At 49.4% G+C, this 71,243-nt stretch overlaps 2 protein-coding genes across 3 annotated transcripts; one reads left to right on the top strand and one right to left on the bottom strand.

Annotated features, from left to right (window-relative positions):
* Positions 1 to 16,160: 16,160 nt before the first annotated feature.
* On the bottom strand, positions 16,161 to 39,338 carry POLR1C (RNA polymerase I and III subunit C). Of its 2 annotated transcripts, XM_077485441.1 has the most exons (9): positions 39,205 to 39,338; positions 33,923 to 33,994; positions 33,395 to 33,502; positions 24,699 to 24,831; positions 24,472 to 24,591; positions 23,198 to 23,353; positions 22,634 to 22,783; positions 19,461 to 19,577; positions 16,161 to 16,675 (listed from the first exon to the last, which is right to left on the bottom strand). In XM_077485441.1, exons 1-9 carry the CDS (start codon positions 39,262 to 39,264, stop codon positions 16,557 to 16,559), a joined length of 1,035 nt encoding a protein of 344 aa, XP_077341567.1. In that variant the 5' UTR covers positions 39,265 to 39,338; the 3' UTR covers positions 16,161 to 16,556. The 2 variants fall into 2 exon arrangements, with proteins under 2 accessions (XP_077341567.1, XP_077341568.1); XM_077485442.1 differs by lacking the exon at positions 33,395 to 33,502.
* Positions 39,339 to 39,378: 40 nt separating this feature from the next.
* Positions 39,379 to 55,306, top strand: YIPF3 (Yip1 domain family member 3). The gene is made up of 9 exons (XM_077485443.1): positions 39,379 to 39,544; positions 40,003 to 40,218; positions 42,843 to 42,949; positions 43,360 to 43,405; positions 43,497 to 43,589; positions 46,888 to 47,019; positions 47,512 to 47,625; positions 47,715 to 47,838; positions 54,690 to 55,306. The coding sequence occupies exons 1-9, from the start codon at positions 39,485 to 39,487 to the stop codon at positions 54,815 to 54,817; spliced, it is 1,020 nt and encodes a 339-aa protein (XP_077341569.1). The 5' UTR covers positions 39,379 to 39,484; the 3' UTR covers positions 54,818 to 55,306.
* The last annotated feature ends 15,937 nt before the right edge of the window (positions 55,307 to 71,243 follow it).

Here is a 71,243-nt window from a genome sequence, read left to right on the forward strand (position 1 = left end):
ACCCGTGGCACCCGTGTAGATTTGGTTTTACCGCCACGGATTGCATGCAGGCCTGACTCTTCTTCTCCTCCTCCTACTCCATCCTCCTCCCTCTCCTCCTCAGCTGCCTCCTCCTTTTCCGCTGCTAGCGTCTCTTCCACTGCACCGCCCAAGCTCCCCAGAACCTATTCCACATGCCAGGTGAGACGTTGCCATGCCGTGCTGCGTCTGTTGTGCCTGGAAGCAAAGAGCCACACTGGCCCGGCACTCCTTTCAGCTTTGCGTTCACAGGCAGATGAGTGGCTAACACCGCTCAATTTGACAGTTGGTAAAGTGGTGTGTGACAACGGTGCCAATCTGCTTAGCGCATTGAAACAGGGCAAAATCACGCACGTGCCGTGCATGGCACACGTCTTAAACTTGGTCGTGCAGCGATTCCTTGTCAAATACCCTGGGGTCCAGGACATCTTGCGGCAGGCAAGGAAAATCTCGGCCCATTTCAGAAGATCTTACACGGCCATGGCTCGCCTTGCTGACATTCAGCGGCGACACCATCTGCCGGTCAGACGTCTTATTTGCGATTGCCCGACGCGATGGAACTCAACCTTCTATATGCTTGATAGGCTGCTCCAGCAGAAACGTGCAGTTAACGTCTACCTGTATGAACTCTGCGAAAGAAACGGTTCTGGGGAGCTGGGTTTTTTTTCACCGCGCCAGTGGCTGCTCATGCGCGACACATGCAGACTTCTGCGGCCATTTGAGGAGATCACCAAACTGGTCAGTCGCAGCCATGGCGCCATCAGTGACATGGTACCTTATGCCTTCTTTCTGGAGCGTGCATTGCGTCGTGTCATTGATCAGGCTGTGGAGGAGCAGGAGCGGGAAGATGAGGAAGTCGCAATGCTGGATGAATTCCCAGGGGGGGCTACTCTATCTGAGACAAGTCAACAACAGGAGTCTGATGAGGAGTCAGAGGAGGATGGTGCCGGGGCGGATGAGCAGGAGCAAGAAGAGCATGCTTTAAACCTTTCTGGGATCCCTGTTGTGCGAGGATGGGGAGAGGAGAATGAAGAGGACGACATTATCCTGGATGATGAGCAGGAGCCAGGCCACCACACCGCTTCCACTTTAGTGCAAATGGGGGCCTTCATGCTCCAGTGTTTTAATAGGGACCCCCGTATAAAAAGCATGAGGGTCAAGGACCAGTACTGGGTGGCAACGTACTTAGACCCCCGGTACAAACACAAAATGGCGGAAATGTTACCGCCGTCGCAGAGGGCTGTCAGAATGCAGCACTTCCAGGCCTTGCTTCGAGAAATGCTGCATTCTGCTTTTGCGTGCGCTGGCAGAGGAGCAATTCCCACTCCCAGAGAAGGATTTGCGGGTACCAATCCAACAGCGCCTGCAAGAAGAGGCCGGTTTGAAGATGTGTTGGTGACTTCGGATATGAGGTCATTCTTTCAGCCGACCCATCGACAGGTGTCATCCGGATCCAGCATCAGGGAACGCCTAGACCGTCAGGTGTCCGACTACATTGGGTTAACGGCCGATGTGGACGCTCTGAGGAGTGATGAACCCCTAGACTACTGGGTGGGCAGGCTTGACCTCTGGCCAGAGCTTGCCCAATTTGCAATCGAACTGTTGGCTTGCCCCTCATCCAGTGTCCTGTCCGAAAGGACGTTCAGCGCAGCAGGGGGGATTGTGACCGATAAGCGTACTCGCCTAGCTCACCACAGTGTTAACTACCTCACATTTCTAAAAATGAATGAGGCATGGATCTCGGAGGAATTCAACACATGTGATCAGTAGACCATGTATATGTCTATAAACAATTTTTGGAATCAAGCACACAGACCTTCTTAATTCATTTGGCTCACTTCCCTGACCCAAAAAAGCACACCGTACTATATGCCCCTACCCTCCTCTTTGAAGAGGTTGAGCGGTGTCATATTTCTACTGGGGCTGCTTATTATGAGGGGTTCCCACCATCCCTGTGCTGTGCTGACTTCCTCCTGGGTGTTCTTATTATGAGGGGCTCCCACCATCCCTGTGCTGTGCTGACTTCCTCCTGGGGGTTCTTATTATGAGGGGATCACACCATCCCTGTGCTGTGCTGACTTCCTCCTGGGGCTGCTTACGGTGCTGCTGTCAGCGCTGTATGTCACGGAGCTGCTGTCAGCGCTGTATGTCACGGAGCTGCTGTCAGCGCTGTATGTCACGGAGCTGCTGTCAGCGCTGTATGTCACGGAGCTGCTGTCAGCGCTGTATGTCACGGAGCTGCTGTCAGCGCTGTATGTCACGGAGCTGCTGTCAGCGCTGTATGTCACGGAGCTGCTGTCAGCGCTGTATGTCACGGAGCTGCTGTCAGCGCTGTATGTCACGGAGCTGCTGTCAGCGCTGTATGTCACGGAGCTGCTGTCAGCGCTGTATGTCACGGTGCTGCTGTCAGCGCTGTATGTCACGGAGCTGCTGTCAGCGCTGTATGTCACGGAGCTGCTGTCAGTGCTGTATGTCACGGAGCTGCTGTCAGCGCTGTATGTCACGGAGCTGCTGTCAGCGCTGTATGTCACGGAGCTGCTGTCAGCGCTGTATGTCACGGTGCTGCTGTCAGCGCTGTATGTCACGGAGCTGCTGTCAGCGCTGTATGTCACGGAGCTGCTGTCAGCGCTGTATGTCACGGAGCTGCTGTCAGCGCTGTATGTCACGGAGCTGCTGTCAGCGCTGTATGTCACGGAGCTGCTGTCAGCGCTGTATGTCACGGTGCTGATGTCAGTGCTCTGTATTACGGTGCTGCTGTCAGTGCTCTGTATCTCCTGCACCCTCTTGTTTGCCTACCCTGGTCCCTGACCTTCCCTCTCCTCCATTGCCTTCATTAGCTCCATAGTCCTGAATTGTCAGAACAATTTCCCAAATAAAAAAAAAATGCTTGTAGTTATCGATCCCAAATTCACCTCATACATGTATTATGCTATTGTCCAGGTGGTGGGACTACGTGCTACCCCCTAATAATTACCCCGTGGCCGCAAATTCGACCTAAAGGTTTGCGAAATTCGCCTCCCATTGAAGTCAATGGAGCCCGCGGCGAACGGTCGTTTTCGCGAACGTTTGTGTCCGTTCGCGTTTCGCGTTCGCGAAACGTCCCGTCGGAAGTTCGTCCATCACTAATCCTCTCATCACAGAGTACCAGTATTAGACAATAAGCACTACAAAGTGCAAACTATCCTGTATAATACAAACTCAAAATGCCTCTCCTCCCAAAGGAGGTATTTTAGTTGCAGGTGGGGATTTGTAGTCTGAATCAGTTTCTGGCTTCCTATGGTATACTCAGGAACTCAGCACAAGGATGGTGGGAACCCCTCATAATGGGCACAGCAGGTGTACAGACCTGGGGACTCAGCACAGGGATGGTGGGAACCCCTCATAATGGGCACAGCAGGTGTAGAGACCCAGGAACTCAGCACAAAGATGATTGGAACCCCTCATAATGGGCACAGCATGTAGACAGACCCAGGAACTCAGCACAGGGATGGTGGGAAACCCTCATAATGGGCACAGCAGGTGTAGAGACCCAGGAACTCAGCACAGGGATGATGGGAACCCCTCATAATGGGCACAGCAGGTGTAGAGACCCAGGAACTCAGCACAGGGATGATGGGAAACCCCTCATAATGGGCACAGCAGGTGTAGAGACCCAGGAACTCAGCACAGGGATGATGGGAAACCCCTTATCATGGGCACAGCAGGTACACAGACCTAGGGACTCAGCACAGGGATGATTGGAACCCCTCATAATGGGCACAGCAGGTATACAGACCTGGGGACTCAGCACAGGGATGGTGGAAACCCCTCATAATTGGCACAGGAGGTGAAAACCCAGGAACTCAGCACAGGGATGGTGGGAACCCCTCATAATGGGCACAGCAGGTGAAAACCCGGGAACTCCACACAGGGATGGTGGGAACCCCTCATAATGGGCACAGCAGGTGTATAGACCTGGGAACTCAGCACCTGGATGGTGGGAACCGCTCATAATGGGCACAGCAGGTGTACAGACCCAGGAACTCAGCACAGGGATGGTAAGAACCCCTCATAATGGGCACAGCAGGTGTACAAACCCGGGAACTCCACACAGGGATGGTGGGAACCCCTCATAATAGGCACAGCAGGTGTACAGACCTGGGAACTCAGCACCTGGATGGTGGGAACTGCTTATAATGGGCACAGCAGATGTACAGACCCAGGAACTCAGCACAGGGATGGTGGGAACCCCTCATAATGGGCACAGCAGGTGTACAAACCCGGGAACTCCACACAGGGATGGTGGGAACCCCTCATAATAGGCACAGAAGGTGTGCAGACCTGAGAACTCAGCACAGGGATGTTGGGGGTCTAGCAGGTGTGCAAAGTCAGGAACCCAGCACAGGGAACTCATCGACAGAGCCTTTGAGGGATTGAAGACACTGTCGGTAGGGGGGGGGGGGGGGGGTAAATTTCTTGCATTCACCAAATACTGAAATATCAGTTCTTGGTGAAGAGGAACTCTGAAGTAGGAATCATGCTCTCTTCGTATGGACCATTTACATATGCTCCCCTGCACTCTGGGTTTTTTACTGGCTACTTTGAAAGTATGCCGAGGACCTCCCTTCGATTGCTTTGCATTTTGCTCTGCCCACGTGCAACTTTCTACTTTTTGCTCGTCTGAAACTGATCAAAGCGGCTGCCATCTCTGCCTCTTTGGATTTTGTGCAGACATACATTCAATTTCTTCAGCTGCCTTGTAAAGGTGATGTCTGGGCTTCTGGTGTCTTGCTGAACCTTTGAGGAAGGGGTTGCCTCCAGTTGAGCCTACCCTTAGTTTGCGCTGCTTACACATGCCCCATAGATAGTTTTGCAATAGGGACGGCACTGTACAGAGGTACCTTGGCATGCCAGTGTGGCTTCAATATGTATTTGCAAATGTATGCAGCAAAAGTCTGTTTTAATATGCTGGCTAACCTAAAGCATGTCTGAGAACACCTCCTGCTGGATAGGCCACAATCATTAGCTCCCAACTGTCCTTGATTTCGAGGGACTGTCCCTGATTTGGAGCAATGTCCCTCTGTCCCTCTTTCCTCCTCATTTGTCCCTCATTTTGGTCTGATCTATATAGATGTATATAAAATGCACTTTTTATTTATCAAAAAGTGTTTTCAAGCGCTAAACATTGCTATAATAAATATCCTCAAAAAATATATAAAAAAATGTTTTTTTCCTCAGTTTAGGCCGATACGTATTCTTCTACATATTTTTGGTAAAAAAAATCGCAATTAGCGATTATTGATTGGTTTGCGCAAAACTTATAGCGTTTACAATATAGGGGATACTTTTATAGCATTTTTATTAATATTTTTTTTTTACTAGTAATGGCGGCGATCAGCGATTTTTTTTTTTCCATTCAAACAGGTAATATTTATTGAACAGTATTGCAAGAGTACAGTCACAAAGGTACATATCAAACATTAAAGAGGTGTTGCATCATAACCATAACAGTAAAGGAAATACATGTCTCCAAACCAGTAGTCACCATACATCACAGACAAAGAACAAAAGGTCCCAATGGCGTCATGTTATTCACCGTAACAGAATATCAAATTCCCTCATCACACGTGGCAACCTCTTGCAACCATTTATCCCAGATTCTATGGTATTTAGCTGGACAACCCCTGTTTTTATACAAAAAATTTTTGTATGGGAGAGTAAAATTAACTTCCCGCTTCCAGTCCTCAACTCGGGGTGGAAGGGGCCTCATCCACTGTCTAGCTATCACCTTTCGAACAGAAAACAAGGTTTCCTGTAAGAAAGTGCTAGTAATTTTATCCAATACGTCAGGAAATATCCCCAGTAGACAGGGTTTGGGGTCGAGGGCCAAAGGGGAACCCATGACATCATGTAGAAATGACACTACTTGCTTCCAGAGTTCCTGTAGTTTGGGGCAAGCCCATATAAGATGGAAAAACGTCCCAGTCTCAAGGAAACACATTGGGCAGAGCGTAGATTGATTCGTATTATATTTAGTAGTCCTGAGGGGAGTGAGGTATGCTTTATGTACTATGTAGATCTGAGAAAGCCTGTCCTGGAGCCTAGGGGACACCAACTTGCACGTTTCCAGAGCCTCCTCCCATTCCTCGTCTGTCAGAGCACCCACATCGCCCTCCCAGCGGGACTTGAGAGCATACGCCAGTCTCGCCGAGACGGGGGCCGTAAGCATACCATAGAAGCACGAGATTAGCTTTTTGGGATCAGTATCCTTCACTATGGCGACAATAGGATTGGGAGCAGGCCGAGGCAATGACTGCGGAAATTGTGCTCTAAGTGCATGCTGAACCTGTAGGTATTGAAATAGCATAGTGTTTGGAACGCGATCAGCGATTTTTATTGTGACTGCGACATTATGGTGGACACATCGGACATTTTTGACACATTTTTGGGACCATTGCCATTTATACAGCAATCAGTGCTATTTAAATGCACTTCCGGTACGTCCTACGGCCACTCCCTGCGCGTTACGTCATACCACGTGACTTCTTCATGGGGATCCCCATGAAGAAGTCACGTGGTATGACGTAACGGGTAGGGAGTGGCCGTAGGACGTACCGGAAGTAGAGTAAGACTGGCGGAAGACGCCACGCCACCATCTTTATCTACCTTGCTGTGCTATTTTATCCTATTTGTAATGTGAGAGTCTCTTGGTTTTATTAATAAATCGATCTGCATACTTTTAATACTACACCATTGGAGCCTCCCCTCTCTCTTCCCCCTTCCCCTCTTGTTTTGAGCCATGCACCACGGAATACATCTTTTGGATTAACAGTAATAGCATCTATGCTAATAATGGCCCTCTAGTGGCCGAATTAGTTATCTACATCTTTCATCTGGATTTCCTTGATGGCTGGATATGAGGAATGAAATGTGAGACCCCCTGTGTTTTTTGATGAGCCTGGTTTCTCTGTTCTAAGGTGAGAGTTCTGGGAGCCCTGACTATTGGAATTCACATCAGTGTTTTTTATCAACATTTCACATTTTTTGTGCTTATATGGACTATTTATTATTTTTTTTTATTTTCACACGTTGATTTTTGCACTTAGCATATTTATTTATTTATACATATAGTATCAGCATCATTTGCGCAGGACTCTTCGTTTCGTTATTACTTTTTTGATAGTTTTGTGTTCACTATTCTGTCTTGCTGCATTTTTTGCACTAATATTTGCACGAGCACTTTGTGATTGCATATATATTTATATATATTTTTATATATGGTATCTATTTCTATTTATTCATTATTAGTTGTTTAGACTCATACTCACTTCAGTTACACTTTTCCCATAGTAGTGTGAAGGCTCACTTTTTTATTTAAATGCACTGGTTCCTCTGTAAATGACACTGGCAGTGAAGGAGTTAACCATTAGGGGGCAGTTTAGGTGTTATGTATGACATTATAGTTTTTTTTTATTGTAGGGGGCATGGCCTGGAATGTGACGTCACTGATCGTCCTTCCCTATAAAAGGGAACAGACGATCGGTGACAGCCACACTAGGAAGCACGGGGAGAGGTTTGTTTACACAGACCTCTCCTCGTTCTTCAGCTCTGTGACCCGATCGTGGGACACCAGCGGCGATCTGGCCCTGCGGTCACAGAGCTCAGGACAAGGTCGGGAGCGCGCCAACCACGACACTACCTGCCTGGAGTTTGCATGTTCTCCCTGTGCCTGCGTGGGTTTCCTCCAGGTACTCTGGTTTCCTCCCACGCTCCAAAGACATGCAGGTAGGTTAATTGGCTTCTGTCCAAAAAGTGGCCCTAGTATATGAGTGGGGACCTTGGATTGAGGGCTCCTTGAGGGTAGGGAGTGATGTGAGTGTGCAATGTACAGGGATAGGGACAATTGTAGACACTCATTCAGGTTGAACTGGATGGACTGGTGTCTTTATTCAACCTTACTAACTATGAGAAGTTCAATATCAGGTTGGAAAGGAAGCCCTCTAAAAATAAGAAGGCCCTCTAAATAGAAGGAAATCCAAATAGGTGCATGTGAACAGCAGCACAAATCCAATTGCATGCAGTGATAAAATATAGGAGATCCGGTGTTAACAATCCCTCCACCACAGGTAAAAATGGCCTCTCACCTCATGCAATCGACCTGCAACAGCAGTATGCAGATCCCCGGGCAATACACCTTCTCAAATCCCCACCCCCAGATTCAGAATAATATTGATCACTGCAAAAATATAAAAGAAGGAAAGCGATCGAATGCTCACTGTATTAAATCTTTTAATAGCGAATAAAAAAACAAAAGAGATATATAACTCACATTTAGCCGCACTCAGAACCGAGTGCTGGCGCATTAGCATATCACAATAATCAAACCAACAAGATGGCCACGGGTGATGTCATGTGTGACACCTGACCCCCCTTCTCTATTTGAAACATATCTGAACCCAGAGTGTCAGAGGTGTGGGGAGGCTTACTAGGTCAGGGCAACCATTTGGGAAAGCATCATCAAGCTGTCTCCTTTTTTTTTTAAACGTTTTTTTTTTCATCAACTGTCCAGGATTTACCTGTACAGTCCTGCATCTTGGGTCATTGTCCCGCTGTTGCTGTGTCCCGGGATCATTGCATCAACCTTATTTGAGATATTGCACATGTGTAGTCATTTAAAAAAAAAAAATGCATTGTGGGGATGTGTGTGGGCAGTACCTTCATATTTAGGGTTGGTGTCCGGGCAGGACCAACCTGTAAAGTGGTTATGATGGGCATTCCCAGCATACTATGAAGAGCCATAGTATTGCCATTCTATTTGATAACCTAATGCGGCGTACACACGACCAGATTTTCCGACAGACTAGGTCTGACGGAATCAATCCGTTGGACATTCCGATTGTGTGTGGGCTAATCCGATCGTTTTTCATAAAAAAAAATCAGACGGACCTAGAAATAGAACACGATTCAAATCTGTCCGAAGGACTCAATCCCTATCGGGAAAACCGTTCTTCTGTATGCTGGTCCAACGGACCAAATACGACGCAAGGGCAGCTACTGGCTACTGACCTTCTTTTTTTAGTCCCGTCTTACATCATCATGTTCAAAACGAACGGACTTTCAAATAGACTTAGCCCTTGTACACACGGTCGGAGATTCCGTCGGAATGTGTCCTATTGGACCGTTTTGTCGGATATTCCGACTGTGTGTGGTCTGCATCGGACTGTTTCCGTCGGAATATCCGTCGGACCAAATTTTCCAACTTGCTGTAAATATTTTCCGACAAACTGCTTCGATTGGACATACCCCGATCATGTGTAGAGAATTCCGATCGGACAAAGTGCCACGCATGCTCAGATCAAATTCCTACATCAAAGCTATTGGCTACTACCCTGAACGTAGTTCCGTCGTAACGAAATGACGGCATCACGTTCTGAAAGATCGGATTTTCTGACAACTTTGTCCGACCGTGTGTATGCAACAGTTTTGGACAAGATCTGTCGGACAAAATCTGACGGATTTGGTTGTCGGAATCTCCGACCGTGTGTACAAGGGCTTAGTCTGTTGTTGTGTGTGGGCAAGTCCGTTCGTTCGGAAGTCCGTCGGAACTCCGCCGAAAGTCCCTTGGGAAGACCGTCTGACCTTTTCTACCAGAAAGTCCGATCGTGTGTGCGCGGCATCAGGTTCAGGGGTTGTAAATCTTTATTCTAAGCAAAAAAAAATTTAAAATCGTGATTCTTATTTTATCCAGCTCTAGTATACAGTGAGAATTAAAAAAATAAAATAAAAAAAAGTCTAAAAATCTTACTGCAACCACGTTTAAAACACATGCCATTGTGTGAATGATCCCTGAGCCGAGCTGTGAATAAATATTTCACAATCCAATCAGAAGAACACAACGATCGGCCAATGGTTGCAGCAATAGGAATCCCCTCCATCCAATCATACGCTTTCTGTATTTCCTACATTTTGTCTCATTTATTATTTCCCACTTTAGGGCACCCATAGTGCAGCCAATTATGTAACACCAGAATGTGGAAATGATTTTATATCTAGAAGGGGATCGAGGTGCCAAGCCGTTCACACGGCATTCCGATCCCAACCTTTCCAACCTGCTGAATTCGGGAATGTTGAACTCCGCCGAGAGCCCGACCCCCTCGGCCAGATATATCGGCGTGTTTTTATTCTCTGCAACGTTTTCCTGAATCAGCTCACAGTGACTTCCTGTTTCTCTGATTTTATTGTTGCAGCTCTTCATATCATGAGTCCCCTGAGCGCTAGAAGAGATTTATGTCATTCCGGCCCCACCTCATACCTACCAATATTTCATCATATGCTGGGGAAGGACGCTTACAGATCCTATACCGCAGGACTGTACAGAGAAAACTGAGCCGTATCAGTCTATGCACCAGAGGAGCTTACACTCTAATGTCCTCACCACAATCACACACTATTATTATTATACATTTATATAGCTCTGACATATTCTACATGGCTTTACACAGAACACTGAGCCGGTCACGTTTGTTTCTGCACCATCTTACTGTCCCACTGAAAAGCCTGAGGGTCCGACATAGTAAGCTCCCGGCTTATGTTGCTCTGTGCCTGAAAATGCTTTGGCAGTGGCGAGTGGCGGCGCCGGAGGAAATTAAGACTCTCCCTAGGAAGGCCCTGGAGAGGAGGGTTGTTGGATTTGCCTTTTCAAGGCCACTGGCCTTGAGGGATTGCCCGTGCTTTGTTATGAAGGGGGGTCTGCATCCGATTAATCTGGAGAGAATCCCGGGGATTTGGCCTGGCGCTCCTTCCATGGCAAACACTATGTAAAGGGCAACCCGAAGCATCGCTCTGTGGAGAACCGTGATTGTCCAAGAGTGGAGTGTGGCGATGGACCATTTCATGCTTCAGTGCCCCTTCAATATAGCAGTCTATAAGCGGATGGGTGGGGCTCTGGGTATATCTTCCCTTACCCGCTTGTGGGATGGGGAGTGGACGTACTAGGCTTTTGAGACTCACTGGAATTTTGATTTCTAAACAACCTTTTTTTTTTAGTTAGCTCAGTAGTTTGTTACTTCACATGGAATGCACGGTCAGGGCAGCTGATAGAAATCATGAGGCCGAAATCATGGAGCCCCGTACAGCCTACCTGATGGGGCCCCCTTTAGCTCTACCCCTGGGCCCTCCTTCAGCTCCATCCCTGGCCCCTCCCCAGACCCCGCCTTGAAACTGTCTCTGCAGCACATTACGGCATGGGCGGCACTGTCTCCGCAGGCAGCACATGCATATTGTGCTGCAGACAATGCCGCCAATGGCTGGCAGCACATGTGTTATGGGTCCTACCTGCAAACAGTGGCACCCATGCCACCAATGCCATATTGTGCTGCAGACAGTGCCACCCATGCCGTAATGTGCTGCAGACAGTGCCAACCATGACACTAATACCATAATGCATGTGCTGCCTGCCGACAGTGTCACCTATGCCGTCAATGCGATATTGTGCTGCAGTGTCACCCATGCTGGCAGCATGGGTGGCACCCTCTCTGCAGGCAACACATGCGTTATGGCATTAGCATCATGGGTGGCACTGTGTCTGTAAGCAGCACATGCATTATGGCATTAGCGTCATGGGTGGCACTGTCTGCAGCACATTATGGCATTGGCGGCTCTGTCTGCAGGCAGCACATGCATTATGGCCCATAACACATGTGCTACCTGCAGTCAGTGCCACCCATGCCATAATGTATAGATGCTGCTGCAGTAGTAGTAGATCTTGAGCTATTGTAATAAAAAATACATTTAAAAAGTGTGGGGGGGGGGGGGCTTGTTGCTGGGCAATGTTCGGTCATGATGGCTGGAGGAGTTTTTTTTTTACACTAATTAGTTCTTTGTTAAAGAGGGATTCCACCAAAAAAAAAAAAATATTAAAAGCCAGCAGCTATAAATACTACAGCTGCTGACTTTTAATAAATGGACACTCACCTGTCCCGGGTTCCAGCGATGCCGGCAGCCGAGGCCGATCGATCGCTCGGCCCTCGGCTGCTGCCGCCACCATTCTAGGTGAGGAAATCAGGAAGTGAAGCGGCTTCACTTCCCGGTTCCCTACTGCGCATGCGCGAGCCGCGCAATAGGAAATCTCTGCGCTGTCACTGGGACCCGTGTGTGTCCCAGCAGACAGCGCGGCAGGGCAGGAAATGGCGTAGACTCCCGTGGGAGTCTATGCCCGGAAGTGGGTGAAAATACCTGTCTTTGACAGGTATCTCCACCCCCCTGCCCCCTGAAAGGTGTCAATTGTGACACCGGAGGGGGGGAGGGATCCGATCAGCGGAGGTTCCACTTTAGGGTGGAATCGCGCTTTAAGATTGCCCAGGAGCCCCTGCTGGTTGGGCCTGGTACAGCAGGGCCAATCTTACTGGCCTATCAGCGGCCCTGTGCACGGTGTCATCGACACTCGGAGAAAAGGCCTTCCTGTCGAGGTGGTGGTGCACAAAATTCTGGGTGAGGTTAAAAGATTTGGGATCTTGAGGAGGACAGGTGGTGGACAAAGGAGTGGAGGAATGTCAGATGTTTGTATCTGCTGTCTGTCAGTCTCTGGGTATGCGGCTTTTCTTTCTGTCCTTTCTCGTCCCCTAGATTTCTATCAGATTGTTTTTAAAAGGCTGCATGTATGGGATAGATATCTAATCCTTTCTAAGCCTGGGGGTGTGTTTAGGTGGAGGTAGGATTTTGTTGAGCATCCTGATGATAAATGTGGGTTAATTGGTCACAGTGTGAGGAATAACACCCTTCCATTGGTGGCAGTGTGAGGAATAACACCCTTCCATTGGTGGCAGTGTGAGGAATAACACCCTTCCATTGGTGGCAGCAGGAGGAATAGCACCCCTCCATTGGGCTTACAGTGCAATGTGGATTTGCCTTTCGTAAATAACCCCATCTGACCCATGAAATTGCCCTGCAAGACATTTTAAAACTGCCGAGCCTTAGATGAATGCGCGGTTCCTTCCACTCAGTCTATATCTGGATAATTAAAATCCCCCATTATGATGACATTTCCCATTCTTGCCGCAACTCCAAATTGTGATAAGAGGTCCCCCTCCTCCCTCTGGTTAGGGGGCCTATAGCATACTCCCAGTATTACTTTCCCCTTACTTTCATCCCTTTGCAGCTCTGCCCAAAAGGATGCCATCTCCTCCCTTAGTGATGTTATCTATCACATTCACTTGTATATCATTTTAGATCTACAGGCATATCCCCCCTGGCTCTTTTACCCTTTCATATACCTGTGATATAGGGAATACCCTTGAATGGTTGCCAACCAATCATGAGAGCTGTTGAACCAAGTCTCTGAAATTCCTACAAAATCAAAATCCCCCTCGGACAATAGTAATGTGGTTGCATAAGTGTGCACACCCTCTTATAACTGGGGCTGTAGCTGTGTTCAGAATTAAGAAATCACATTCAAACTCATGTTAACTAGAAGTCAATACACACCTGCCATCATTTGAAGTGCCTCTGGTTAACCCCAAAGTTTGGCTGTTCTAGTAGGTCTTTCCTAACATTTTATTAGTCGCATCCTACAGTAAAAGCCATGGTCCGCAGAGAGCTTCCAAAGCATCAGAGGGATCTCATTGTTAAAAATGAGCAGTCAGGAGATGGGTACAAAAGAATTTCCAAGGCATTAGATAAACCATGGAACACAGAGAAGACAGTCATCATCAGGTGGAGAAAATATGGCACAACAGTGACATTACCAAGAACTGGACGTCCCTCCAAAATTGATGAAAAGACGAGAAGAAAACTGGTCAGGGAGGCTGCAAAGAGGCCTACAGCAACATTAAAGGAGCTGCAGGAACATCTGGCAAATACTGACTGTGTGGTACATGTGACAACAATCCCCCATATTCTTCATAGGTCTGGGCTATGGGGCAAGACAGGGAAGCCTTTTCCTACCAAGAAAAACATCCAAGCCCGGCTAAATTTTGAAAAAAAAAACACATCTGAAGTCTCCCAAAATCATGTGGGAAAATGTGTTACGGTCTGATGAAACCAAGGTTGAAATTTTTTGGCCATAATTCCAAAAGATATGTTTGGCACAAAAACAGCACATACCACCAAAAGAACACCATACCCATCGTGAAGCATGGCGGTGGCAGCATCATACCTTGAGGCTGTGTTTTCTTCAGCTAGAACAGGGGCCTTAGTGAAAGGTAGAGGGGAATTATGAACCGTTCCAAACACGAGTCAATAGTGACACAAAACCTTCAGGCTTCTGCTAGAAAGCTGAACATGAAGAGGAACTTCATCTTTCAGCATGACAACGACCCAAAGAAGACATCCAAATACAACAAAGGAATGGCTTCACCAGAAGAAGATTCAAGTTTTGGAATGGCCCAGCCAGAGCCCAGACCTGAATCCCATTGAAAATCTGTGGGGTGATCTGAAGAGGTCTGTACACAGGAGATGCCCTCACAATCTGAAAGATTTTGAGTGTTTTTGCAAAGAAAAGAGGGCACATATTGCCAAGTCAAGATGTACCATGCTGATAGACTCATACCCAAAAAGACTAAGTGATATAATAAAATTAAAAAGGTGCTTCAACAAAGACTAATGTAAGGGTGTGCACACTTATGCAACCAGATTATTTTATTTTTACTTCCCTCCATCTAAAAGATTTGAGTTTGTTGTTCAATTGAGTTTATAGATCACATTAAAAAGGTGGAAAACATTCTGAAATTATTTCTTTGTCGCTTTTTTTTTTTTTTTTACATCACAGAAACCTGACATTTTATAACCATTGTGTGTGTATTTTATACTTTGTCAAATGGGACTTTAGTAAACTTCCTTGGATTTCACTCTGGCATGCTCATACCACAAGCTTGTGACGCATGTTTTTGTTTTGTGGTTAACCACTTAAGGAGCGCCTCCTGCACATATACGTCAGCAGAATGGCAGGGCTGGGCACAAGCATGTACCTGTACGTTGCTCTTTAAGTGCCCAGCCATGGGTCGGGAGCACGCCGGTGGCGGCGCGCTCCCGAACTGGTCCTGAGCTCTGTGACCGCAGGACCAGATCGCTGCTGGTGTCTCGCAATCAGGTCACAGAGCTGAAGAACGAGGAGAGGTCTGTGTAAACAAACCTCTCCCTGTACTTCCTACTGTGGCTCTCACCGATCGTCTCTTCCCTTTTATAGGGAAAGGCGATCAGTGAGGTCACATGCCAGGCCACGCTCCCTACGATAAAAAAAAAAAAAAAAAACACACATAAACGTCATACATAACCCCTACACTGCCCCCTAGTGGTTAACTCCTTCACTGCCAGTGTCATTTACATAGGAATCAGTGCATTTAAATAGCACTGATTGCTTTATAAATGACAATGGTCCCAAAAATATGTCAAAAATGTCCGATGTGTCCGCCGTAATGTCGCAGTCACAATAAATTAAAAAAAAAAAAAAAAAAAATCAATCGCTGAGCGCCGTCAATACTAGTAAAAAAATATATATATATATATTAATAAAAATGCCATAAAACTATCCCCTATTTTGTAAACAATATAACTTTTGCACAAAAATTTTTTTTTTATCAAAAATATGTAGAATACTTATCGGCCTTAAATGAGAAAAAAAAAGGTTTTATTTTTATATATTTTTGGGGGATATTATAGCAAAAATTTAAAAAAATAGTTTTTTTTTGAAAATTGACACTCTATTTTTGTTTATAGCGCAAAAAAAAAAAAAAAAAAAAAAAAAAAAAACGCAGAGGTGATCAAATACCACCAAAAGAAAGCTCTATTTGTGGGGAAAAAAGCACGCCGATTTTGTTTGGGATCCACATCGCACGACCGCACAATTGTCAGTTAAAGCGACGCAGTGCCGAATCGCAAAAAACGGGCCTGGTCCTTTGGCTGCAAATTGGTCCGGGGCTTAAGTGGTTAATTATCAAAGATCTACCTGCAGCAGCCAACTGCATTCCAACTTTCATTGTCCATCATGTTCCAGATTAGAATTAAATGTGACTGTTGGCCGTGAGCACAGACCGATCTTCCCTCTGCAGCCATTGAACGCTCTGATATCCAATATAACATTTCTATTATGTGTATGGTGACATTTTCAAGCCGTTGTGAATGTGCCCACCAGATTGCCAGCAAAGGTTTTACCATATACATCCAGCATAAACCATCAGCAGCCCCCAATATTTTATTCCCAAGCGGAACACACATCTTACAATAACAGATCAAGTCTGTCCATCTTCTGGAAACAAAAAAAGAAAAAATAATGGAAAAGATCGGTGTCCCCAAAATGTTCAGCATTCTCATCCAACAGACTGCAAAGATCAATCATTTAACTCTCTCTGGTTCACAGACGCTCCCGTACCATGACCGGAACAAGCAGGGAACACATTATCCAATCACAGTTCAGCTGGCATTATAAGGCACCACCCAACCGCTGGCCAAGTCCTGCACACAGAACCAATCAGCTGATTGAACAGTCTCTCAGCAGGCAGCCATTGTTTCTGGAAAACGCGGTGTTGGCCCAGCTCTTCAGGAGGAGAAGACGCATTTTCTCGGCTTCAGTCCATCTGCGCTGCATCCAGCTCATCCAGGAAGCGGCGACATTTCCCCATCAGACCCATGATGGCTTCTTTCATCAGGACGTCCGGGGCCAGGATGCCAGTAGACTCTATGGAAACTGTAGAGGGAGAGAAATGGATTCAGGACACCAAAAATCTATTGATTTAAAAAGGATGGATACAAAGCGGGGTAGATAAAATAAGATTTTTTTTTTTTAATTTAAATTAATTTTTATTAAATTGTCCCCAGGAGGACGTAAGGTATTACGAAACATGTCGGGCTGTTTATGCTGATACCACCACGTTTAGAATATCCCCCAGCACGGGTGTATATTTGTTCTTAATTTAACCGGTTTTTATTTTTATTTATTTTTTATTCGTTGTAATCTGGCCATTTTGGGTCATACCTCTGGTCTGCTGTATATATATATATACACATACGAAATAAATTTGTCGATTGTTTAACGGTACGTTCACGATCAGAGTCCATTTTCCCCTTCCCTTTGCTCGTGGCCGGGCGGCCCGAGCGTCTTATGTCTTACTACAAGTTTGCTCACTGAAGAACCTTCGTATATGATAACCTATCGGAGAGCTTTGCATAACTCCGGAAATTAACTGTGATTGGACGGCCACCCTGCCTATCTGCTTCGTGTCGACCGAGAGGAAAGCAGGACGATCGGCTGGTTCCGGAATCCTTTGGCCCGTGTCGCTAATCTTCGGAAGATCCGTATGTACTCACGCCCTCAGCGGCGTGTGAGAACGGAGTACGCATCTGTGATCGCTGCAGAGGGTTTGTCTGCCAGCGCTAACGACTGCGTTGGTCCGGAGTCTATCCATTGCGGTAAGAGTCCAACTTTTTTCCGGTCTGTGATACTGGCAAAACCAGGAAGGTCTCATCAAACCTTAGAGAAGGACTGATTTCCCTGTTCTCCATTACTTGGGGACTTTAGTTATATCCAGGATTTTTTTCGTATAAGGACTTTTTTGATTGAATTTCTTACATGGTGTATTTTTTTTGATTCATGTTTTATATATAATCTATATTGGATTTCATTACTCTTTACACTATAGATTTCACTTATATTCAGCGCAACTTTATATATAATTTTTTCTGATTTAATCCATAATTGATATTTGATGGTTTTTAGTTGCAGCTTTTAGGTTTTGCCCCAAGCGCAATATTTTTGTTTGTTTGTTTTTTGTGTATTTTAATAAATTGTTTTTGAAGTAAAAATCTAAAAGATAGTTTTCTCATTAAGATACATTAATAATTTAGTAGCATGAGGCTATATATTCTGCAATATTTAAATTTTTCAATGAATCCAAGCTCTGCAAGCTGAGATAACCTGCACTGCATTGATGCATTCACACAACTTCATAATAACCATGAGATAAAAAAAAGTTCAGGAATATTCCTTTAGCCCATTTTTTTTTTGCAAATCTATGTACACTACAAACTGTATGATTGAATCGGTTCTGATATCGCTGTTTTATTAACCTGACAGCTTATTATTCTAAACGGGAAACCTTCATTTGGTTTGTAAATATTAAAGATTTTAACTACCAGCAAGAATAAGTCCTTACATTTAAAGAGGACCGGTCCTTTCAAATCCATCATGGCAGCGCCTGTTAGCGGGCATCCGCTCACCTGCTGCCGCCACGTCCCTCACCTTCTTGTGTCACGGCCGCATCACCAGCCTTCCCATTAAAGTGAATGGAACTGTCGGTGAGCCAACAGCGGGTCAGAGGGAGGAGCCAGCAGCGGGTCAGAGATGACAGTTGCACTTTAAAAATTATGCTTTAAATCAAGCCTTTTTACTAGAGATTTAAAATCGACTCAATTTAAATCAAATCCACCAGATACAAAGAAAGCAGAAGCTGCACCCTCGTGGGCTATACCCATCCTTCAGAGAGAATACCTCCCAGTTAAACACGGGGTCCATTCAGAAGCCTCCAGTGCATTTGCGTGTTGCGATGCATTTATTCTGCATGGCCCCCCAACCCACCTCTGAAGCACGTGTGCTGCAATGCATCTCAACACACAAGCCTTGTGATGCGTCACGTCGGAAGAACTGCTGTAATTCATTTAAATGGGCTGCCATAATGCAACGCACATGCAATAACACTACATAATTCAATGGACGGGTCTAAATGGCAGTGGGGAAGAGGTCATTTGCTCCACCCCTGTGAGTAGTGTTTGTTTCAGACACTGTCCTTTAATCCAGCTCAAGATTGGGGTAAGCAGACAGTCTCTGCTTTGCTCCTGTGGACTGTCCTTTTCCACCAGGCACCGCCCTCGAAGCTAGCTCAGTGTTGGGTAAGCAGACCCTTTGCTCTGCCTCTGTGGGCTGTCCTTGTCCCCCAGGCACCACCCTCCAATCTAGTTCAGTGTTGAGGTTAGCAGGCGCTACGGTTCCCCTGCTCCAACAGTACGCCGTCCTTGCCCCCCAGGCACCACCCTTCAATCTAGCTCATTGTTGGGGTTAACAGGCGCTGCGGTTCCTCTGCTCCACCAGTGGGCCGTCCTTGCCCCCCAGGCACCACCCTTCAATCTAGCTCATTGTTGGGGTTAACAGGCGCTGCGGTTCCTCTGCTCCACCAGTGGGCCGTCCTTGTCCCCCAGGCACCACCCTCCAATTGAGCAAGGTGTTGGGGTCAGAAGACGCAGCGGCGCCCCTACTTTGCATTTATGAACATCTTCTTCTCTCAGATTCCAACAGCTCGCTCAACATTACAGACTTTAGCTGGACAGTGCCCAGGATCACATTGGACCCCAAATGTGAAGAAGTGCTGATGGAGTAGCCCCTGCTTACCCTCTTGGTAATCTTATGTTCCACTCATCTATTACAATCCCTGCTGTAGGACAATCTCCATACAGTAACACACAGCGAACGCCGTACTCACAGATAAAGTGGTCCCGCACACGTTCCATGCGCACCAGGTTTTTCAGGTCCTCGTGGCGGAAGATCTCTCTGCTACATGTGTCAATCCGCGAGTTTTCTACACGGGCAACTTTCTTACCTGAAGAAATTAAACACAATGCAGATCGTTACAACGATCCCCAATTTACAGAAAAGAACTGCACTACGGCCTATGGATGCCCCAATGATGGGGAAAACAACACTATGAACTATGCATGGGCAATGACAAGGGAATCTGCACTATGGCCTAGGGATGCCCCAATAATTGTGCTATGCACTGGGTGTCATGTGCCTTTAAGAACGGGTGGGCTACCTCCAGGCTCACCTACCCTCGTTTCCATCCATTAGAATGCACGCACTTTTATGTGGGCTCTCATAAAATTTACAAGATTAAGAACTGCAGAAATATTGGGGTGCCCTGGAGCGGCTCTGTAACTTATGCATGCATTTGCAAAAAAAAATGTGTGCCAACTAAAGCTCTGTTTTTAACTGGTTGGTGAGTCGAACTGGGAATTTTCTTTTGTTTGCATTGCCCTTCTATATGCCCCTTACTGTGAAGGCCACTTATAGGTGGGGGCAGTGGCCAGCTGTTTGCACTATGGACTCTGTATGGCCTAATGACAGGGAAATCTGCACTACGGCCTATGGATGCCCAAATGACAGTGAAAGCTACACAACGGACTATGCGTGCCCTGAGGACAAGGAAATCTGTATTATAAATGTCCCAATGACAGGGAAAACTGCACTATGGACTCTGCATGCCCCAATGACAGAGAATACTGCACTCTGCATGCCCCAATGCGAGGAAAACTGCACTACGACCTGTGTGTGCCCAAACAAGGAAATCTGCACTATGGCCGATGGATGCTTCAATAATGGGGCAAACTGCACTATAGCCTATGGATGCCCCAATGATGGGAAAACTGCACTATGGACTATGCATGGCCAAATCAAAAAGAAATCTGTACTACAGCTTATGGATGCCCCAATGACGGAGAAAGCTACACTGCGGCCAATGTGTGCCCTAACGATAAGGAAATCTGCACTATGGCCTATGGATGCCCCGATGCAAGGAAAACTGCACTACATCCTATGTTTGCCCAAACAAGGAAATATGCACTATGGCCGATGGATGCCCTAATGACAGGGAAACTGCACTATCCATGTCCTAATGACATGGAAATCTGTGCTACGGCCTATGGATGCCCCAATGGTGGGGAAAGCTACACTGCGGCCAATGCGTGCCCCAACAACAAGGAAATCTGCACTATGGTCTACGGATGCCGCAATAACAGGGAAAACCGCACCACATTCTATGGATGACAGGGAAAACTACTCAACCTCCTATGGATGCCACAGACTTCTACCGAATGCAGCTCAATGGAGGAGAGTGATGGACAACACTCACCACCAGTGTGCAACCCCCACCCCCAAACAATCCTACTCACTGATAATGGGAGATACCAGAAGACTCATGACATATGGGGAGAAGGAACACTACCCACCAGGGTGAATGCAAATCAAGACCTGAAACCTCATCAATAAAAGTAGAGATTGGCAGGCCTATTGAGTATGTGGTGCAGGAGGAGAGTAGCAATACTCATTACCAACAGCTAGATCACACACCGATTTATCATACTTACCTAGGTGGATGCTGCATCTGTCCCCCCGGTGCCTCTACACTGAGAACTGAGCAATCAAAAAACGTTGATGGCTCGGTTCTCACAGCTCCCCGAGCAGAGATCTGCCAACTGTCAATCAGCAGCTCTCTGCGCTGGACCGATGAGCTGTGGAGGGACGGGGAACGGCCGCCTCAGGCTCTCAGCAGCTCACTGACACAGGTATCAGTCCAGGCACCTGGCGGATCCAGACTTCCATTGTTGGGGTGATGCGGTGCCTGGACTGAACTTGGTGACGTCAGCAGAGAGCGGACTTTTCAGACCGCTCTCTGCTGAAAACGGGTCACAGGAGTGAAGAACTAATTGCACTCCTGTGAGCCATAGGAGAAGCTCCTTTAACCGCTTGCCGACCAGCCACCTCAGTTTTACTGCGGCAGAATGGCACGGCTGGGCAAAACGACGTCACATCATGTTGCTTTGCCTTTTGCCCACTAGGGGCACGTGTCCGCATCGTGTGCCCCAACGCGAGTGCCCGGCGGGCGCAATGACCGCCGGGCTCCTGCGATTGCTTGTGACAGAGCGAGAACCATGAACTGTGTGTGTAAATACACAGATCCCAGTTCTTTCAGGGGAGAGGTGACAGATTGTGTGTTCATACTATGCATGAACACCGATCTCAGTCTCCTCCTAGACAGTCATATCCCCCCCAGTTAGAAACACACATAGGGAGCACAGTTAACTTCTTCCTTGCCAGTGACATACACAGTAATCAGTGCATTTTTATAGCACTGATCGCTGTATGATTGTCAATGATTCAAAAAAGTGTCCACCATAATGTCGCAGTCCCGATACAAATTGCAGATCGCCACCATTACTAGTAAAAAAAAAAAATATATATATATATATATATATATATATATATATATATATATATATATATATATATATATATATATATATATATATTTTATTTTTTTTTTATTTTTTTTTTTAAATAATGCCATAAATCTATCCCCTATTTTGTAGACGCTATAACTTTTGCGCAAACCAATATACGCTTATTCCGATATATATATTTTTTTACCAAAAACATGTAGAAGAATACATATCGGCCTAAAATTAGATATCAAAAATATGGGATATTTATTATAGCAAAAAGTAAAAAAATTGTGTTTTTTTCAAAACTGACGCTCTTCTTTTGTTTATAGCGCAAAAAATAAAAACTGCAGAGGCAAATACCACCAAAAGAAAGCTCTATTTGTTGGGGGAAAAAAAAAGGACGCCAATTTTGTTTGGGTACAGCGCCGCACGACTGCGCAATTGTCAGTTAAAGCGATGCAGTGGCGTATTGCAAAAAAATGGCCTGGTCATTGAGCAGCCAAATCTTCCGGGGCTGAAGCGGTTAATGACAGAAGAGACTGGCAGACTTTAAGTACGAGGAGAAACCAACACTCACAACCAATGTGATTGTACACCATCTATCCCACCACTAGAAGGAAAGACTTATACAACATGGAGGTAGATGGACGACACTCACCATTCACATCATCCACCGCGATAACTCCAGGCGAGAAACACTTCTGTAGTCTCTCCGCCATCTCACCCTCTATGGGCTGCAGCAGCGTGATCTCTGGTAGTAAGCGGTAACTGGCTGTGGCCACGGGGGAGAACTTGGCGTGGTCCTTCCCTGCAGGGTGAAGTTCAACACACATTATGCCTTTTTACCTTTTTTTTATTTTTATTAGATTTTCTAAATATTACAAAAGGAATAATCATATGAGGAATAAATTACAACACTGTGTCCTGGAAGAAGGAACACAAATTGTTGGGACCATAACGACCTAGGGATAGTAAATACTTTACATAGAATTTGGAAAATTATAATGATTTTGGTTCAATTCCCTTGTCTAGATACAAACTTTGAACCTAGAAGAGGATTCCCAGAGCCCTACGGGTTAGCAGTAGGCTGCATGCTTGTTCCAGGTCTGACTTATAAAAAGGTAGTGAAGCCAAGGATAATCACCCAAAGCCTGTTCACTGAAGTCAGCTCCCATGTTTCCATCCTAGTTCTTATCTCCCCCCCCTCCCCCGGGTAGCTTACCAACTCCCTTGACGCAGTGCACAATGACGTGGATCTCCTGGCCGGGCCGAAGCTGGGCGATGAGGATGTCGCTGTGCACGGTCCGAGGCGGGTCGATGTCATGGAAGAGATCGGATTGGTTCCCTTGAGGGAGCCACTTCATGTGACTGGTGTATACTGCAGAAAAAATAAACTGTTAGAAGGGGCCCTTCTGGAAGAATGGGGCAGCCCCCGGGTGGAGGGATGTGGCCAAATTAGGGTTGGGGGGCAACCACCAGAGGAGAGGATAAGGGAATCCAGAAGGACAGAGTGGGCCTTTGGAAGGCCGGTTCTGGAGGGATGGGGCAGACCCCGGGTGGGGGTGCCCAAACTAGGGTTGGGTTCAACCTCAGGAAGAGGGATAAGGGAATCCAGAAGGACAGGGCAGGGGAGCCCCATGGAAGGGGTAAAGCCTCATTGGAGGGGCAGGTTCCGAAAAGGATAGGGGAGGCCCCTGGGGGAGGGTGGCCTGAATTAGGGTAAGGGGCAAGCTCAGGAGGAGGGATTAGGGAGTCTAGAAGGACAGGGCAGTGTCAGGGGAGGCCTCATTGGGGGGCCTGGCTCTGGAGGGGGATGGGGCAGCCCCCGGTTGGAGGCATGTGGCCAAATTAGGGTGGGGGGGGGCAACCACCAAAAGGAGGGGATAAGGGAATCCAGGAGGACAGGGTAGCGGAGGCCTTTGGAAGGGGGAAGCCTCATTGAGGGGGCCGGTTCTGGAGGGATGGGGCAGCCCCTGGGTGGGGGGCCCAAACTAGGGTTGGGTTCAACCTCAGAAAGAAGGGGGAAAGGGAATCCAGAAGGACAGGGCAGGGGAGGCACATGGAAGGGGTAAAGCCTCATTGGGGGGCAGGTTCAGAAAGGATAGGGCAGGCCCCTGGGTGTGGGTGGCCTGAATTAGGGGCAAACTCCAGGAGGAGGGGGATTAGGGAGTCCAGAAGGACAGGGCAGTGTCAGGGGGAGGCCTATGAGCGAGGGAAGCCTCATTGGCGGGGGGCCAGTTCTGAAGTGAGATGGTGCAGCCCCTGGGCTTTAGGGGGCAACCTCAAGAAAAGGGGATAAGGAAATCCAGAAGGAAAAGGCAGTGTCAGGGGTGGCCCAGGGGAGAGGGAAGCCTCATTGGGGGACTGGTTCTGGAGGGATGGGGCAACCCTGTGCTGGAGAAATGGAAAAGCCCCTTGTACTCCAGGGGGAGAGGGTAGCATCAGTGGGGGGGCCCAGGAGGGACTAGAGACCCAGATGGAGACCAGACATCTAACCTTTATGGTCCAGGTAGAGCTCGCTGGGGTCGGAGGAGTCCTTGGCAGCCTGGGGGTTCCGCTTACATTTCACATTCAGCTCGAACTGCAGCGTGTCAATCTCTGTTCCCTCTGCATCATCTGGGGGGGGGGGGGGGGGGGGGGGGAGAGAGAGCAGCTGTGAAGGGGTCCAACAGCCTCGTATTACATGCAGCTGGGTAACACAGAAGGGGTTACATTCTACTTACCTGAATTCCGATACTCGAAGAGGCGAGGATCGGCACGGATTGGGATGAGGCCCAGGCGGTGGGCGAGGATCTCGTCCTGAATGATTGACGTGTTCTTATAGACGTAGACCTTCTCTATGGCCATGGTGGGGACCTGCAGGGAGAACGGGGGGGGACCTTTCAGACTGAGCACAGGGGAGAGAGAACTTGGATTCTGGATGGAGCGCTTAGGAACACCCACATCTCTAGACTAACATACACCAATTTAGGCCTTTTGATAATTGCAGAACTCCTCCGAAGAGCCAGACCACTACTTGCATCAGGGGCTGAGGGCACTTGAGGAACACTGTGATGTTTTCAAGAAGCCAAGTACAGCCATGTGCTGGTCCCTCCCACCAGCCATGACCTGCCTGCATTCCATAGAGAAGCACAGAGACAGTCTAAACTAAGTTAGACCATATTGTCAAAAGTATTGCCTTTACACACATGAACTTTAACGGCATCCCAGTCTTAGTCTGTAGGGTTCAATATGGAGTTGGCCCACCCTTTGCAGCTATAACAGCTTCAACTCTTCTGGGAAGGCTGTCCACAAGGTTTAGGAGTGTGTCTATGAGAATGATGGCACTGATGTTGGACGAGAAGGCCTGGCTTGCAGCCTGCGCAATAATTCATCCCAAAGGTGTTCTATCTGGTTGAGGTCAGGACTTTGTGCAGGCCAGTCAAGTTCCTCCACCCCAAACTCGCTCATCCATGTCTTTATGGACCTTGCGTTGTGCACTGGTGGCCAGTCATGCTGGAACAGGAAGGGGCCATCCCCAAACCATTCCCACAAAGTTGGGAGCATGAAATTGTCCAAAATGTCTTGGTATGCTGACACCTTGAGAGCCGGTTCACACAGGGGCAACACGACTTCCAACACGACTTTTGTAGGCAACTTGGACACGACTTGTCAACACGACTTGGGGCGACTTACAACATGACTTTAAGTCGCCCCAGGCCAGGCGACTTTGGCCAATCAGAGAATGAGCAAGGGGGAACTCCACGCCAAATTAAAAAAAAAATGGCATGGGTTCCCCCTCCGGGAGCATGCCAGGCCCTTAGGTCTGGTATGGATTTTAAGGGGAACCCCCTACGCCGAAAAAAAACGGTGTGGGGTCCCCCCCCAGACCCATACCAGACCCTTATCCGGGCACGAAGCCTGGCCGGTCAGGAAGGGGGTGGGGACAAGCGAGCACCCCCCCCCTCCTGGACCGTACCAGGCCGCGTGCCCTAAACCGATGACCACGCCCTATACCTATATAAGTCGCTGCGCACGTCGCACAAGCCAGTACAGTGGAAGACCGCGCCGGGTCAACATCGGAAGAAGAAAGAAGAGGGAAGAAGGACGGAGGAGACCGGGCTCCTCCGCTAGTAGGAGAGCTGCAGGAAGACAGTGGAGGAGCCTGGGAGAAGATGCCGGAGAGCGGGAGAAGAGGCCGGACACCGGGAGAAGAGGCTGAACAGAGAGGCGAAGTCGTCAGAAGACCCCCAACGTCGGAAGAAGACCCCCAGAGCTGATTAAAAAATTACTTTTAAAACTTGTGTTGCGTTTTTAATTGAAATTTTTTCCCCAGGTGAATGGGTAGGGGTACGTTGTACCCCTTACTCATTCACATAGGGTGGGGGGCCAGGATCTGGGGGCCCCCCTTATTAAAGGGGGCTCCCGGATTCCGATAAGCCCCCCGCCCGCAGACCCCAACAACCAACGGCCAGGGTTGTCGGGAAGAGGCCCTTGTCCCCATGTTGTTGAGGACAAGGTGCTTTGGGGTGGGGGGGCCGCAGGACGCCCCCCTTCCCCAAAGCACCAACCCCCCCATGTTGAGGGCACGTGGCCTGGTACGGTCCAGGAGAGGGCGCTCGCTTGTCCCCACCCCCTTCCTGACCGCCCAGGCTTCGTGCTCGGATAAGGGTCTGGTATGGATCTGGGGGGGGACCCCATGCCGTTTTTTCGTCGTAGGGGGTTCCCCTTGAAATCCATACCAGACCCAAGGGCCTGGTATGCTCTCGGAGGGGGAACCCACGCCGATTTTTTTTTTTTATAAATTTGGCGTGGAGTTCCCTCTCGAGAGCTGATAATTCTGTGAGAGTTGCCTCAATATAGACGGAGATCCGACTTGGAGGCGACTTCCATTGAAATCAATGGGTACCAGTCGCCTACAAGTCAGATTGAAGTAGTACAGGAACCTTTTCGGAGTGACTTCAGTAGTGTGCATTAAGATGGCTCTCATTCACTTACATTGATTTTTACATGTTGTGCGACTTGAGGCGACTAGGAGCGACCTGAAGTCGGATCTGAGTCTCCCCTGTGTGAACCGGCTCTAAGAGTTCCCTTCACTGGAACTAAGAGGCCAAGCCCAACCCTTTGCAGCTATAACAGCTTCACCTCTTCTGGGAAGGCCGTCCACAAGGTTTAGGAGTGTGTCTATGGGAATGTTTGACCATTCTTCCAGAAGAGCATTTGTGAGGTCAGGCACTGATGTTGGATGAGAAGCCCTGGCTCGCAGTCTGCGCTCCAATTCATCCCAAAGGTGTTCTATCTGGTTGAGGTCAGGACTCTGTGCAGGCCAGTCAAGTTCCTCCACCTCAAAACTCACTTATTCATGTCTTTATAGACCTTGCTTTGTGCACTGGTCCAAATCAGAGTCCTGCTCTGTGTGTCAATGGACGCAGCAGCATGACTCGGCATGACTCGGCAGTGCACCTACATGGAATGCGGCTCTCCATAGGGGCACTCAGAGAGGAGGGGCAAGGAGTGCCACCAGGGGACCCCAGAAAAGGAAGATCGGGTCCGCTCCACGCAAAACCCTTAAATAGAGCAGATAAGTATGACAGCTTTGTTATTTTAAGGAAAAAAAAAAAAAAGACTAAGTTAGACTTACCGGTGACGGTATTTCTAAGAGCCTTTCAGGACAACCCCGGAGAGAGTGTAGCTCCACCTTGTAATCAGGAAACACATGCCCACTTTAAAAACACCTCCTCTTCCTCCATGGCTTCAGTTATTGTGGCCTTCCGACGCTGGAAAACAAAGCACAGAAAGCACAACACCATGGTAGAACTTAATACATTTACTAAGCATAACCTAGGGAGGGAAGTAACGGTTGTCCTGAAAGGCTCTTAGAAATACCGTCACCGGTAAGTCTAACTTAGTCTTTCTCAAATCGCCTTTCAGGACAACCCCGGAGAGGATAACCGAGAAACTTACCCTAGGGCGGGACTACTGCCTGCAGTACCTTCCTGCCGAAGGCCTGATCTGCTGCAGACAGTAGATCTAACCGGTAGTGCCGGAGAAATGTCGAATAACTGGACCAAGTGGCAGCCTTGCAGATTTGTTCAGGCGTTGCACCGGCCCTTTCAGCCCAGGAAACTGCCGTGGATCTAGTAGAGTGGGCAGCAATACCTGAGGGAGGTATTTCTCCTTTTGCTTTATAGGCTTCTGTTATAGCCAACTTAAGCCACCTACCCAGCGTACTTTTAGAAGCTTTCTCCCCCTTGCGTGATCCAGAAAATATCACAAAGAGGGCGTTTGATTTTCTAAAATCTTTAGTAACTTTCAGAAACTGTAATAGACACCTTCTCACATCCAATGTGTGAAAAACTTCCTCTCCTGCATTTGCTGGGGTTGCAGAGAATGTAGGTAACACTATTTCCTGTGATCGATGGAAAGTTGAGGATACTTTCGGTAGGAATGCTGGATCCGTCCTCAGTACCACCCTGTCCTGATAAATTCTAAGGAAGGGTTCTGTAATAGCTAGAGCTTGGAGCTCGCTGACTCTCCTGGCCGAGGTGATGGCCACCAAAAAGATTGTTTTTAAAACCACCTTCCGTAAAGAAGCTTCCTGTAAGGGTTCAAACGGTGCTCCCGAGAGACCCTGTAAAACTGTAGACAAATCCCAACTGGGAAAGTCTTTAAGGGCTACTGGTCTATTTCGAGCAAGAGCCCTAAAAAAATCTAGAAATTAAAGTTTCTTTAGATAAAGTCTTTTCAAAGAAAACTGATAAGGCAGCCACCTGAGTCTTCAGGGTACTGGCTGCAAGACCTTTCTCCATTCCTTCATGTAGAAACTCCAAGACGGACACCGTGCTCTTGACCTTGAGTTCTCTAGAACTGCACCAGGAGTTGAACTTTTTCCAGACCTTCATGTAAATTGCCTGTGTAACTGCCTTCCTACTAGACAGCAGGGTCTTTACTACTTTATCTGAGAGACCTTTGGCTTTTAATAGGTCTTCCTCAGAAACCAGGCGGTTAGCTGTAGGAGTTCCACCTCTGGATGACTTACTGTCCCCTGGGATAACAGATCTTTTCTGAGTGGTAACCTCCATGGGGGCTTCGAGGCTAGGTTTCGAAGACCCGCGAACCAGGGCCTTTTTGGCCAAAAAGGAGTGACTAGTATTAAGTCTGTCCTTTCTTCCCTGAATTTCCTCAGTACTAGTGGAATTAGAGGAAAGGGGGGAAAGGCATAGCACAGCTGGTAATGCCAGGGGTGAGCGAATGCATCCAACCCTATTGCTGCATCTCCTCGGTGAAGAGAAAAAAATCTGTCCACCTTTGAGTTCTGCTGGCTGGCAAAAAGGTCTACCTGTGGAACCCCCCAGGCCTCGGAGATCATCAGGAACACTTCCTGATTCAGACTCCATTCTGCCTCTAGCAATTTGCGCCTGCTTAGGAGGTCCGCAAACAAATTCTGAGAGCCCTTCAGATGCATTGCCGATAGTGAGGCTGTGTTCTGTTCTGCCCAGGCTAACAACAGATTGGCCAGCTCCATCAAGCTCCTGCTTCTGGTTCCCCCTTGCTTCATAATGTAGGTAACCGCTGTTGTGTTGTCTGACAACACCTGGACATGGTGGCCTCTCAAACTCTGCTGAAATGCCACTAAACCCAGAAAGATCGCCTTCAACTCCCTCCAGTTGGATGATCTTTGAGCTTCCTGTTTGGACCAGACCCCCTGAGATGTCTGACCATCCAGATGGGCTCCCCAGCCCCAGGCACTTGCGTCTGTAGTAAGGCGCTTGTCCACAGGAAAGGTCCACACCAGGCCCCTTGAGAGGTTTGCCTGGTCTCTCCACCACCAAAGAGCTCTTTTCGTCTTTGACGAAATTTTTAGCTGTCTTTCCAAAGGATCCTGATGGGACCAGCCTGACAGAACCTCCCTCTGAAGGGGTCTGGAATGGAACCTGGCCCACTGAACAGCCGGGATTGCTGCCGTAAGCAGGCCCAGAACTGCCATAGCCATCCTGACTGAGACTGTCTGGTTGCTCTGTATCCGCTGTACAGCTAGCTGTAACTTTTCCAGTTTTTCCAACGGCAGGAAAACTTTCTGGAGAATCGAATTTAATGTATACCCCAGAAATTTCATTTCCTGTGAGGGGGTCAGGATTGACTTCTCTAGGTTTAGAAGCCATCCCAGGCCCTCGAGGTGAGACTGGGCCCTCTGGAGATTGACTAGGACCTGCTCCCTGGAGTCTGCAAAAAACAAAAGGTCGTCCAGATAAGGAACGACTGGAATCCCCTTCAATTTCAGGGGCTCCAAGGCCTCTGCCATAATCTTCGTAAAGACCCTGGGAGAGGACGAGAGTCCGAACGGCAGAGCCCTGAATTGGAGGTGCCATACCGAACTCCCCACCTTCAATGCCAGGCGCAGGAACTGCTGCGATGCCTGATGAATTGGTATATGAAGGTAGGCATCCCTTAGGTCCAGGGATGCCATGAAGCATTCTGGGGTCAACAGCTTTGTGATGGAGAAAATTGTATCCATCCTGAAATGTTTGTACCGAATGAACCTGTTCAGGAATTTCAGATTCAGGATTAGACGGTACTTCCCTGAGGGTTTTTTCACCAGAAAAATATGTGAATAAAAACCCCCGCCCTGCTGGTTTACTGGGACTTGGATCAGAACCTCTTGCTGTATCAGCTCCTGTAACAACAGCTTCATTGCAGAGGCCTTCTCCTGATCCCTTGGCAATGTTGTCACATAAAACCTGCTCGGGGGTGGTTCTGAAAACTCCAACCTGTACCCCTGATCGACAACGCTCTTCACGAACAGATTTGGAGACAGCCTGTCCCATTGTTCGCGAAAAGCTGACAGTCTCCCCCCCACTGGGGAGATATTGTCACTTGTTCTTAGAGGACTGCTCTGGGGGAGATCTAAAGAGGACTCCACCCCTGCCTCTGCCCTTCTGTGAACCCCATCTGCTCTTGCGATCCTGGTCTTTTTTATGGGACTGCTGAAAAGCACGAAAATTCTTTTTGGCAATCTGCTTTTTCTTAACTGGAAAAGCCTTCTTTTTATCGGCTGTTCTATCCAGCACAGACTCTAAATCGGGACCAAAGAGCAAGTCACCCGAGAAGGGAAGACCACACAGCTTGACCTTAGAAGCAGTGTCCCCAGACCATGTTTTCAGCCAAACTGCTCTCCTGGCTGAATTTACAAGAGCCGAAGACCTAGCGGCCAGTTTAACCGATTCTGCTGATGCATCCGCCATGTATTTGACTGCATTCAGGATCAGTGGAAAGGACTCTAAGAGATCCTTGCGGGGTGTCCCCGCCTCAATATGGCTCTTCAGCTTCTCTACCCAACATTCCAGATTCCTGGCCACCACCGTAGCTGCCATTGCTGGTTTTAGACTGACTGACGCAGCATCCCAAGCTTTTTTAAGGATGGAGTCAGCTTTTTTGTCCATTGGGTCTTTAAGGATCCCCATATCCTCAAAGGCTAGATCCGTTCGTCTGGATACCTGCGAGAAAGCTGCATCGACTCTGGGTTTCTTGTTCCAAACCTCTGAGTCCTTATCTTCGAAGGGAAACCTTCTCTTGAGAGCTTTAGAGAAGAAAGGGGCTTTTTCTGGGTCCTTCCATTCCTTTCTCACTGAATCTGAGAGGACCCTGTGGACAGGAAAAACTCGCCGTTTTGTTTCGTCCAACCCCTGGTACATTTTGTCATGAACTGACAGTTGTACTTTTTCTTCTTGAATTTCTAGAGTAGTGTAGATTGCTTTTAGAATATCATCTACTTCCTCTAGTGATAGCTTGAATTTGGAGCCCCTGCTATCTTCTTCCTCTTCCTCCTCCTCAGAATCCCTGAAGGAGATGAGAGTACTACCCCCTTCGTCTCCAGACTCTTCAGTTTCCACCTGTCTGGATGACGACGCCCTGGGGCTGGGCGGTAAGTTCTGAGGCTCGGTCTGTGCGGGAGGGTTTTGTATCAGGATGGACCTGACTGAACTCAAGGAGTTTGTCAGCTCTTTAACCGAAGAAAACAAATCCTTATATTGTTGAGATGTTTCCTCTTCCACCAATTCTCTGATACAATTTCTGCACATTGCCTTCTGCCATGAATCTCTGAGGGGGGTTTTGCAAGAAGGACATTTTCTCTGACCTGGTCTAGCTTTTCCTAGTGATTTTTCCTGAAACGACATACAGGTTTAACTCACTAAAAGCTCTCAACAACCAGTTGCTTAACACCAAGCCAGTGCAGAGACCCACCACCAAACAGACCACTAGTGAGACCCCAGAACTAGGCTGCAAAAGGTCAGAGCGAAGTCCACCTCTGACCTGCAGCGACAGGCCCCCAAGAGGGGGGAACAGACAAAGACATAACCCACAGTAAAGCAGAGGGTGCCAGTGCACCTTACGTACCTGGGCTGGACCGGTGCTGGGGGCGCCTGTCTCCGCCATAGCTGGCTTGCACTCTTCCATCGTTTGAGTGAGGCAGCTATTTTACAAACAGCTCTCATTTTAAATTTTCCCGGCCGCCGCGTCATCAAGGCCGGCCGGAAGCGGAAGCACACGGTCACCTGACCCGCCCCATGACCCCTGCGTTCCAGGCGCTTGAACCACGGCGCCACGCCCCCTCAGAGCACCCGCGCGTCACCGTGAACTACGCCGTCGCCGCCCGGGACCCGGCGCCGAAAACGGAGCCATGCCGCTGACCTGCAGCGGCCTCCGCCAGCAACAGAGCCCTCCCTGCGCTACCAAGCGGACACCGGGCACCCGACGCCGGCACTCCGAGGGTCCTTACTCCCGTGAGATGGCGGGACCAGGAGCTCCAGGAGTCCTCTCCCCGTGGAGATGCTGCTGGGGGTCAAAGAGAAACAACCTGCAATGAAAGGTAAGCCTTACTCCCCTACAGAGAGTGTAGCTCTCCCTGGTTCAGGCACATGCTTCCTCCAAGGAGGAAACACAATAACTGAAGCCATGGAGGAAGAGGAGGTGTTTTTAAAGTGGGCATGTGTTTCCTGATTACAAGGTGGAGCTACACTCTCTCCGGGGTTGTCCTGAAAGGCGATTTGAGAAAAACCCTTTACAATCACTTTAAGGCGTCAGCATAAGACGACATTTTGGACAATTTGATGCTCCCAACTCTCTTGTGTCCCCCTCACTTCCCGTCTTAGTGACCCCTATAGGAAGTGGTGGGAAATCTTCCCCAACAGGGACACAGCAATCAAAAGCCTGACAGAGGATCCAACCCATCCCGACTCTGTGCCTTGACCCCAACTGGAGAGCTCAGAGGAAAACATTGCTCACTGACCAATCAGTGTCATCCACCCCGTACTGATCCCGCCCCATAAAAACACAGAACTAAAGCCAGAGGACCAGCACGACAGCTGCTGCAAATGGGGGCCCCTATGCGGAAAGCACAAGGCTCCAGCGAAGCCCCGCCCACCTACTGAATCGGTCATACCTCGGCCAGCAGGATGCGCCGGAATGCGTTGGCCAGCGCCGCATCAATTCCCACCATGTCGAACTCCAGGAGGTCGTCCTCCATCTTGGTGACCTCTATCCGGAAATTCTGCAGATGAGACAGGAGAGGGAGGATGAAGATGGGGTAAAAGAACAACCTCGCCACCCCCTCCAATCCTCCGAGGTCATGTGACCTGCCATCTACAGGGGGAGGTGTGGACACAGCTGACGGTCATGTAACATTTCAGACTGGAAGCATCAAGAGCCTGCGCTGACCCTGGAGACAGGAGAGTGTGGAGGTCCGCTACCATGGCAGAACCTTCCAGGGAAGGTGGAGATAAAAGTTGTCTGAATACAGGTCATTCCACCCATAGCAGTCCCCTCCCACCCTCAAGTGTGGTGGATGTAAAGGTAAAAAAGGGGCGGGTCTGCGCAGTATGTGACGAGTCATTGTGGGCGGAGTTATGGGAGCAGTAGCCCTGTACCTGCAGATCTGACCCCTCCCCCAGGATAGCGGTCACACGCTCACCTTCTGGAAGCGCTCCAGGTCCCAGGTGTCATCATATCCGGGGTAATTCCCAGGGAAATCTGTACTGTGTACCTACCGGAGAGAAGACAGACAAGTGACATCACACAGAGCCGCATACCACTCCCCTCCCACCAGGGCCCTTGTAGCTGGGAGGGGCCAATCAGATTCTCTGATGATTCAACCACAGAGATAAACACTGAAAGCTGGTTGGTCAGCTTCATATGATAGGAGTAAGGATGAGCGCAGGCGTGTTCGCATGCACCACGTGCAGCGCCCGCCAGGAAGTTGGCGCAGACGGTAGGTGGTGTGTAGATGGGTGGGCACTAGACTGTAGGTGGTGTGTACGTGGGTGGGCACTAGACGGTAGGTGGTGTGTGGCTGGGTGGGCACTAGACGGCAGATGGTGGGTCGCCACTAAACAGTAGGTGATGTGTGGGTGAGTGGGCACTATACAGTAGGTGGTGTGTGGCTGGGTGGGCACTAGACAGCAGGTGATGGGTGGGCAGTAGACGGTAGGTGGGTGGCCACTAGACGGTAGGTGATGTGTGGCTGCGTGGGCACTAGACGGCAGATGGTGTGTGGCTGGATGGGCACTAGACGGTAGGTGGTGTGTAGGTGGGTGGACACTAGACGGTAGGTGGTGTGTAGGTGGGTAGACACTAGACGGTAGGTGGTGTGTAGGTGGGTAGACACTAGACGGTAGGTGGTGTGTAGGTGGGTAGACACTAGACGGTAGGTGGTGTGTAGGTGGGTAGACACTAGACGGTAGGTGGTGAGTAGGTGGGTAGACACTAGACGGTAGGTGGGTGGGCAGTAGACTGTAGATGGTGTGTGGTTGGGTGGACAGTAGACGGTAGGTGGTGTGTAGGTGGGTGGGCAGTAAACGGTAGGTGGTGTGTAGGTGGGTGGGCAGTAAACGGTAGGCAGTAGATGGTAGGTGCTGTGTGGTTCGGGTGGGCAGTCGACAGTAGGTGCTGTGTGGTTGGGTGGACAGCAGACGGTAGGTGGTGTGTAGGTGGGTGGACAGCAGACGGTAGGTGGTGTGTAGGTGGGTGGACAGCAGACGGTAGGTGGTGTGTAGGTGGGTGGACAGCAGACGGTAGGTGGTGTGTAGGTGGGTGGACAGCAGACGGTAGGTGGTGTGTAGGTGGGTGGACAGCAGACGGTAGGTGGTGTGTAGGTGGGTGGACAGCAGACGGTAGGTGGTGTGTAGGTGGGTGGACAGCAGACGGTAGGTGGTGTGTAGGTGGGTGGACAGCAGACGGTAGGTGGTGTGTAGGTGGGTGGACAGCAGACGGTAGGTGGTGTGTAGGTGGGTGGACAGCAGACGGTAGGTGGTGTGTAGGTGGGTGGACAGCAGACGGTAGGTGGTGTGTAGGTGGGTGGACAGCAGACGGTAGGTGGTGTGTAGGTGGGTGGACAGCAGACGGTAGGTGGTGTGTAGGTGGGTGGACAGCAGACGGTAGGTGGTGTGTAGGTGGGTGGACAGCAGACGGTAGGTGGTGTGTAGGTGGGTGGACAGCAGACGGTAGGTGGTGTGTAGGTGGGTGGACAGCAGACGGTAGGTGGTGTGTAGGTGGGTGGACAGCAGACGGTAGGTGGTGTGTAGGTGGGTGGACAGCAGACGGTAGGTGGTGTGTAGGTGGGTGGACAGCAGACGGTAGGTGGTGTGTAGGTGGGTGGACAGCAGACGGTAGGTGGTGTGTAGGTGGGTGGACAGCAGACGGTAGGTGGTGTGTAGGTGGGTGGACAGCAGACGGTAGGTGGTGTGTAGGTGGGTGGACAGCAGACGGTAGGTGGTGTGTAGGTGGGTGGACAGCAGACGGAAGGTGGTGTGTAGGTGGGTGGACAGCAGACGGTAGGTGGTGTGTAGGTGGGTGGACAGCAGACGGTAGGTGGTGTGTAGGTGGGTGGACAGCAGACGGTAGGTGGTGTGTAGGTGGGTGGACAGCAGACGGTAAGTGGTGTGTAGGTGGGTGGACAGCAGACGGTAAGTGGTGTGTAGGTGGGTGGACAGCAGACGGTAAGTGGTGTGTAGGTGGGTGGACAGCAGACGGTAAGTGGTGTGTAGGTGGGTGGACAGCAGACGGTAAGTGGTGTGTAGGTGGGTGGACAGCAGACGGTAAGTGGTGTGTAGGTGGGTGGACAGCAGACGGTAAGTGGTGTGTAGGTGGGTGGACAGCAGACGGTAAGTGGTGTGTAGGTGGGTGGACAGCAGACGGTAAGTGGTGTGTAGGTGGGTGGACAGCAGACGGTAAGTGGTGTGTAGGTGGGTGGACAGCAGACGGTAAGTGGTGTGTAGGTGGGTGGACAGCAGACGGTAAGTGGTGTGTAGGTGGGTGGACAGCAGACGGTAAGTGGTGTGTAGGTGGGTGGACAGCAGACGGTAAGTGGTGTGTAGGTGGGTGGACAGCAGACGGTAAGTGGTGTGTAGGTGGGTGGGCAGTAGGTGGTGTGTAGGTGGGTGGACAGTAGGTGGTGTGTAGGTGGGTGGACAGTAGGTGGTGTGTAGGTGGGTGGACAGTAGGCGGTAGGTGGTGTGTGGTTGGGTGGACAGTAGACGGTAGGTGGACAGTAGACGGTAGGTGGGTGGGCAGTAGACGGTAGGTGGTGTGTAGGTGGGTGGACAGTAGACGGTAGGTGGTGTGTAGGTGGGTGGGCAGTAGATGGTAAGTGGTGTGTAGGTGGGTGGACAGTAGACAGTAGGTGGTGTGTAGGTGGGTGGACGGTAGGTGGTGTGTAGGTGGGTGGACGGTAGGTGGTGTGTAGGTGGGTGGACGGTAGGTGGTGTGTAGGTGGGTGGACGGTAGGTGGTGTGTAGGTGGGTGGGTAGTAGGTGGTGTGTAGGTGGGTGGGTAGTAGGTGGTGTGTAGGTGGGTGGGCAGTAGGTGGTGTGTAGGTGGGTGGGCAGTAGACGGTAGGTGGTGTGTGGTTGGGTGGACAGCAGACGGTAGGTGGTGTGTGGTTGGGTGGACAGCAGACGGTAGGTGGTGTGTAGGTGGGTGGGCAGTAGGTGGTGTGTAGGTGGGTGGGCAGTAGACGGTAGGTGGTGTGTAGGTGGGTGGGCAGTAGACGGTAGGTGGTGTGTAGGTGGGTGGGCAGTAGGTGGTGTGTAGGTGGGTGGGCAGTAGGTGGTGTGTAGGTGGGTGGGCAGTAGGTGGTGTGTAGGTGGGTGGACAGTAGGTGGTGTGTAGGTGGGTGGACAGTAGGCGGTAGGTGGTGTGTGGTTGGGTGGACAGTAGACGGTAGGTGGTGTGTAGGTGGGTGGACAGTAGACGGTAGGTGGGTGGGCAGTAGACGGTAGGTGGTGTGTAGGTGGGTGGACAGTAGACGGTAGGTGGTGTGTAGGTGGGTGGGCAGTAGATGGTAAGTGGTGTGTAGGTGGGTGGGCAGTAGACAGTAGGTGGTGTGTAGGTGGGTGGACGGTAGGTGGTGTGTAGGTGGGTGGACGGTAGGTGGTGTGTAGGTGGGTGGACGATAGGTGGTGTGTAGGTGGGTGGACGGTAGGTGGTGTGTAGGTGGGTGGGCAGTAGGTGGTGTGTAGGTGGGTGGGCAGTAGGTGGTGTGTAGGTGGGTGGGCAGTAGACGGTAGGTGGTGTGTGGTTGGGTGGACAGTAGGTGGGTATGCAGTATACGGTAGGTGGGTGGGCAGTAGACGGTAGGTGGTGTGTGGTTGGGTGGACAGCAGACGGTAGGTGGTTGGGTGAACAGCAGACGGTAGGTGGTGTGTAGGTGGGTGGGCAGTAGGTGGTGTGTAGGTGGGTGGGCAGTAGACGGTAGGTGGTGTGTAGGTGGGTGGGCAGTAGACGGTAGGTGGTGTGTAGGTGGTAGGTGGTGTGTGGTTAGGTGGACAGTAGACGGTAGGTGGTGTGTAGGTGGGTGGGCAGTAGACGGTAGGTGCTGTGTGGTTGGGTGGACAGCAGATGGTAGGTGGGTGGGCAGTAGACGGTAAGTGGTGTGTAGGTGGGTGGACAGTAGACGGTGGGTGGACAGTAGGTGGTGTGTAGGTGGGTGGGCAGTAGACGGTAGGTGGTGTGTAGGTGGGTGGGCAGTAGACGGTAGGTGGTGTGTGGTTGGGTGGACAGCAGACGGTAGGTGGTTGGGTGAACAGCAGACGGTAGGTGGTGTGTAGGTGGGTGGGCAGTAGGTGGTGTGTAGGTGGGTGGGCAGTAGACGGTAGGTGGTGTGTAGGTGGGTGGGCAGTAGACGGTAGGTGGTGTGTAGGTGGTGTGTGGTTAGGTGGACAGTAGACGGTAGGTGGTGTGTAGGTGGGTGGGCAGTAGACTGTAGGTGGTGTGTGGTCAGTAGGTGGTGTGTAGGTGGGTGGGCAGTAGACGGTAGGTGCTGTGTGGTTGGGTGGGCAGTAGACGGTAGGTGCTGTGTGGTTGGGTGGACAGCAGACGGTAGGTGGGTGGGCAGTAGACGGTAAGTGGTGTGTAGGTGGGTGGACAGTAGACGGTGGGTGGACAGTAGGTGGTGTGTAGGTGGGTGGGCAGTAGACGGTAGGTGGTGTGTAGGTGGGTGGGCAGTAGACGGTAGGTGGTGTGTGGTTAGGTGGACAGTAGACGGTAGGTGGTGTGTAGGTGGGTGGGCACTAGGCTGTAGGCGGGTGGGCAGTAGACTGTAGGTGGTTGGGTGGACAGTAAACGGTAGGTGCTGTGTGGTTGGGTGGGCAGTAGACGGTAGGTGCTGTGTGGTTGGGTGGGCAGCAGATGGTAGGTGGGTGGGCAGTAGACGGTAAGTGGTGTGTAGGTGGGTGGACAGTAGACGGTGGATGGACAGTAGGTGGTGTGTAGGTGGGTGGGCAGTAGACGGTAGGTGGTGTGTAGGTGGGTGGGCAGTAGACGGTAAGTGGTGTGTAGGTGGGTGGACAGTAGACGGTGGGTGGACAGTAGGTGGTGTGTAGGTGGGTGGGCAGTAGACGGTAGGTGGTGTGTAGGTGGGTGGGCAGTAGACGGTAAGTGGTGTGTAGGTGGGTGGGCAGTAGACGGTGGATGGACAGTAGGTGGGTGGGCAGTAGACGGTAGGTGTTGTGTGGTTAGGTGGGTGGGCAGTAGACGGCGTGTAGGTGGGTGGGCAGTAAGCGGTGGTTGTAGGGTTGCCACCGCATTCCTTTAAACCTGAACACATATGAATTACGAGGTTAATTTAATGCAGATGAGGCACCAAGTGAGTTCAACTACCACTTTAATCAGCCACAGAACCTGTGTAATTAATATGTGTTCAGTTTTAAAGGGATGGTAGGTGGGCAGTAAGCGGTAGGTCCCCGGTCGGTCACTCACATTCTGCAGTGAGAATTCTTTCAGCTGCACGCGGCTTCTCATCTGCTCCACCGCCGCCATCTCTGACTCCTCCTATGGGGCCCGCCCACCTCCGCCACATCCAATATGGCGCTCGAACCCCGCCTACCTATCTGACAGCCTGACTCCAGCAACATGGCCACCCGAACCCGCCCCCTAAACAAGTCACCGGGGAGATTCAGCTTACAGCTCCGCCCCTCCACGTATCCTGTTTACTTCCGGGTGTCAGGAAGAGGATCGCAGATACCCCGAGAGGGGCAGAATGGCGGCTCCGGGGGGCAGGAACCTCCCAGACTGGGGTGGCTTCCAGGACGATGTGCAGGTGACCCCCAATTTCCGGCTCCTCCCCATCACTGTCCCCATTAATATCCCCCCAAATACAGGAGATCCCCAATATCACATGATCATCCTCTATAGATATAAGGCCCCTCCCCCACCTCCAGGGGTCTCCCTCCATATCTGGGGCCCCCCTATCCCCAACAATGGGCCCAACTAATTCTGGCCCACCACCACCACCACCGGGGGTCTCCCTCCATATACCACCCCACCACCACCTTCCTGGCACCACCAAACCCCCCCCCCCTTACTGCCCATCTATGGGGGCCCCCATTTTCCCACCACTATTCCTGACCAATTTTGGGGGGGTCTCCCTCCATCTCCATCCACTCCCCCATACTGATTCCTGACCCTCCACCTCCATAGGACACCCAAATGCATACCCCCTCACCCCCCGTACCTCCATTGCACACTCACTGATGGGGGGTATTCTTTCTCTTGCAGAGCGGGGGTGGGGCCGCGGTGATTGACATGGAGAACATGGATGACACGTCTGGCTCGAGCTTTGAGGACATGGGGGAGATCCACCAGAGGATGAAGGAGGACGAGGAGGAGGTAGAGGGCGAAGCGGACGGCGTCCCCGAGGAGGGCGATGAGGACGGAGCCTTCTTGGGCATGAAGGGGATAAAGGGTCAGCTGGGGCGCCAAGTGGCCGGTGAGGTAAGTGTTAACTCCCGTGTCCTGGTTACCTACCCCTCTTCTTCTCACCCACTGTCCACAATGTCCAGTACCCACCCCTCTTCTTCTCACCCACCATCCACCATGTCCTGATTACCTACCCCTCTTCTTCTCACCCACTGTCCACCATGTCCTGATTACCCACCCCTCTTCTTCTCACCCACTGTCCACAATGTCCAGTACCCACCCCTCTTCTTCTCACCCACCATCCACCATGTCCTGATTACCTACCCCTCTTCTTCTCACCCACTGTCCACCATGTCCTGATTACCCACCCCTCTTCTTCTCACCCACTGTCCACCATGTCCGGTACCCACCCCTCTTCTTCTCACCCACTGTCCACAATGTCCTGATTACCCACCCCTCTTCTTCTCACCCACTGTCCCCAATGTCCTGATTACCCACCCCTCTTCTTCTCACCCACTGTCCACAATGTCCTGATTACCCACCCCTCTTCTTCTCACCCACTGTCCACAATGTCCTGATTACCCACCCCTCTTCTTCTCACCCACTGTCCACAATGTCCTGATTACCCACCCCTCTTCTTCTCACCCACTGTCCACCATGTCCTGATTACCCACCCCTCTTCTTCTCACCCACTGTCCACAATGTCCAGTACCCACCCCTCTTCTTCTCACCCACCATCCACCATGTCCTGATTACCTACCCCTCTTCTTCTCACCCACTGTCCACCATGTCCTGATTACCCACCCCTCTTCTTCTCACCCACTGTCCACCATGTCCTGATTACCCACCCCTCTTCTTCTCACCCACTGTCCACCATGTCCTGATTACCCACCCCTCTTCTTCTCACCCACTGTCCACTATGTCCGGTACCCACCCCTCTTCTTCTCACCCACTGTCCACAATGTCCTGATTACCCACCCCTCTTCTTCTCACCCACTGTCCACAATGTCCTGATTACCCACCCCTCTTCTTCTCACCCACTGTCCACAATGTCCTGATTACCCACCCCTCTTCTTCTCACCCACTGTCCACCATGTCCGGTACCCACCCCTCTTCTTCTCACCCACTGTCCACAATGTCCTGATTACCCACCCCTCTTCTTCTCACCCACTGTCCACAATGTCCTGATTACCCACCCCTCTTCTTCTCACCCACTGTCCACAATGTCCGGTACCCACCCCTCTTCTTCTCACCCACTGTCCACAATGTCCTGATTACCCACCCCTCTTCTTCTCACCCACCATTCACCATGTTCTGATTACTCACCCCTCTTCTTCTCACCCACCATTCACCATGTCCTGATTACCCACCCCTCTTCTTCTCACCCACCATTCACCATGTTCTGATTACTCACCCCTCTTCTTCTCACCCACCATTCACCATGTCCTGATTACCCACCCCTCTTCTTCTCACCCACCATTCACCATGTTCTGATTACTCACCCCTCTTCTTCTCACCCACCATTCACCATGTCCTGATTACCCACCCCTCTTCTTCTCACCCACTGTCCACCATGTCTGGTTACCCACCCCTCTTCTTCTCACCCACTGTCCACCATGTCTGGTTACCCACCCCTCTTCTTCTCACCCACTGTCCACCATGTCTGGTTACCCACCCTTCTTCTTCTCACCCACTGTCCACCATGTCTGGTTACCCACCCCTCTTCTTCTCACCCACTGTCCACCATGTCTGGTTACCCACCCCTCTTCTTCTCACCCACTGTCCACCATGTCTGGTTACCCACCCTTCTTCTTCTCACCCACTGTCCACCATGTCTGGTTACGCACCCCTCTTCTTCTCACCCACTGTCCACCATGTCTGGTTACCCACCCCTCTTCTTCTCACCCACTGTCCACCATGTCCTGATTACCCACCCCTCTTCTTCTCACCGACTGTCCACAATGTCCGGTACCCACCCCTCTTCTTCTCACCCACTGTCCACAATGTCCAGTACCCACCCCTCTTCTCCTCACCCACTGTTGACTATGTCTGGTTACCCACCCTCACTTCTCACCCACTGTCCACCATGTCCTGATTACCCACCCCTCTTCTCCTCACCCACTGTCCACCATGTCTGGTTACCCACCCCTCTTCTTCTCACCCACTGTCCACCATGTCCTGATTACCCACCCCTCTTCTCCTCACCCACTGTCCACCATGTCTGGTTACCCACCCCTCTTCTTCTCACCCACTGTCCACCATGTCCTGATTACCCACCCCTTTTCTTCTCACCCACTGTCCACCATGTCCTGATTACCCACCCCTCTTCTCCTTACCCACTGTCCACCTGGCCTGGTTACCCACTCCTCTTCTCTTCACCCACCATCCTCCTGTGTTTTGTTATCCACCCCACTTCTCCTCACCCACTGTCCTGTGGGTCTGGGTTACCCACTCCTCTTCTGTTCACCATGTCTGTTTATCCACCCTACTTTTCCTTAACCACTGTCCTCGGAGTCTGGGTTACCCACCCATTTCTCCTCCCCCACTGTTCTCCATGTCCAGACCATGCACCCTTTTCTCCTCACCCCTCCATCCAGACCTTACTTCTGACTGACCTCTGTGTGTCGGGTAACCCACCCACTCTTTCTATTGCCTGCTGTCTCCTCAGTCGGGGTCACTCACTCTTTTTCTTCCTTTAGATGTGGCAAGCGGGGAAGCGGCAGGCCTCTAAGGCCTTTAATCTTTATGCCAACATAGACATCCTGCGCCCGTACTTCGATGTGGAGCCCATACAGGTCCGGAACCGGTGAGTGCGACCCCCCCCCCCCCCCCCCCCCATGGTGTGATGACAGCGGATTAGACCTCCAGTACAGATATAAGTGGAAGATCTGAGGACTCTTCAGAGGGAGGGAGGATTATTAATGTTGCACACAGGGGCAGTATTATCTGCACACTTCAGGGAACAATTATGGAGTTGCACGGATCTTTACAAAGGCATTTTCTGTATTCAGCATTTTATTTACAATATCAGGTGTAAAGTTCTTGTTATTTGTCTTGTCATGTAATTTAGGGAAATATAAATATGTTGTTTGGCTGTCTCCAGGGGCCCCCCTCTCCCCATATATTCCTGTGTTTTGAGGGGACCCATTGCATTTTCACCAGCGTAAAACATTTCTTCCTGTTTCCCCTCCATCCATCCCCCGCCCCCTCCCACAGGTTGCTGGAGTCGATGATCCCCATAAAGATGATCAGCTTCCCCCAGGTGTGTATGACTGCCCAGTCATGACTAATCTACCCCCGATCTGGTTCAGTGATGGATAAAAAGATCTCATGGTTCCCTCTTCTGTCTACAGAAAATCGCTGGAGAGCTGTATGGACCTCTTATGCTGGTGTTTACCATGGTGGCCATACTGCTGCATGGCATGAAATCATCTGGAACTGTCATTGTAAGGGGGAAAGAGCAATGAGGGGGTGGTGGGTGCCTTATAAAATGGTGTAGGGAATGGTGAATGTGGCATAGGCTAGATGATTTGGTTGGGGGTCGAGGGTGTGGTATGGGATAGAATGGTGGATGCAGTACAGAATGGAGAGTATGCTAGAAGGTGGAGTATTGGATAAGATGGTGGATGTGGTTAAGGAAGTGCAGTACTGGTCAGGATGAAGGGTGGGATGCAGTATGGGATGGAAAGGCTGATGCGGTAAAGGATGGAGAGATGGTTTGGAAATAGTATGGAATGGAATGGCAGTCACTGTATAGGATGGAGAGTTTGGTAGAAGAGGGAGGGTATGGTAATGGATAGGATGGCAGATGAGGTGTAGGATGTAAAGTAAGGTTCAGGATGAATGGTTTGGCTAGTAGTATGAAAAAGGATGAAGAGCTTGGTTGAAGATGGAAGGTGCAGTAATGGATAGGATGTGGTATAGGTTGAAGAGTTTGGTTGTGGATGGAGGATGTGGTATAGGATGAAGAGTTTGGTTGGGGGTGGAGGATGTGGTATAGGATGAAGAGTTTGGTTGGGGGTGGAGGATGTGGTATAGGATGGAGAGTTTGGTTGGGGGTGGAGGATGTGGTATAGGGTGGAGAGTTTGGTTGTGGATGGAGGATGTGGTATAGGGTGGAGAGTTTGGTTGTGGATGGAGGATATGGTATAGGATGGAGAGTTTGGTTGGGGGTGGAGGATGTGGTATAGGATGGAGAGTTTGGTTGGGGGTGGAGGATGTGGTATAGGATGAAGAGTTTGTTTGGGGGTGGAGGATGTGGTATAAGGTGGAGAGTTTTGTTGGGGGTGGAGGATGTGGTATAAGGTGGAGAGTTTGGTTGGGGGTGGAGGATGTGGTATAAGGTGGAGAGTTTGGTTGGGGGTGGAGGATGTGGTATAAGGTGGAGAGTTTGGTTGGGGGTGGTGGATGTGGTATAAGGTGGAGAGTTTGGTTGGGGGTGGAGGATGTGGTATAGGATGGAGAGTTTGGTTGGGGGTGGAGGATGTGGTATAAGGTGGAGAGTTTGGTTGGGGGTGGAGGATGTGGTATAAGGTGGAGAGTTTGGTTGGGGGTGGCGGATGTGGTATAAGGTGGAGAGTTTGGTTGGGGGTGGCGGATGTGGTATAGGATGGAGAGTTTGGTTGTGGATGGAGAGTTTGGTTGTGGATGGAGGATATGGTATAGGATGGAGAGTTTGGTTGGGGGTGGAGGATGTGGTATAAGGTGGAGAGTTTGGTTGGGGGTGGAGGATGTGGTATATGTTGGAGAGTTTGGTTGGGGGTGGAGGATGTGGTATAGGATGGAGAGTTTGGTTGTGGATGGAGGATGTGGTATAGGATGGAGAGTTTGGTTGGGGGTGGGGGATGTGGTATAGGATGGAGAGTTTGGTTGTGGATGGAGAATGTGATATAGGATGGAGAGTTTGGTTGTGGGTGGCGGATGTGGTATAGGATGGAGAGTTTGGTTGTGGATGGAGGATGTGGTATAGGATGGAGAGTTTGGTTGTGGATGGAGGATGTGGTATAGGATGGAGAGTTTGGTTGTGGATGGAGGATATGGTATAGGATGGAGAGTTTGGTTGGGGGTGGAGGATGTGGTATAGGATGGAGAGTTTGGTTGTGGATGGAGGATATGGTATAGGATGGAGAGTTTGGTTGGGGGTGGAGGATGTGGTATAGGGTGGAGAGTTTGGTTGTGGATGGAGGATGTGGTATAGGGTGGAGAGTTTGGTTGTGGATGGAGGATGTGGTATAGGGTGGAGAGTTTGGTTGTGGATGGAGGATATGGTATAGGATGGAGAGTTTGGTTGGGGGTGGAGGATGTGGTATAGGATGGAGAGTTTGGTTCGGGGTGGAGGATGTGGTCTAGGGTGGAGAGTTTGGTTGTGGATGGAGGATATGGTATAGGATGGAGAGTTTGGTTGGGGATGGAGGATGTGGTATAAGGTGGAGAGTTTGGTTGGGGGTGGAGGATGTGGTATATGTTGGAGAGTTTGGTTGGGGGTGGAGGATGTGGTATAGGATGGAGAGTTTGGTTGTGGATGGAGGATGTGGTATAGGATGGAGAGTTTGGTTGGGGGTGGGGGATGTGGTATAGGATGGAGAGTTTGGTTGGGGGTGGGGGATGTGGTATAGGATGGAGAGTTTGGTTGTGGATGGAGAATGTGGTATAGGATGGAGAGTTTGGTTGTGGGTGGCGGATGTGGTATAGGATGGAGAGGTTGGTTGTGGATGGAGGATGTGGTATAGGATGGAGAGTTTGGTTGTGGATGGAGGATGTGGTATAGGATGGAGAGTTTGGTTGTGGATGGAGGATGTGGTATAGGATGGAGAGTTTGGTTGTGGATGGAGGATGTGGTATAGGATGGAGAGTTTGGTTGGGGATGGAGGATGTGGTATAGGATGGAGAGTTTGGTTGTGGATGGAGGATATGGTATAGGATGGAGAGTTTGGTTGGGGGTGGAGGATGTGGTATAGGATGGAGAGTTTGGTTGTGGATGGAGGATATGGTATAGGATGGAGAGTTTGGTTGGGGGTGGAGGATGTGGTATAGGATGGAGAGTTTGGTTGGGGGTGGAGGATGTGGTATAGGGTGGAGAGTTTGGTTGTGGATGGAGGATGTGGTATAGGGTGGAGAGTTTGGTTGTGGATGGAGGATATGGTATAGGATGGAGAGTTTGGTTGGGGGTGGAGGATGTGGTATAGGGTGGAGAGTTTGGTTGTGGATGGAGGATGTGGTATAGGGTGGAGAGTTTGGTTGTGGATGGAGGATGTGGTATAGGGTGGAGAGTTTGGTTGTGGATGGAGGATATGGTATAGGATGGAGAGTTTGGTTGGGGGTGGAGGATGTGGTATAGGATGGAGAGTTTGGTTGTGGATGTAGGATGTGGTATAGGATGGAGAGTTTGATTCGGGGTGGAGGATGTGGTATAGGGTGGAGAGTTTGATTGTGGATGGAGGATATGGTATAGGATGGAGAGTTTGGTTGGGGATGGAGGATGTGGTATAAGGTGGAGAGTTTGGTTGGGGGTGGAGGAAGGCGTATAGGATGGAGAGTTTGGTTGGGGGTGGAGGATGTTGTATAGGATGGAGAGTTTGGTTGGGGGTGGAGGAAGGGGTATAGGATGGAGAGTTTGCTTGAGGGTGGAGAATGGGGTATAGGATGGAGAGTTTGGTTGGGGATGGAGGATGTGGTATAGGATGAAGAGTTTGGTTGAAGATGAAGTGTAAAGATATAATAAAGAGTTTATTCTTTGGCACACAGGTGGAGGGCACACTCATGGGCACTGCCATCGGGACTTGCTTTGGTTATTGGCTTGGAGTTTCATCCTTCATTTATTTTGTTGCCTATTTGTGTAACTCTCAGATCACCATGCTGCAAACCCTCTCCCTGCTGGTGAGTACTAGTATTCCAGTATTAAAATATTAAAGGCAGTAAATAGTATAACAGCCAGGGACCTGCATTTTCCGCGCTAGGTAAATATAAAGCATTGGGTATGAATAGTTTGTATTTTCCTATGCAACCATCAGGCCGGGTTCTGGTCTCTTTCACCTGTATATCTGTGGCTGCACTGTTGGAAAAAGCCCAGTGTTTACAGAGCTCAATAGCTCAAGCTGCAATTTACACACACAATGAATGAGTCAGACCAGAGACACCCTCTTGAGAAGTGACTCCCCCCCCCCCCCCCCCCCCCCAGTGCAGTGACTCCTCACTAAAACAGTGAATCCACCCCCTCCCCTGTACAGCTCCATCTGATGGTTCAATTAGTTACTGTGATTCGAAGCAGGCACCTAATGCTGTCTCCTTAGGTTAGCCATAGTGTTATGGTTGGTTTATGCATTAAATGAAGGTAGAGCGGACGCTCAATGTGACACTCTTCTCTTGCAGGGTTATGGCCTCTTCGGACACTGCATTGTCCTCCTCATCACCTACAACATTCACTTCCACTCTCTCTTCTACATCTTCTGGTTGGTGATCGGCGGCATGTCTACCCTGCGCATGGTGAGGAATCTCCCCACGTGGGGGGGGAGTTTATATGCACTCCCTATTACTGTGCTTCAATTTGACGCTGTTCCCTTCTCATCCTGCAGGTGGCGGTGTTGCTGTCTCGCACTGTCGGTCAATCACAGCGTCTGATCCTGTGTGGCACATTAGTGGCTCTGCACATGTTGTTCCTCCTGTACCTGCACTTCGCCTATCACAAGGTGGTGGAAGGTAAGGACCCTTCCTATGTGGGGACATCATCTGTGTGCAGAGGGGTCTTGTATGGCTTCTGCTGGGGTAAAGATTATGACCTAAAGCAGACCTGTCATAGGAAAATGAAAAGGGTAGTTTGTTCAGGCTTCATCTCAGAAAAGTTACATTTAAATCTGTACTCCGTACCTCGCTTCAATCTTGCACAGTTGTTCCGGTGTTCTGTTGAGAAGTGCCCGGGTTGTACTGCTCATGTGCCGTACAGAACAGCACAACAACTGATTTTATGATCAGCTGTTGAGACGGCGCCTGCGCACAATAGCCTAAAGAATGCATTTTTCTGTCAGATTGTGCCCCGCGTTCCTGTGGTGAGTTCATGTCGGTGAGGAGCAGATTTATAAATGATGGGCAGTTGGAGGCGGGATTTTTAAAGATGCCCAGTGCTGCAAAACAAAACTTTTTATGCTATTCTTCGAAGAAATGTATTCTGTCGGCTATTGTGCGCTGGCGACATCTCACCGTCACAACAGCTGATCGCAAAATCAGCTGTTGTGCTGTTCCGTACAGCGCATGCACCGTTTGTACCAGGCACTTCTCGACATAACACTTCCTCTCCTGTACTGAAATTTCATTGCACACTGTTAGCGTCCCACAATGTGCATTAGAAGATGGAAACTATACAACCCCAGGATCTCTTCCATGCACCACGGCAACACTGTCCCTACCTGATGCACACCGTAGACAGCAGCATTTTGTTAAAACTTTTATTGTTCTGGACATGTACAGTGGTGAAAATAATGATTTGATCCCCTGCAAATTTTGTACGTTTTTCCACTTACAAAGAAATGAAGGGTCTATAATTTTTATCACAGGTGTATTTTAAATGATAGAGACAGAATAATCAACCAAAAATCCAGAGAAAACACACAATACAAATGCTATAAATTGATTTGTAGTTCAGTGAGTAAAATAAGTATTTGATCCCCAAGCAAAACATGACTTACCGTATTTATCGGCAAATAACACGCACTTTTTTCCCCCTTTTAAAATCAGGGAAACTCGCGGGTGCGTGTTATACGCCAATCCCCACTGTCTGTAGGGGCAACAGGAGCGCCGCCAACATTGGCTGAGCCGATCCGAGTGTACTGTGTACTCGGCTAGACTCGGCTCCACTCGCAGTGATGCCCAGTCCCGCCTCCTAGCCTTTATGTCCCGCCATTGCCCGGTGTTGTGTCCATCATAGGAGCCGGGCCAAGGGGTGGGATGGGAGCGTGACTGCGAGTGGAGCCGAGTATACGGTACACTCAGCCTGGCTCGGTCTGTGTCGACGGCGAGAGGAGCCGACTATCTCGGCGGCAGCAAATTCAGAACCCAAACATGCTGCAATTTTGGGCAAGGCTGCAGACGGACACTGGGGAAGGCTACAGATGGACACTGCAAGGCTGCAGACGGACACTGAGCAAGTCTACAGATGGTCACTGCAAGGCTGCAGATGGACACTGGGCAAGGCTGCAGATGGACACTGGGCAAGGCTGCAGATGCACGCTGGTAAGGCTGCATTGATGGGAATTTAAAATGTATGTTTTTTTCCTTAAACTTCCCTCCTAAACTTGGGGTGCGTGTTATATGCAGTTTAGGAGATATTTGCCCGAAGACAGGCACCGCTGTCTACGGCGCATGCATCGTAGACAGCGGTGCGCAGGTGCACTGAACGCGGCATTTCCAAGAACGGAGCTGCCGCGCGTGTCGGCTCCTGTGCGCATGTGCGGGAGAGACGTCATCGCGGCTTCGCCGAATGACAGCGGCGGAGCTGCGAGACCCCACCGAGAAGATGGATGCGCCGGACTACAGGGGACAGCGGTGACTTCGCTGGCTCCTGTGTCAGGTAAGTGACACATAATGGACTACTATGCAATGCATAGTAGTCCATTATGCTTTACCTTTGCAGGGAAAGAAAGAGGAAGTAAACTCATCAGGGTTTACTTCCTCTTTAAGGTCTGAAGATTGGCTAGGGAAGAAGGTTCTCAAGATTTTACAATACATGGCCCCATTCATTGGCCCCTCAATGTGGCAATGTAGGAGAGAAACGGCCCAAAAAGCTTAATGTTTCCACCTCTGTGCTTGACTGTAGGGATGGTGTTCTTGGGGGTCATAGTCAGCATTTTTTTTCCTCCAAGCACGGCGAGTCGAGTTAATGCCAAAGAGCTCTAATTTGGTCTCATCTGACCACAACAATTTCTCCCAATCCTTCTCTGAATCATTTAGATGTTCATTGGCATGACTGCACATGTGCCTTTTTGAGGAGGGGGACTCTCCATGTTTGTAGGAAGAAAAATGCTGACTATGACCCTAAGAACACCATCTCTACAGTCAAGCACGGAGGTGGAAACTTGATGCTGTTTCTCTGCTAAAGGTACAGGCCGGCTTTGCCGCATTGAGGGGCCAATGGATGGGGCCATGTATTATAAAATCTTGGATGAGAACCTTCTTCCCTCAGCCAGAACACTGTAGATGGGTCATGGATGGGTCTTCCAGCATGCCAGTGACCAAAAACATACTGCCAAGGCAATAAAGAAGTGGTTGAAAGAGGAAGTAAACTCTCCCACTCTGATGCTTCTTTTCATTTAGTCCGTTTTATAATAAGCAATTATCAAACTATAGCCACTGTAATCCAGCCCAGATTGCAAATAATTTATTGTTTTAAAGACACTTTAAAAAACTTGTTTACAGGGGTTAGGCAGCGCCATCTTAAGTATTGTTTTCTGAGTCCACAGTAGAGTGTATTTCCGCCCTTACATTGAGCACTTCCTGTACTATTAACCAAGCCTCCTTCTCAATCCAATGTTTCTATGACAACCCTGCTTCCCTGCTAAGCTGACTTGTTTTATCCCATAGTATTTACTTGTACCGATTATCTAGTGTTTGCCTATGTCAGTCTTATCAGCTTCAGCTGTCCGGTCAGCTGTAATGATGTCCGATGCCCAGGTTACACCCCAATTACACTCCATGTGATGTCACATGGGGTGTAGTAGGAAGCTCTGAGTGATTATGCAGGCTCGTGGGATTTCAGTGTTGTGCCGTAGGAAGTCCTGATAATAGACAGACAAGCATACAGAGTGTGCCGTAAATCAGTGGAGATATGGGGCATGCTCCACTGATGTCATTCTAAAGAACAAAAAGGATTACAACAATACTAAGCAAGTAAGGAGATAACTACAAGCAGTGTTCATTAGGGCTTTTTATGCTGATTTACATGGGATAAAGTTGTGGGGGAGAGTTTACAACCACTTTAAGAAGAAGTACATTTAAGGTCATGGAGTGGCCTAGCCAGTCTCCAGACCTTAATCCTGTCGGAAATTTATGGAGGGAGCTGAAACTTCAAGGTACCAAGCGACAGCCAAGAATCTTTAGAGAGTTTGTAAACCCTAAAGGTTTTTCACCTTAATGCATTCTATACATTAAGGTGAAAAACAGTTTGTGATGCAGCATACCCCAGAGCCCCCCCTTTACTTACCTGAACCCGACTGTTCCAGCAACAGGGATGAGCCCAGCAGCTCCAGCCGCCGTCTCGGGTCCTCATTGGATAGATTGATAGCAGCAGGAGCCAATCAAATCCAGTGACCCAGGGAGTCCTGCTGTCTGTCAATGGACGCAGTAGCAGGACTTGGGAGTGTGCCCGCACGGGCGCCCCCAGGGTAAGTGGCTTTCTGTGGAGGCATTTGAGAAGAGGAGGAGCCAGGAGTGCTTTGGGGGGGGGGGGGGCCCAGAAGAGGAGGATTGGGGGCAACTCTGTGAAACACCCTTGCACAGAGCAGATAAGTATAACTTGTTTGTTATTTTAACAAAAAAAAATAACATTTACAACCCCTTTAAAGATCTAGAGAAGATCGGTAAGGAAGAGTGGACCAAAATCCTTCCGGAGATGTGTGCAAACCTGATCACCAACTACAAGAAACATCAAATACTTATTTTACCGACTGAACTGCAACTCAATTTATATAATTTGTATTGTATTTTTCTGGATTTTTAGGTGATATTCTGTCTCTATCATATAAAATACACCTATGATAAACATGATAGACCCTTCATTTCTTTGTAAGTGGGCAAACTTAAAAAATCTGCAGGGACTTAAATAATAATTTTCTCCACTGTACAAAGAAGCCCTGGCTGTGGGTGGAGATCCAGAAATCGCTATGATTAGGCCTTTTCCGGGTAAAATGGGTCAGAGTGGGGAGGTCCCGGGTGTCCATAATGTCCATAACAATAAAGTTTTAACAAAATGTAGCTATCATTGGCAGGGGGCCAGTCCTTTTATTGTGCTTATGGGGAGTGTTGACGAGCCCTATACTGCGAGTTTGGAAGCTTGATTGGTATTCTGGGTGGAGTCTGTAAGGCCGCGTACACACGGGCGGACTGTTCGCCCAACCTTGTCCGCTGAACAGTGTTTGGGCGGACAGTCCGCTCGTGTGTGGGCTTTCAGCGGACAGTTTCAGCGGACAGTTGGACGGACAAAGTCTTTCGGAAATTCCGAAAAACTGTCTGCTGAAACTGTGTTTGAGCGAACAGTCCGCCCGTGTGTGGGCCTGTCCGCTGTACTTTCGAAATGAGCGGACTGTTCCCGCTCGGAAAGTCCGCCCATTTCGAGCGCGTGTGCAGGTAGACGGGGCCCGCGAAGGAGACGTCGCGGGCTCCGCCGCCTGGAATGGGCTTAAAGGGGAACCCCAACGCCGAAAAAAATCGGCGTGGGGGTTCCCCCAAAGTCCACACCAGACCCTTGTCCGAGCACGCTACCCGGCCGGCCAGGAAAGGGGGGCGAGCGAGCGCGCCCCCCCTCCTGAGCCGTACCAGGCCGCGTGCCCTCAACATGGGGGGTGCCTTGGGGAAGGGGGGGCCGCGCGGCCCCCCCACCCCAAAGCACCTTGTCCCCATGTTGATGAGGACAAGGGCCTCTTCCCGACAACCCTGGCCGTTGGTTGTCTGGGTCTGCGGGCGGGGGGCTTATCGGAATCCGGGAGCCCCCTTTAAGAAGGGGGCCCCCGGATACCGGCCCCCCACCCTATGTGAATGAGTATGGGGTACAATGTACCCCTACCCATTCACCTGTGAAATAAAGTACAAAAAAAAACACAACACAGGGGAAAAAATATTTTATTGCACAGCTCCGGGGGTCTTCAGTCTTCGGGGGTCTTCTCGCCGGACTCCTCCGCTATGTGTGTGTAGCTCTTTTACTAGCGGAGGAGTCCGGCTTTCTTCCTCCCCGCCGCCGGCCTCTTCTCCCGACTTCGGGGGTCTTGTCCCCCTCTTCGGTTCTTCTGCCGGGCCACCGCGCCTTCTTGTAGCTCTTTTACAGGCGGTGGCCCGGTCTTCTGTCGCCGCCTTCGGTTCTCTGCCGGGCCACCGCGCCTTCTTGTAGCTCTTTTACAGGCGGTGGCCCGGTCTTCTGTCGCCGCTGTCGTCGCCGCCGCCGCCGCCTTCCGTTCTTGTTCTTCTTCTTGTTCTTCTGCTGCTTCTCCTGGAGATGTTGACTCGACGAGCTCTCCGGCCGGAATGCCAGAGCCGCGCTGTGCGGTCACTTATATAGTGACAATGGGGCGGTGTCACATGGTATATGTCACATGGGTTGGTCACATGGGTTGATGTCACATGGGGACTATGACATCGTAAGGGGGCGGGGTCACCATGTGACCAACCCATGTGACATATACCATGTGACACCGCCCCATTGTCACTATATAAGTGACCGCACAGCGCGGCTCTGGCATTCCGGCCGAGAGCTCGTCGAGTCAACATCTCCAGGAGAAGAAGCAGAAGAACAAGAAGAAGAACAAGAACGGAAGGCGGCGGCGGCGACGACAGCGGCGACAGAAGACCGGGCCACCGCCTGTAAAAGAGCTACAAGAAGGCGCGGTGGCCCGGCAGAAGAACCGAAGAGGGGGACAAGACCCCCGAAGTCGGGAGAAGAGGCCGGCGGTGGGGAGGAAGAAAGCCGGACTCCTCCGCTAGTAAAAGAGCTACACACACATAGCGGAGGAGTCCGGCGAGAAGACCCCCGAAGACTGAAGACCCCCGGAGCTGTGCAATAAAATATTTTTTCCCCTGTGTTGTGTTTTTTTTTGTACTTTATTTCACAGGTGAATGGGTAGGGGTACATTGTACCCCATACTCATTCACATAGGGTGGGGGGCCGGTATCCGGGGGCCCCCTTCTTAAAGGGGGCTCCCGGATTCCGATAAGCCCCCCGCCCGCAGACCCCGACAACCAACGGCCAGGGTTGTCGGGAAGAGGCCCTTGTCCTCATCAACATGGGGACAAGGTGCTTTGGGGTGGGGGGGCCGCGCGGCCCCCCTTCCCCAAGGCACCCCCCATGTTGAGGGCACGCGGCCTGGTACGGCTCAGGAGGGGGGGCGCGCTCGCTCGCCCCCCTTTCCTGGCCGGCCGGGTAGCGTGCTCGGACAAGGGTCTGGTGTGGACTTTGGGGGAACCCCCACGCCGATTTTTTTCGGCGTTGGGGTTCCCCTTTAAGCCCATTCCAGGCGGCGGAGCCCGCGACGTCTCCTTCGCGGGCCCCGCCTACCTGTACACGCGCTCGAAATGGGCGGATTTGCCTCCGCCTTACGTGGGCGAGTCCGTTCATTTCAAAAGTTGAGCGGACTGTTTGGCAAACAGTTCGTTAAAACAGTCCGCTCGTGTGTGGGCAAGTCCGCTCATGCAAATTTTGAGCGGACTGTTTGCCGAAACTGTTTGACGAACAAGGTTGGGCAAACAGTCCGCGCGTGTGTACGCGGCCTAAGGGTACAGGGCGGCAGAAAGGATGATTCCTACTTGTACTATTTCCTGTGCCCGCTCACCCGCTGTGCCCTTCTCCTCGACAGGTATCCTGGACACACTGGACGGACAGAACATGCCGCCCCCTTTCCAGAGAGTCGCTCGTGATTTGTCCTTGGACACCAACTCTGTTTTGAACGTGACCCTCCAGGCCTTGCCTGCCCAGTCCGGCTGAGCACAGGTCACATGACAGGAAGTGATGCGGATACAAAGGACTTTTTCAAAGACTGACCCCTGCAGGTCGCATATCTTCTGGGGGACGGTATGAGGGTTCCAAGGATTATTCCTTTGAATGGTGCCCAGTTGGGTTTGCTGGCTTCTTCTTTTGGACTGGCTCTCTGTAAGGGGTTAAATACCCCCTTCTTTTTCTACAAAGGGTCACCTAACACCCCCCCCCCCCCCCCCTTCTCACACTAATTTTATTTTATGATGCTGATAGTTTGGACAGCCCCTCCCCCATGTACCAATCTCCTCCAGCAGCCTGAGCGTTGATCATGTAGCGTAACCGGGAAGTGGTTTTATGGAGCTTTTGTCTATCTGGGTGGACAATCTGTCTCCACCCATGTACAGAATTCCTCCCATTACTATGTATAGTTGGATCTCATTGTCTCATGAAGTCTTCATCAGTCATTTTATGCTTCATAATAAATATAGAGCAGTGTGACCCCCCGCCTGGATTCTCCTTCCGCTAGGCGTCAGGGCCAACTTCATTCTGGAGTTAGCTCCTGTTATACATTGTTAATGTCTTTTTCAAAAGTCATTTTTAATCTTCTAATAAATAATTCTGGGGCGATCCTGCTATGAAGGTCCTTGTTCAAGCAACCTGTTCTAGGGTGATAACGCTCTGTCCCTGTCCCCCAGTTGTGCTCCTATCACATGGGCTTCTGATGGAGACCACAAATGGCCATTTTCATTACACAGGCATGAGCCATTGTTGTCATCATATGGAAACCCTCCCTGAGAAATGCTAATCGGCTATCTCTGCAGTGCATGCAGACAGGAAGTGGCTGCAGAGAGCAACAGCACTGAAATGGACCAAAGGATTTTATCACATACATTAATATCTGAGGTGAAGGGACCCGGCCGCCATGTGCCAGTGGGTGAAGGGACCCGGCTGCCCGGCCGCAGAGCCCGTGGGTGGAGGGACCCGGCCGGCCGCAGAGCCCGTGGGTGGAGGGACCCGGCTGGCTAACACACCTGTGGGTGGAGGGACCCGGCTGGCTAACACACCTGTGGGTGGAGGGACCCGGCTGGCTAACACACCTGTGGGTGGAGGGACCCGGCTGGCTAACACACCTGTGGGTGGAGGGACCCGGCTGGCTAACACACCTGTGGGTGGAGGGACCCGGCTGGCTAACACACCTGTGGGTGGAGGGACCCGGCTGGCTAACACTCCTGTGGGTGGAGGGACCCGGCTGGCTAACACTCCTGTGGGTGGAGGGACCCGGCTGGCTAACACTCCTGTGGGTGGAGGGACCCGGCTGGCTAACACACCTGTGGGTGGAGGGACCCGGCTGGCTAACACACCTGTGGGTGGAGGGACCCGGCTGGATAACACTCCTGTGGGTGGAGGGACCCGGCTGGATAACACACCTGTGGGTGGAGGGACCCGGCCAGCCAATGCACCCGTGGGTGGAGGGACACGGCCAGCGTGTATGTGGGTGGAGAGATGATTAGACAAAACAAAGTAAAGGGCTCTTCTTCAAAACCGTAAGTCATTCTCCTATTGACCGGGGTGCTGAACACTGGCATGAGCTCATCTTTTGTCCCATAGATCAAATGGGTCTAGGAATGTTTAAAAAAAAAAAAAAAAAAGCCAGCTGCACTGCAGAAAAGTTCAAATGCTGGCAACTATTGTTCCAGGCAAGCAAGCAAAGTCTCCCTGCCTGGAACCTCCTTCTCTGACATGTTTTATCACATTAATATTGTCATAGCAGGCAGGGGACTCTTTGGTGGGTACAAAGCAATAAAGTTTCCAAAATGTTAATTTTCGGTGGAGCACAACCATCTTGTTCTCCTTCCTAAGCTCATGTTCCATGTGGGTGGGGGTCTGAGGACTCTGAGGTGTATACACACTCTGGGAATTGGTGATGAAAAGTCAGCAATTTCCAAAACACTGAAAACATCCATGTAAATCGCAGATCCGGCAGGGAAAACCTTCACATCTCAGACTCCACTCCACATACATTTCCTGCGATTGCCTCCTTGGTCTCAGCCTCCTCAACTCTACCTGTCAGGATGGTACCCGTTGCTCTGGGCTGGTTCTAGGAAAGTCGCGTCCCTATACATTCTACTGGGCCCCATAACCAGCGCTGCACCCAGAAGTCAGTTTCTGAATAATAATATTCCTTTATTGGCCCGACTCCACCCTAAACCATTCAGGGAAATAAGTACTGTGGTGTAAACCTACCAATAGATACAGTGCAAAGGACAGTAACCCTCAACAGCCAATCAGGCAGGAAAGCTGAATCCTGATTGGGTGGACATGACACAGGGTCAGCCATAAATAGATCCCGCTATCACCACCTCCAAAACTTCAGTAATGCTGTGTACACACGGTCAGACTTTCTGGCAGAAAAAGTCCAGCGGAATCTTTTCATCGGATATTCCGATCGTGTGTGGGGCTTCATCTGACTTTTTTTTTTTTTTTTTTTTAGAAAATTCTGACGGACCTAGAAATAGAACATGTTTTAAATCTTTCTGAGGGAATCAATTCCTATCGGGAAAACCGCTTGTCTGTATGCTGGTCTGACGGACCAAAAATGACGCAAGGGCAGCTCTATTGGCTACTGGCTATTGAACTTCCTTTTTCTAGTCCCGTCGTGTTGGACGTCACCGCGTTTCTGGACGATTAGACTTTGGTGTGATCGTATGTAGGCAAGCCCGTTTCAGTGAAACTCCGTCGGAAAAAACAGTCCGAGTTTATTCTGATGGAAAAACCAGTCGTGTGTACGCGGCATAAGATGCCACTTAGAGCCCATTCACACTGAAGCAGCACGACTTGCAGCGCGACTGCCTCAGGCGACCGGGATCCGACTTTAGCAGAGGCTTGCAAAATGACTTCTGTATAGAAGTCAACGCAAGTCGCCCCAAAAGTCATACAGGAACCTTTTTCTAAGAACGGTTCCATTGCACAGAACGGGACGCGACTTGTCAGGCGGCTAAGTCGCCTGACGAGTCGCCCCTGTGTGAACCGGTGTTCTGCCTAATAGAGTCCGGCCATCACATAGTGTCCGCTCCGTACTGCGCATGCGCAGTACGGAGCAGACGAAGCTTCGGAAAATCTCCGAAGCTGAACAGCGCCTGCGCCGTGAGTGGAGGTGGTAGCCCCACCATCCAAGCGGACATAGGGTTGTGAATTTTAGAGGGCCCCTCGCGGGCGAGCTTCGCTCGCCACGCTTCGGGCTCGGCCTTGCTACGCTCGGCTCTTTTTTATTCTAACTCTATGTCCACTTGGATGGTGGGGATAGAACCTGGACTCACGGCGCAGGCGGCATTCATCCTCGGCAATTTTCGGAATCTGTGTTCCTGTGTACTGCGCATGCGCAGTACGCAGCGGACACTATCCGAAGGAGGACGCTATTTGACAAGACACCGGCTCTTAGGAAAGCGGGAACAAAATCAGTCTCACTTCTGCATAGAAAACCAATCGGCTTCCAGGTTTTATTGCCAAAGCTTAATTGAACAAGCCGAGGTTGGAATCTGATTTGGTTTCTCTGCAGAAGTGAGGCTGATTTTGCAATCTCCAGCTGTAGTAAATAGACCCCTAAAAGGTCTTCTTCCCTGTCATCTTCCTGCACACTCAGGAGCTGGGAAGCAGCACCTATTCAACCCTCTAACCAGTCCTTATTATGTAGGATACATCTCGGTACAAAGTTACAGACATGTATAGAACAGAGGCCAGAAGAGACATAATGTACGGTCACAAGTTGATAACCACAAATCCATCTTCAAAGCATTTAACATTTATGGAAAAGTTGGACATTTTCACCCCTCCATTATCCATAAAAAATAGAATTCACCTCCTAATATGTCTGCAAATAGCAGTGTAAAAGGTATAGATGATGTCGGATGGGTATTTTTTTTTTTCTTAGAGCAGCCTATCCCAACCTCTTCACCCTGGAAGAACCCCAAAATAATTTTTCTGATCTGTCGCTCATGGTATGTTGGTGTGATGTGATCAGCGAGTTGTAGATGTAATAGGAAATTAAATAAAAACCTAAATAAAAATAGATCTCTTTATTGCGAAACCTGGAATTGCTGATCGGTGACAACACTACATTTGCTCTGGTGCTTTAGAGCAGCGTTTCTCAACTCCAGTCCCCAAGGCGCCCCAACAGCAGGGGCGGACTGACAACTCATGCGGCCCCCGGGCAATAGGAGAAGATTATGGGGCCACACAGTATATACACATACATACAGTATACACACACACACACTGAAAAGGTACTGGAGAGGCGGGGCAGCTATAATCTTGGGATTTAAAAAATAAATAAAAATTTTTACATACTGTCCCTGGTTTTATTGAGGCTGGCAACCCTGATGGGGCCCCTTAGTGGCATGGGGCCCTCGGGCAGTGCCCGAATGGTCAGTCCGCCCCCCTGCCCAACAGGTCATGTTTTCAGGATTTCCCTCAGATGAAACGGCTGTGGTAATTGCTAAGGCGGTGAAACTGATCAAATCACCTGTGCAAAATAATGGAAATCCTGAAAACATGACCTGTTGGGGCGCCTTGAGGACTGGAGCTGAGAAACATTGCTCTAGAGCAGTGATGGCGAACCTTGGCATCCCAGATGTTTTGGAACTACATTTCCCATGATGCTCATGCACTCTGCAGTGTATTTGAGCATCATGGGAAATGTAGTTCCAAAACATCTGGGGTGCCAAGGTTCGCCATCACTGCTCTAGAGGAAACACTAATGCCTCGTACACACGATCGGATTATCCGACGGGAAATGTTGGATGTGAGCTTGTTGGCTGAAAGTCCGACTGCATGTACTCTCCATCGAACATTTGTTGTGGGACTTTCCGCCAAAAAATGTTGGCTATCAGGTTCTCAAACGAAACTGTACACAAGTCTGTCGGACAAAAGTTCACGCATGCTCGGAATCAAGTAGGAGCCGGAAGCGCTCGGTCTTGCAAAACTAGCGTTCGTAATGGAGATATCACATGACTATTGAACTTCCCTTTTTTCTCAGCTCGTCGTACATCTTGTACGTCACCGCATTCCCACGTTCGTAATTGTTGGCCAATATTTGTGTGGTCGTGTGTATGCAAAACAAGTTGGAGCCAACAACCTTAGAAAAAAAATCCACGGTTTTGTTGTCGGAAAAGTCCGATCGTGTGTACGGGGCATAAGGCTGCTTTCACAATGGGGCTGGCATTGACGGTAAAACGCCGCTAGCAGCGCTTTACCATCACGAGCGTATAATTAATAACTTGGTTTAGAAGATTTACCCCCCCCCCCCCTTCATGACCAGGCCATTTTTTGCGATACAGCACTGCGTTACTTGAACTGACAGTTGCGTGGTCGTGCGATGCTCTGCCCAAACAAAAAAAAAAAATCATGTCCTTTTTTTTTCCCCCATAAATAGAGCTTTCTTTTGGTGGTATTTGATCACCTCTGCGTTTTTTTTTTTTATTGGATATATTTTATATCCAATAAAAAAAAAAATGTAAAAAAAAAAAAATTTGAATTTCTTTTAGGCCAATATGTATTCTGCTAAATATTTTTGGTAATAATAAAATTAGAAAAAAAAAAAAAACACAATAAGCGTGATTGGTTTGCGCAAAAGTTATTGGGGGAGATTTACTAAAACTGGAGCACGCAGAATCTGGTGCAGCTGTGCACTGGAGCCAATCAACTTCCAGGTTTTATTGTCAAAGCTGAATTGAACAAGCTGAAGTTAGAAGCTGATTGGCTACCATGCACAGCTCCACCAGATTCTGTGTGCTCCAGTTTTAGTAAATCTTCCCCCATTGTGTCTACAACCTATGGGATATTTTTAGTTTACTTTTTACTAATAATGGCGGCAATTAGCGACTTAAAGTGATTGTAAAGCCTCGTTTTTTTAAAAAGAAAACAAAAAATATAAATAAATAACTAAACATGTTAGGCCCGATTCACAGTTGTGCAGGTTGCATTTTTCAATACACATCTTTAAACCATCGAAGTCTATGGAACCAAAAAGCAGAAAAAAAAATCCCTGGCCCTTTCCATAAAATGCCCAGATGTGAACTACATCCATAGGAAACCATGTTAAATGGACTGTAGAGTGTTTCTGCAAAACTGAAAATGCAATATTAAAAAAAATAATAATAATGCATAGGTGGGAACCAAGCCTTATACTACTTACCTCTTCTGTGCAGTTGGTTTTGCATCCTCCTCTTCTTGGGTTCCCTGGCTGGAGCTTATGGTCCCTCTCTCCTGTCAAGTGCCCCCACAGCCAGCAGCTTGCTATGGGGGCACCCGAGCCGAGTCACAGCTCCGTGTGTCCATTCATACATGGAGCCCCGCTCCTCTCTCCCCTGATTGGCTAAGTGACTTTGATTGACAGCCAATGATTCCGCTGCTTTGTCTCAGCCAATCAGGAGGAGAGTCCCAGACAGCTCGTGGAGAGAGTTGGGGCTCAGGTAAGTAATCAGGGGGTGCTGGTGAGGCTGCTGCACACTGTTTTTATCTGAATGCATAGGATGCACCTTATTAAATATTAAATAGCCTGAAAAATGCCTCCAGCGTGAAAGGGGTCTTAACCACTTGAGATCCGCGCTATAGTCAATTGACGGCTACAGCGCGGATCTCCTTTTCCGGGACTACGTCTATTGACGTCGTGAGGGGCGCGCGCGCCGCGCTCTGTGATCGGCGAGTCCATGAGACTCGCCTGATCACCGATCCGTGCAAGGGGTCGATCACGACCCCTTATCACGTGATCAGCTGTCAGCCAATGACAGCTGATCATGTGATATAACGGAGCCGGTAATCGGCTATTATTCCCCCTCGCGCTGACAGTGCGAGGAGAAAAAAAAAAGCCGATCACCGGCGGCCGTGATCGGGACATCAGTCCCGATCACGGCCAGCCCTGCTAGCGACCACCTGCCCCCTGCCAGTGCCCAACTTATTAAAAGTAAGTGCCCCCCGTCAGTGCCCATAGTGCCACCCAGCAGTGCCCACAGTGCCACCCAGCAGTGCCCACAATCTGCCTCAAAAGTGCTGCACCCCAGTGCCGCCCATCAGTGCCCATCAGTCCCATCTATCAGTGGTACCTATCAGTGCCCATCCGTGCCACCCATCCGTGCCATCTTATCTGTGCCCATCTTTGCCCATCAGTGCCGCCTTATCTGTGCCTATTAGTGCCGCCTTAACTATGCCTATCAGTGCCCACCAGTGCAGCCCATCAGTGCCCACCAGTGCAGCCCATCAGTGCCCACCAGTGCAGCCCATCAGTGCCCACCAGTGCAGCCCATCAGTGCCCACCAGTGCAGCCTATCAGTGCCGCCTAATCAGCGCACTTCAATGAAGGAGAAAAATGACCCGTTTGCAAAATTTTATAACAAACTATTAAAACATGATTTTTTTTTTTTTGCATCTTTTTTTGTTTGTTTAGCAAAAAATAAAACTCCGAGCTGTAACTAAATACCACCAAAAGAAAGCTCTATTTGTGGGGAAAAAAATGATAAAAATGTCACTTGGGTACAGTTTTGTATGCCCGCGCAATTGTCATTCAAAGTGCATCAGCGCTGAAAGCTGAAAATTGGTCTGGGACTGAGGGGGGTTTAAGTGCCCAGTAAGCAAGTGGTTAAAGCAATATTGCAGCGGACAAATCAGACACCTGATGGGGGACCAGTGACACAAATACAGTGATTAGTGCTAAGAAATATGCACTGTCACTGCACTAATAACACTGGCTAGGAAGAGGTTAACATTAGGGGCGATCAAAGGGTTAACTGTGTGCCTAACCTGTGCTTACTCACTGTGTGGAAGGCAGAGATCCGTATTCCTGCTTAGCAGAAACACAGGATCCATGCCTTCCTTATTGACAGAACGACAATCTGCCTTGGTTACAGATTGTCATTCTGCCTGTGTACATCGGTGGGCGCCGAACAGACATCAAGCCTCCGATACCTGCTGCTGGGCTCCCGCTGGTGTATAATCGCAGCGGGAGTGGGTGATTGGCGGCCCCAGAGGTGTCGGATCATGTACTAGGTAGGCAGATCGGCGGTCCTGCCGCAGTAAATGTACGATGGGCGCCCCCCCCCAAGTGCTTAAAGAATAACTCCACTTTTGTGGCCAAAAAAATAATAATTCGAAAATAAATAATATAGCACATACAATTGCGACTCAAGTCATGTTATAATTAACCACTTGCTGACCGCCTCATCTACGATTACGGTGGCAGAGTGGCTCCCTGGTGCCAGATCACGTATCCAGTCCACGATCCAGCAATTCTGAGTAGGGTCCGCCAGGGACTGTGCTGTGATTAGCCAATGGATGACCGCCAACACCCACCAATCGGTGAGGAGGAAGACAGGACAGAGCTCTGTGTATGTAAACGATGCAGAGCTCTTTGTATGTAAACGATGCAGAGCTCTGTGTATGTAAACCATGCAGAGCTCTGTGTATGTAAACCATGCAGAGCTCTGTGTATGTAAACCATGCAGAGCTCTTTGTATGTAAACCATGCAGAGCTCTTTGTATGTAAACCATGCAGAGCTCTGTGTATGAAAACGATGCAGAGCTCTTTGTATGTAAACCATGCAGAGCTCTGTGTATGAAAACGATGCAGGGCTCTTTGTATGTAAACGATGCAGAGCTCTGTGTATGTAAACGATGCAGAGCTCTGTGTATGTAAACGATGCAGAGCTCTTTGTATGTAAACGATGCAGGGCTCTGTGTATGTAAACCATGCAGGGCTCTGTGTATGTAAACGATGCAGAGCTCTGTGTATGTAAACGATGCAGAGCTCTGTGTATGTAAACCATGCAGAGCTCTGTGTATGTAAACGATGCAGAGCTCTTTGTATGTAAACCATGCAGAGCTCTTTGTATGTAAACGATGCAGGGCTCTTTGTATGTAAACGATGCAGAGCTCTGTGTATGTAAACGATGCAGAGCTCTGTGTATGTAAACGATGCAGAGCTCTGTGTATGTAAACGATGCAGAGCTCTGTGTATGTAAACGATGCAGAGCTCTGTGTATGTAAACGATGCAGAGCTCTTTGTATGTAAACGATGCAGAGCTCTTTGTATGTAAACGATGCAGAGCTCTGTGTATGTAAACCATGCAGAGCTCTGTGTATGTAAACCATGCAGAGCTCTGTGTATGTAAACGATGCAGAGCTCTTTGTATGTAAACCATGCAGAGCTCTGTGTATGTAAACCATGCAGAGCTCTTTGTATGTAAACGATGCAGAGCTCTGTGTATGTAAACCATGCAGAGCTCTGTGTATGTAAACCATGCAGAGCTCTGTGTATGTAAACCATGCAGAGCTCTGTGTATGTAAACCATGCAGAGCTTTGTCCTGTCAGTAGTGATGTGCAAAGCAGGGGGGAAAAAAAAAGCAGTACATCCCTTTAGTAAAAATCACCTCACAGTAAGCACATCAAACACTGGCTAGGCACACGTTTAACCCTTTGGTCGCCTCTGATGTTAACCCCTTCCCCAGCCAGTGTCAGTAAAGTGACAGTGCATATTTTTTAGCACTCATCATGGTATTAGCATCCCTGGTTCCCACAAAGTGTCAGATATGTACATAGTTTGTAGACACCAACATTTTTGCAAACAAATTAATATCCGCTTATTGGGATTTTTTTTTTTTTTTTTTTACCAAAAATATGTAGCAGAATACAAAAGGTTTGCACACCGGCACCGTAGTGCCCCTTGGAGGTTTTAGGCAGAAAAGGTCATAAAGATAATTTTTAAATAAAACATGATAAATATGTAGCGGAATACATATTGGCCTAAATCTATGAAGAAATGGGATTTTTTTTATTTTTTATTATTGCATGTGTTTGATAGCATAAAGTAAAAAAATGTTGTTTTTTTGTTTTGTTTTTTTCAAAATTGTTACTCTTTTTTCTTTTATAGTGTAAAAAATAATAAAAACCGCAGGAGGTGATCAAATACCACCAAAAGAAATCTCAATTTTGAAAAAAGGACATATATCTTATTTGTATACAGCATTGCATGACCACGCAATCGCCAGTTAATGTAATGCAGTGCCAAAAAGGAAAAAAAAATGGCCTGGTCATGATGGGGGGGGGGTAAATCTTCCAGAGCGCATTGGATAAATGACCTTTACTTTTCGATCTGTAGCTCTGTAATTTCCTGTAAAATGCAAGGCGTTCTGCACACAGATGGTATACAGAACGCGCCCCCCTCAAGATATGTAATTTCCCACTTGTGTGATTGGCTCACAGATTTTCCCAGAAGTCTGCACTACGATACAAGTCAGATTTTTTGTTGCATCCCCTGCAATCAAAACGTCATTTTTGGTGAGATATTCCCAAATGGAGAAAAATAAATAAATAATCACGTTCGAAGGGATGCAGACCCTGCCACTTTCCTCAATAGGGCCCTGCAAGTGCAGCAGCTGCTTGATAAATATAAAATCACTTCTATACAGCTTTGCTTTCCACAGAGACACTGGAGTGTAAAATCTGATGTGCAGCTCTGCAGAGAAACCAAATCAGCTTCCAGGTTTTATTTTTTCATCAAAGCTTATTACTGCAAAGTACGTTTTTTATTTTGGAAAGGATCTGGGACTCCCCCCCACAGAAAAAACTCACTGTAAAATGCATCAACTGCAAGCTGCATAGGTGTGAACCAGACCTAAAGATAGAGCCATTTGGGGAAAATACCACATTATGGCCAACTAGATGGAGCGTACAATCTATAAGTATTTATTCTCTATAGCAACATCTAGTGGTCATAATGCGGTATTTTCCTGACACCCGCTATACTGCATGAATGAATAACATTCAACTGAGAGAAAACATAGCCAAATAATGTTCGATTTTGATCCATCCGCACAAATCAAATGTACATGCAGTTCCACGGGACAAATAACTCTGCAATTTTATTTTTATTTTTTATAAACACACCCCTTAATTTGATTTTTGGTCACAGCAACAACACTGATTTTGCTTTGGTGCCCTGTGACAACGGTACCTTCGCTTTGGTGCCCATGTTTCATCAGATTAGGTGACCCGTCAGAATTTGTAACAAAAGTAACGTTCCGTCGCTGCCATCTTGCTACACCCCGTACTCCTCCACAGTAGTGATACGCTGAGAATGGGGCAGGCAGACATCTTGTTACACCCACCGGAGTCTTGCATTTCACACATATTTTTAACAGTAAACGAAGCTTATATGGTGAAATACAGTGTTCAGAAATCCGTTAGACTGTTTAGGTGTTCAATTTTAAAATCAGTGGCACGCCTACTGACCTCACAGGTTTGCTAATCTGACAGAACACCGCTACATGTTGAATTATAAAATCAGTCTGTAGGATTTCCAAACCCTGTATTTCACCATATAAGCTCCATTAACTCTTAATAAGTCTGAAATGCATGACTCTGGTGGGTGTAGCAAGATGTCCGCCCTGCTCCTTCTCAGTGTATCCTTACTGTGGAGGAGTGCAGGGTGTAGCAAGCTGGCGGAGTCACTTCCGTTACAAATTCTGACGGGTCGCCTAATCTGATGAAACACCCTGTGACAACACTACCTTTACTTTGGTGCCCATGTTTCATCAGATTAGGTGACCCGTCAGAATTTGTAATGGAAGGCAGTGTTGTCACAGGGTGTTTCATCAGATTAGGCGACCCGTCAGATTTGGCAACGGCAGTAATGCCACCATCTTGCTACACCTGGCACTCCACCACAGTAAGGATACACTGAGAATGGGGCAGATGGACATCTTGTTACATCCATCAGCGTCATGCATGTCACACTTATTCTTAACGGAGCTTATATGGTGAAATACAGACCGTTTGATTTTATAATGCAGGGTGACCTGTCAGAATTTGAAGAAATGGAAGTGACACCACCATCTTGCTACACCCCGCACTCCTCCGCAGTAAGGATAAACTGAGAAGGAGGCAAGCGGACATCTTGTTACACCCACCGGAGTCTTGCATTTCACACTTATTTTTAACAGTAAACTGAGCTTATATGGTGAAGTACAGGATTTAGAAATCCGACAGGCTGTTTAGATGTTCAATTTTAAAAGCAGCGGCAAGCCTGCTGATCTCACAGAACACCTCTACACGTTGAATTATAAAATCAAACAGTATGTATTTCACCATATAAGCTCCATTAACAATAAGTGTGACATGCATGACGCCGGTGGGTGTAACAAGATGTCCGCTTGCCCCCTTCTCAGTGTATCCTTACTGTGGAGGAGTGCGTGGTGTAGCAAGATGGTGGCGTTCCGTGGCCGCCATCTTGCTACACCCCTCCACAGTAAGGATACACAGAGAAGGGGGCAAGCACACATCTTGTTACACCCACCACAGAACACCTCTACATGTTGGAAAAGAAAAATTTGAATTTCATTATATAAGCTCTGTTAAAGTGGTTGTAAACCCTTACAAACCACTTTGACCTACAGGTAAGCCTAGATTAAGGCTTACCTGTAGGTCCAAGAAATATCTTCAAAACCTACACGGTTTAGGAGATATTTACAAAGAGATAGGCACCGCTGTTTATGGCGCATGCGCCGTGGACAACGGCACGCAGGCGCACTATCGCTGTTAGCAGCATGCCGCTGCTAACGGTGATATGCTGTTAGTGGCGGCTCCCGTGCGCATGCACGGGAGTGACGTCATCGCTGCTCCGGCGCTGTGAGTGGCCGGAGCAGCGATACCCGGAAGAAGATGGAGGCTCCAGACTACAGGGGACAGCGGTGACATCGCTGGCTCCTGTGTCAGGTAAGTGACACATAATGGGCTGCTATGCAATGCATAGTAGCCCATTATGCTTTACCTTTGCAGGGAGACAGAGAAAGTAAACTCCTTCAGGGTTTACTTCCTCTGTTAAAAATAAGTGTGAAATGCAAGTATCCAGTGGGTGTAGCAAGATGTCTGCCTGCCCCCTTCTCAGTGTATCCTTACTGTGGAGGAGTGCGGGGTGTAGCAAGATGGCGGCGTCACTCCCATTGCAAATTCTGACGGGTCGCCTAATCTGATGAAACACCCTGTGACAACACTGACTTTACTTTCTTCACTATATAAGCTCCGTTAACAATGAGTGTGAAATGCAAGACTCTAGTGGGTGTAACAAGATGTCCGCTTGCCCCCTTCTCGGTGTATCCTCTGTGGAGGAGTGCGGGGTGTAGCAAGATGGTGGCGTCACTTCCATTTCTTCTGACGGGTCACCTAATCTGATGAAACACCCTGTGACAACACTATAATTTACTTTGGTACATTGATTTTACTCTTACATGTAAAAGAAAGGCCAAAATCAGGTTAAAATTGCTGCCCCCCCTCTGCACTGCTGCATACAGTTAGCATGAAAACTTGATGTAAATACCGTTTTTTTTTTTAATCCTCTGAGTGGTCACGTGACAGCAGAGCTCCACCCTCCTCTATGTAAATGAGCAGCTGGTGGCCAGCAATGGCTACATCACTAAGGCCCCCATACACACTATCAGATTTTCTGCTGAATTTTGTCTTTGCTTTAGAGAGCGCCCCCTTTCCTTTTTTTTTTTAAAGCATGGCAACCCCCCCCCCCCCCCCCCCCGTATACAAATTCTGGATGTACTAGACCCCCCCCGGGTGAAGTACATCAGCAGTGTGTACACAGGAGGTTGCAGTAGGAGACCAAGGATGTGGATGTCAGAGGTCGGGGCAGGCCGCTGGATCGCTAACATGCATCATCTGCACGTTTGACAATTTATTTTATTTTGTGTTTTATCATTGCATCCCAACTAGTCAGGTTTTAAAGAAACAGATTTATTCATTAAATCTAAAGCCAACAGTGATACAGATTTGTAGAAAATACAGTCCTACGTTATAAATCGAGTTGTTGGTGTGCTGTCTAGAATTTTCTAAGATGTTAAGGTAGAACTGAAGCCATTTCCCCCTCCCCCCCCCCCCCCATTTTGGGAGAGTAAGAGGGTTATAACTAGGGATGCACCGATACTGTTTTTTTTTTTTATATATACTGGTAAGTATGAGTACCAATACTTTTGGTCAAGTACTCACCGACACCTTTTGCGGTGCGATTTGAGCCCATATAAAAATGGATGAGCTCAAATCGCACTGCAAGGAATTGCATGCAGTTTTCCCCACTGCACCTGCGTGAGCCCGGGCTCGTCTTCGTGACTTCAGCCTGGAGTTGACACAGGAGTGGTGGGGGGGGGGGGAAATCCGCATGATTCAGACTGAAAACGTACCACATCGCTGTTCAAATCGCATGCGATTCTTTCAGTGCGATATGAGGCTATGCAAAAACAGGAATACAGTAAGATTACAGTTCCGAATCTCATGCAGTCCCCCCTCCCGTGCGAACCCAGGGTGAAGTCACTAAGACAAGCCTGGGTTCACCCAGGAGCTCTGAGGGAAAATGGCATGCGATTCTTTGCAGTGATATTTGAGGCTATGCAAACAGGAATACAGTAGGATTCCAGTCTGAATCGCATGTGATTGCCGCCGCCCCCCCCGTGTGAACACAAGCTGAAGTCTCAAAGACAAGCCTGGGTTTACCCAGGAGTGCTGAGGGAAAACTGCATGCAATTCTTCGCAGTGCGATTTGAGGCTATGCAAACAGGAATGCGGTAGGATTCCAGTCCCCCCCACTCATGCGTGAACCCAGGCTTGTCACAAGGCAAGAGTGGGGTCACACAGGTGCACTGAGGGAAAACTGCATGCGATTCTTTCAGTGCGATTTGAGGCTATGCAAACAGGAATGCGGTAGGATTCCAGTCCAAATCGCATGCAGTCCCCCCCCCCCCCCCCTTCACCACTCCTGTGCGAACCCAGGCTGAAGTCACTAAGACAAGCCCGGGTTCACCCAGGAAACACTGAGGGAAAACTGCGATTTTTATTTTTTTTGCAATGCAATTTGAGCCCATTCACTTTGTATGGGCTCAAATCACACTGGGAAGGTTTCGGTTTTGAGTACCGGAGAATTTGCATGGAGTACTCGGTTTTGGTGCAACCCTATTTATAACCCCCCCGTCAGGTTTCGTGTTTTTTTTTTTTTGCTGCCACCTGGAGTCCCAACTGGGAGATTTCCTTTCACTTCCTGTCCCACAGCCACAGCAGGAAGTTGTCTCCAAAGTGAGAGAAATCTCCTAAGGATGAGCTCCGGTCTGTTCGCATGCTCCGCGTGCAGAGCCCACCGGGAAATGGGCGCAGCGCTAATCACAGGCAGTGAGACGTTACCCCGATGCACGGCTGCAGAAATCGGACTATGTCCCACTGCCTGTGATTAGCGCAGCACTGTGCCCACTTCCTGGTGGGCTCTGCACGCGGAGCATGTGAACACGCCAGAGCTCATCCCTACTCCTCAGCAAGACTAGTGTTCCCCTTTATTCCTGTGCTGGTGACGGCTCCAGATTTGGGGATTTTCTTTCCCTCTCGGTGAAAAAGAAGGGAGGGGACAAGGACAGCAAAAAACAAAAACTGACATTTGTTCTAATCCCCTTCTACTATGCAAAAAAATAACAGGCTCCTCCTTGCAGTTGCACATTAAGGCCTTGTGTATGGGCTCCCGGGGGCTGCATGATGTAAAATGTGGGTGTATTTCCCCTGTCAGGTGAGGAATAAAGCCACCATTGGGAGTCAATGGCTGGGTACACGCCAGTACTTGTGTAAACGTGCTCGAGTACAAACGTACTCTCCTGGATGCGGACTGGTCTCTACACAAGTACTGCCCTATACCCGGGGGGCTGTAGGACATACCATTAGCATTTTCCCCACCCAGGAGTGAACAGAAGTCAATGGCTTTGAAGTTCTGTACGCAGCTCCTGACCCGGGAAAACATGCCTGAAATTTTACACTGTATGGCCCCCAGGCGCCCATCTATACGAGGCCTAACCATAGACGTTGAATTTTTCAAATGCAGTCGATGTTTAAGCCCAGGGGTCTCAAACTGGCGGCCCTCCAGCTGTTACGAAACTACAAGTCTCAGCATCCCTTTACCTGTGGGAGACATACTTGTAACTGTCAGCCTTGCAATGCCTCATGGGACTTGTAGTTTCATAACTGCTGGAGGGCCACCAGTTTGAGACCCCTGGTTTAAGGTAAAAAAAAAATAACATCACTAACAACTAAACTGCATACGATAGAAACTGTACACTTGAAATATGTTGCAGACAAAAAAAAAAAAATCTTCATTAGTTCTTTCCCGTAGCGTTACCGGGTGGTTTCAGCTTTCCTGTATCCATTAAATAGCGTACAAGGCTTGGGACATGAATCCCTTTGAAAGCTGGATTTGTCTTTGTTATCTGGTTTAGGGTTGCAGTCACCTCAGAAATTTCCATGTCTTTGAGGCTTTCAAAAAATTTGGCAGTAACATCATCCTTTGCCACAGGGAAGGCAGGCGACAAAGCCCTTGGTGCAGTGCTTAACGGTGGAGCAAATGGGGCTCTAGAGGGAGGA

Source organism: Lithobates pipiens, unplaced genomic scaffold (genome assembly GCF_037356315.1).
Source record: "Lithobates pipiens isolate NorthernLeopardFrog02 unplaced genomic scaffold, aLitPip1_a1.2 Scaffold_18, whole genome shotgun sequence".
Taxonomy (NCBI): Eukaryota; Metazoa; Chordata; class Amphibia; order Anura; family Ranidae; genus Lithobates; species Lithobates pipiens.

Bases quoted from the DNA above. Each gene is read 5' to 3' on its own strand.
- POLR1C (XM_077485441.1), bottom strand. From the start codon at position 39,264: ATGGCGGCGGTGGAGCAGATGAGAAGCCGCGTGCAGCTGAAAGAATTC. The intron at 23,354-24,471 runs GTTAGATGTCTG...TTTTTTCTGCAG, and splicing joins GCTCTACCTGGACCATAAAG to TATACACCAGTCACATGAAG. The intron at 22,784-23,197 runs GTAAGCTACCCG...TTCACCCTGCAG, and splicing joins GCACTGCGTCAAGGGAGTTG to GGAAGGACCACGCCAAGTTC.
- YIPF3 (XM_077485443.1), top strand. From the start codon at position 39,485: ATGGCGGCTCCGGGGGGCAGGAACCTCCCAGACTGGGGTGGCTTCCAG. The intron at 40,219-42,842 runs GTAAGTGTTAAC...TTCTTCCTTTAG, and splicing joins GGCGCCAAGTGGCCGGTGAG to ATGTGGCAAGCGGGGAAGCG. The intron at 43,406-43,496 runs GTGTGTATGACT...TTCTGTCTACAG, and splicing joins AGATGATCAGCTTCCCCCAG to AAAATCGCTGGAGAGCTGTA.